General features: G+C 48.8%; 2 protein-coding genes across 2 annotated transcripts; both read right to left on the bottom strand.

The window, feature by feature from the left end:
• Window positions 1–18379: 18379 nt before the first annotated feature.
• LOC123493499 (histidine-containing phosphotransfer protein 2-like) lies at window positions 18380–29156 on the bottom strand. The gene is made up of 6 exons (XM_045227202.2): window positions 29082–29156; window positions 28836–28972; window positions 28671–28736; window positions 19597–19671; window positions 19150–19222; window positions 18380–18759 (listed from the first exon to the last, which is right to left on the bottom strand). The coding sequence occupies exons 1-6, from the start codon at window positions 29139–29141 to the stop codon at window positions 18724–18726; spliced, it is 447 nt and encodes a 148-aa protein (XP_045083137.1). The 5' UTR covers window positions 29142–29156; the 3' UTR covers window positions 18380–18723.
• Window positions 29157–47708: 18552 nt separating this feature from the next.
• On the bottom strand, window positions 47709–58492 carry LOC109754075 (histidine-containing phosphotransfer protein 2-like). Its single transcript, XM_045227203.2, has 6 exons — window positions 58418–58492; window positions 58172–58308; window positions 58007–58072; window positions 48933–49007; window positions 48486–48558; window positions 47709–48095 (listed from the first exon to the last, which is right to left on the bottom strand). The coding sequence occupies exons 1-6, from the start codon at window positions 58475–58477 to the stop codon at window positions 48060–48062; spliced, it is 447 nt and encodes a 148-aa protein (XP_045083138.1). The 5' UTR covers window positions 58478–58492; the 3' UTR covers window positions 47709–48059.
• Between the last annotated feature and the right edge of the window lie 13597 nt (window positions 58493–72089).

The following is a 72089-nucleotide window of genomic DNA, read 5'->3' on the forward strand; positions in this document are numbered from 1 at the left end:
GATGACTGAGGAACGGTGGAAGCCCATGGCTTCACGTCGAGAAGGAACTCGCACACCAAGCAGTAGAGGGTCTGGGCGAGCTCGTGGTCCGCCTTCGCCGCCTGGAAGCGTTCGGCGGTGCCCTCTTTGCCAGCCTCCAGCGCCTCATTCGCGCCGTGGTGCGCGATCTCCACCTCGTGGAGGTTCTTCGTCGCCAGCCAGAGTGCCTCGGAGCCCTTTGAAGTGCTTCCACACACAGTTGCCGTTGCTGCCGGAGAGGGCGTCGTGGTTTCGTGCCTGCGCCGAGCGCCCAGCTCGACGGCAGGCCGACTGGAGCTGCCAGACTCCGCGTCGTGTCGGCCGAGTTTGCGCGGCAGCGGCGGCCCCCACGTCCGCAACCTTCTCCCGACAAGATCCATGCTTGAGAGGGAAAAACTGTCTGGATGCGCTCGCCGGAGCTAAGAAAAGAAGATGGTGAAGGGGAAGTGGACTGCGGGGAGGGGCGCGGATCTATCCGACACGGGAACCTTAAAACACCCCCATCCCCACACATATAGCGGCGGAAGCGGCAGTTTGTGGGCCGCCCGTATATTTTTTACTGGCCGGTGCAAATATACCACTTCTGTTCCGGCCCGAAAAAGCCTGGAAACGCTAAATTGCCCGAAAATATATGGGCGGGCGGTGGGATAGAGTATCTGCTAGAGATGCTCTAACTCACGCACTACTAGAGAAAACTTTACTAGTGGCGCTGGTTTTTTTACATACCAATAGCGCGCGGGCACCCGCGCTACTGCTAGGGTGCTACAGCTATTATTTAACAGTAGCGCATTTCTAAACAAGCGCTGCAGCTAAAATACTTAGTAGTAGCGCCTCTTTCTCAACGCTACTACTATCATCACATAGTAGTAGCGCCCTATTTTCTCCCCACGCTACAACTAGGTAAATAGAAATTAAAAATAATAAAAAGAAGTCAGATGCAATATTCATGGAAATCAAGACAAGTCCAGTGCAAATAAACTAAGTTCACATAACCATCTCACAAACATTAACGACAATACCACATTTAATATAACCACACAATCTCACAAACTCATATATAGTAGTCAACAATGCATGGATAGATCATAGTTGATAAGTCTACTAGGTAGTCATACTAGCATATATATGGTTCAGCAGCCACACGCATGCATATGTAGTTCTAGATGATATTGATGACGATCATCATCCTCAAGCCTGGGCGGTGGGTGTTCCTGATCATAGTAATTAGGATTGCCTGTCCAACATCAAGATTCTTGCCGACGAGGAAGCTCTTCCACCCAACCGAGTTGAAGTGTGTGCGACCGTCTGTGTCCACGCCGTACGCACAGGTGGTGACGGAGCCCCTCGTAGTAAGGCATATTCCAGCAGAGCCTTCTTCATCAGGCTTGATACCACAACTCTCAGATAGGCTCTTTGGCAATTTCTGAATAGGAAAAACATATCAATTGATAAGTAGCCTCACACATTCTACACTATCAAAAGACAGTACTACATTTCTACTAAGCATGAATTCTGCTAATAAGTATATATGGATTCTACACTATTAACAGTTCTTTGGATTCTACACGAAGCATATATATCATCGGATTCACTAAGCATATAGATCATCGGATTCACTAAGCATATAAGATTCACTAAGCATATATATCATCGGACTCTACACTAAGTATAACAATAAAGCATATATATCATCGGATTCACTAAGCATATAGATCATCGGATTCACTAAGCATATAAGATGCACTAAGCATATATCATCGGACTCTACACTAAGTATAACAATAAAGCATATAAGATTCAGTAAGCATATATATCATCGGACTCTACACTAAGTATAACAATAAAGCATATCATCAAATTACTACAGTAAATGCAACATGCCATGATATGCCAATCAACCATGGTACTTGTCAGGCGGGTCATGAATGGCACCCCGACGAAGTCAGCACCTGGCGGAATGATGTCCCATAGATTGCACACCTCCTCCTCGCTCAACCTCATTCTTTGAGCTATGATGGCTTCATCAAGTGGATCATCATCATCCTCATCATCTTCATCATCTTCTGCTTTGTTGACATAAATGACGGCCAGTGCTACCTCTTGAGCATTGCGTTGGTTTTCCCTTGAAGAGGAAAGGGTGATGCAGCAAAGTAGCATAAGTATTTCCCTCAGTTTTTGAGAACCAAGGTATCAATCCAGTAGGAGGCCACGCACGAGTCCCTCGCACCTACACAAACAAATAAATCCTCGCAACCAACGCGATAAGGGGTTGTCAATCCCTACACGGTCACTTACGAGAGTGAGATCTGATAGATATGATAAGATAATATTTTTGGTATTTTTGTGATAAAGATGCAAAGTAAAGAAAGTAAAATAAAAACGGCAAAGGAAATAGCTTGTTGACGGGAGATTAATATGATGGAAAATAGACCCGTGGGCCATAGGTTTCACTAGTGGCTTCTCTCAAGAGCATAAGTATTTTACGGTGGGTGAACAAATCACTGTTGAGCAATTGACAGAATTGAGCATAGTTATGAGAATATCTAGGTAGATCATGTATATAGGCATCACGTCCGAGACAAGTAGACCGACTCCTGCCTGCATCTACTACTATTACTCCACACATCGACCGCTATCCAGCATGCATCTAGAGTATTAAGTTCATAATAACAGAGTAGCGCTTTAAGCAAGATGACATGATGTAGAGGGATAAACTCATGCAATATGATATAAACCCCATCTTGTTATCCTCGATGGCAACAATACTATACGTGCCTTGCTGCCCCTACTGTCACTGGGAAAGGACACCGCAAGATTGAACCCAAAGCTAAGCACTTCTCCCATTGCAAGAAAGATCAATCTAGTAGGCCAAACCAAACTGATAATTCGAAGAGACTTGCAAATAGGCTATGGTGTTGATGTAGAAGCCCTCCGTAATCGATGCCCCCTCCGGCGGAGCTCCGGAACAGGCCCCAAGATGGGATCTCACGGGTACAGAAGGTTGCGGCGGTGGAATTAGGTTTTTGGCTCCGTATTTGGTAGTTTGGGGGTACGTAGGTATATATAGGAGGAAGGAGTATGTCGGTGGAGCAACGTGGGGCCCACGAGGGTGGAGGGCGCGCCCAGGGGGTAGGCGCGCCCCCCTACCTCGTGGCTTCCTGGTAGCTTTCTTGACGTAGGGTCCAAGTCCTCTGGATCATGTTCGTTCCGAAAATCACGTTCCTGAAGGGTTCATTCCGTTTGGACTCCGTTTGATATTCTTTTTCTGCGAAACTCTGAAATAGGCAAAAAAACAGCAATTCTGGGTTGGGCCTCCGGTTAATAGGTTAGTCCCAAAAATAATATAAAAGTGTATAATAAAGCCCAATAATGTCCAAAACAAAATATAATATAGCATGAAACAATCAAAAATTATAGATACGTTGGAGATGTATCAAGCATCCCCAAGCTTAATTCATGCTCGTCCTCGAGTAGGTAAATGATAAAAACAGAATTTTTGATGTGGAATGCTACTTGGCATAATTTCAATGTAATTCTTCTTAATTGTGGTATGAATATTCAGATCCAAAAGATTCAAGATAAAAGTTCAATATTGACATAAAAATAATAATACTTCAAGCATACTAACTAAGCAATTATGTCCTCTCAAAATAACATGGCAAAGAAAGTTCATCCCTACAAAATCATATAGTTTAGTCATGCTCCATTTTCGTCACACAAGAATGCTCTCATCATGCACAACCCCGATGACAAGCCAAGCAATTGTTTCATACTTTAGTAATCTCAAACTTTTTCAACTTTCACGCAATACATGAGCGTGAGCCATCGATATAGCACTATGGGTGGAATAGAATATAATGATGTGGGTTATGTGGAGAAGACAAAAAAGGAGAAAGTCTCACATCAACGAGGCTAATCAATGAGCTATGGAGATGCCCATCGATTGATGTTAATGCAAGGAGTAGGGATTGCCATGCAACGGATGCACTAGAGCTATAAATATATGAAAGCTCAACAAAAGAAACTAAGTGGGTGTGCATCCAACTTGCTTGCTCACGAAGACCTAGGGCACTTGAGGAGGCCCATTGTTGGAATATACAAGCCAAGTTCTATAATGAAAAATTCCCACTAGTATATGAAAATTACAAAACAAGAGACTCTCTATCATGAAGATTATGGTGCTACTTTGAAGCACAAGTATGGTAAAAGGATAGTAACATTGTCCCTTCTCTCTTTTTCTCTCATTTTTTGGGCCTTCTCTTTTTTTATGGCCTTTCTTTCTTCTTTTTTTATTCCTCACTTGGGACAATGCTCTAGAAAATGATGATCATCACACTTCTATTTATTTACAACTCAATGATTACAACTCGATACTAGAACAAAGTATGACTCTATATGAATGCCTCCGGCGGTGTACCGGGATATGCAATGAACCAAGAGTGACATGTATGAAAATTATGAGTGGTGGCTTTGCCACAAATACGATGTCAACTACATGATCATGCAAAGCAATATGACAATGATGAACGTGTCATGATAAACGGAACGGTGGAAAGTTGCATGGCAATATATCTCGGAATGGCTATGGAAATGCCATAATAGGTAGGTATGGTGGCTGTTTTGAGGAATATATAAGGAGGTTTATGTGTGAAAGAGTGTATCATATCACGGGGTTTGGATGCACCGGCGAAGTTTGCACCAACTCTCAATGTGAGAAAGGGCAATGCACGGTACCGAAGAGGCTAGCAATGATGGAAAGGTGAGAGTGCGTATAATCCATGGACTCAACATTAGTCATAAAGAACTCACATACTTATTGCAAAAATCTACAAGTCATCAAAAACCAAGCACTACGCGCATGCTCCTAGGGGGATAGATTGGTAGGAAAAGACCATCGCTCGTCCCCCACCGCCACTCATAAGGAGGACAATCAAAGAACACCTCATATTTCAAGTTTGTTACATAACGTTTACCATACGGGCATGCTACGGGACTTGCAAACTTCAACACAAGTATTTCTCAAATTCACAACTACTCAACTAGCACAACTTTGATATCACTACCTCCATGTCTCAAAACAATCATCAAGTATCAAACTTCTCTTGGTATTCAACACACTCATAAGAAAGTTTTTACTAATCTTGAATACCTAGCATATTAGGATTATTTAAGCAAATTACCATGCTATTTAAAACTCTCAAAATAATCTAAGTGAAGCTTGAGAGATCAATAGTTTCTATAAAACAAATCCACCACCGTGCTCTAAAAGATATAAGTGAAGTACTAGAGCAAAAACTATATAACTCAAAAGATATAAGTGAAGCACATAGAGTATTCTAATAATTTCCGAATCATGTGTGTCTCTCTCAAAAGGTGTGTACAGCAAATATAATTGTGGTAAACTAAAAAGCAAAGACTCAAATCATACAAGACGCTCCAAGCAAAACACATATCATGTGGGGAATAAAAATATAGTTCCAAGTAAAGTTACCGATGGAAGTAGACGAAAGAGGGGATGCCTTCCGGGGCATCCCCAAGCTTTGTCTTTTAGGTGTCCTTAGATTATCTTGGAGTGCCATGGGCATCCCCAAGCTTAGGCTCTTGCCACTCCTTGTTCCATAGTCCATCAAATCTTTTACCCAAAACTTGAAAACTTCACAACACAAAACTTAACAGAAAATCTCGTGAGCTCCGTTAGCGAAAGAAAACAAAAGACCACTTCAAGGTACTGTAATGAACTCATTCTTTATTTATATTGGTGTTAAACCTACTGTATTCCAACTTCTCTATGGTTCATAAACTATTTTACTAGCCATAGATTCATCAAAATAAGCAAACAACACACGAAAAACAGAATCTGTCAAAAACAGAACAGTCTGTAGTAATCTGTAACTAACGCAAACTTCTGGAACTCCAAAACATCAGACAAAATAGGAAGACCTAGCCAATTTGTTTATTGATCAGCAGCAATTGGAATCAATATTTTATCACGTTCTGGTGATTTTTAACAATTGTTTTCGTGATCAGAAAGTTTCTGGAATTTTCTGCAAGATCAAATAACTATCATCCAAGAAGATCTTATAGGTTTAACTTGCCACAAAACACTAATTAAAACATAAAAATACATCTAACCAGAGGCTAGAACAAATATTTATTCCTAAAAATAAACAAAAAGCAAAAAATTAAAATAAAATTGGGTTGCCTCCCAACAAGCGCTATCGTTTAACGCCCCTAGCTAGGCATTGATAATTTTAATGATGCTCACATGAAAGACAAGAATTGAAGCACAAAGAAAGCATCATAAAACACGTGACAAACACATCTAAGTCTAACATACTTCCTATGCATAGGCATCTTATAGGCAAACAAATTATCAAGGGAAGCAAAAACTAGCATATGCAAGGAAGCGGAAAGAAACAAAAGCAATCTCAACATAACGAAAGGTAATTTAGTAACATGAAAATTTCTACAACCATATTTTCCTATCTCATAATAATTACATGTAGGGTCATAAGAAAATTCAACAATATAGCTATCACAAAACATATTCTTAACACGATCCACATGTATGCAAAATTGACATTCTTCCAAAATAGTGGGATTATCATTAACTAAAGTCATGACCTCTCCAAACCCACTTTTATCAAAAACTTCATAAGATTGAACATTCTCCAAATATGTGGGATCTAAAGTTGACACTCTTCCAAACCCACTTTCAATATTATTGCAAATACTATTATCAATCTCATATTCATCATGGGGCTTAAATAAATTTTCAAGATCATAAGAAGAATCACCCCAGTCATGATCATTGCAACAAGTAGTAGACATAGCAAAACTAGCATCCCCAAGCTTAGGGTTTTGCATATTATTGGCACAATTGATATCAAGAGAATTTATAGTAAAATCATTGCAATCATGCTTTTTATTTAAGGAACTACCAAGTATGGGTGCAATAGCAACGATCTCATGTTTAACATAAGGAATTATAGCAAATTCATCTTCATACATATTGGCATCATGGCCACAAGAATAGCAAGCATCATGTTCATCAAGGGATATTTCAATCAAATCATCGGAATCATCATTATCTATAGATTCATGCATATCATTATTTTCTTCCAAAGCAACGGTCATTCTCTCAATAAATTCTTTGACACAGACATTATGAGCATAGTTTTTATAGCAATATTTAAGTATGTCAAAATTTTCAGATTCGTAGAGAGTAGTAGCATACTTTTCAATCAATGAAGCAACTTCATAAGCACCCTTAAAAGAACCAAATTCTTCAATTTGTTCGATATCATAGTAACTATAAACACCCTTTGCATAAGAAGATAAGATTTCATTATCATTAAACTCACATAGGTAGGGAAGGTGTTTTTTAGGGTTCTTTGAGCAACAAGTAAAATCATGAATTTCACAAAGATTCCAAGCATAACACAGCAATTTGTTTATTTGATTCCATAAGAGTTTCCCTTTTTCAGACAAACGGTGACGCACAAAATGAGCATGCTCATCTAAAGATTTCCCATCAGCTAGGCTAGTTGGGGTTTCAGCACGAGCGCATAAGGATCGAAGATGATCCAAGTAGAACACTTTAAGTGGATCCATATCAATAGATTTTTAGCAAGCAAAAGATGCAAGCAAATAGAAGGCACATGGAAACACAAACAAAAAGACATACGGGAAGAAGGCGAAGAAAGGGCGAATAAAACGGCAAGGGTGAAGTGGGGGAGAGGAAAACGAGAGGCAAATGGCAAATAATGTAATGCGGGAGATAAGGGTTTGTGATGGGTACTTGGTATGTTGACTTTTGCGTAGACTCCCCAGCAACGGCGCCAGAAATCCTTCTTGCTACCTCTTGAGCATTGCGTTGGTTTTCCCTTGAAGAGGAAAGGGTGATGCAGCAAAGTAGCGTAAGTATTTCCCTCAGTTTTTGAGAACCAAGGTATCAATCCAGTAGGAGGCCACGCACGAGTCCCTCGCACCTACACAAACAAATAAATCCTCGCAACCAACGCGATAAGGGGTTGTCAATCCCTACACGGTCACTTACGAGAGTGAGATCTGATAGATATGATAAGATAATATTTTTGGTATTTTTGTGATAAAGATGCAAAGTAAAGAAAGTAAAATAAAAACGGCAAAGGAAATAGCTTGTTGACGGGAGATTAATATGATGGAAAATAGACCCGGGGGCCATAGGTTTCACTAGTGGCTTCTCTCAAGAGCATAAGTATTTTACGGTGGGTGAACAAATCACTGTTGAGCAATTGACAGAATTGAGCATAGTTATGAGAATATCTAGGTAGATCATGTATATAGGCATCACGTCCGAGACAAGTAGACCGACTCCTGCCTGCATCTACTACTATTACTCCACACATCGACCGCTATCCAGCATGCATCTAGAGTATTAAGTTCATAATAACAGAGTAGCGCTTTAAGCAAGATGACATGATGTAGAGGGATAAACTCATGCAATATGATATAAACCCCATCTTGTTATCCTCGATGGCAACAATACTATACGTGCCTTGCTGCCCCTACTGTCACTGGGAAAGGACACCGCAAGATTGAACCCAAAGCTAAGCACTTCTCCCATTGCAAGAAAGATCAATCTAGTAGGCCAAACCAAACTGATAATTCGAAGAGACTTGCAAAGATAACCAATCATACATAAAGAATTCAGAAGATTCAAATATTGTTCATAGATAAACTTGATCACAGACCCACAATTCATCGGTCTCAACAAACACACCGCAAAAGAAGATTACATCGAATAGATCTCCACGAGAGAGGGGGAGAACATTGTATTGAGATCCAAAAAGAGAGAAGAAGCCATCTAGCTAATAACTATGGACCCGAAGGTCAGAGGTAAACTACTCACACATCATCGGAGAGGCTATGGTGTTGATGTAGAAGCCCTCCGTGATCGATGCCCCCTCCGGCGGAGCTCCGGAACAGGCCCCAAGATGGGATCTCACGGGTACAGAAGGTTGCGGCGGTGGAATTAGGTTTTTGGCTCCGTATCTGGTAGTTTGGGGGTACGTAGGTATATATAGGAGGAAGGAGTACGTCGGTGAAGCAATGTGGGGCCCATGAGGGTGGAGGGCGCGCCCAGGGGGTAGGCACGCCCCCCTACCTCGTGGCTTCCTGGTAGCTTTCTTGACGTAGGGTCCAAGTCCTCTGGATCATGTTCGTTCTGAAAATCACGTTCTCGAAGGGTTTCATTCCGTTTGGACTCCGTTTGATATTCTTTTTCTGCGAAACTCTGAAATAGGCAAAAAACAGCAATTCTGGGCTGGGCCTCCGGTTAATAGGTTAGTCCCAAAAATAATATAAAAGTGTATAATAAAGCCCAATAATGTCCAAAACAGAATATAATATAGCATGGAACAATCAAAAATTATAGATAGGTTGGAGACGTATCAGCCAGCTTGGGTCTTTCTGCTCTGAAGGAGAAGTTGATCAACTCACCATCGGTGATATGCATGTGGGCGATGAAACGGACCCATCCATCTCCTCCCACCTGCGTCATATTTCGTCCTTTCTCGACCTCCATAGTGTAGGGGCCCCCAGGAGCCTCAAAGGTCACAGAGTCTCCGGTCAGCTTGTTGAATTCCGACCTCACATTGCATGGGACGATCTGTGTACAAAAAGCAAAATGATATATACACGATGCATTAATGACAATAACACTAAAAACAAAATAGTGGTTACTAGTTTCATATAATTTATTACCGCCGCATGAAGAAAACTAGACTCGAAGTAGATGCCGTACAGCGTGCCAGTTGCAAGGCTGCTGGCGCACCTTGACTTGCACCGTCGACATGGTGGTGGTGGTGGTGGCGCCATTTCCCTAAAGCAATATGATTAAAGGATTGACGATCCAAAAAGTAAACATAAAGTTTTCAATACACATCAGGTTTTGAATAATATACACATCAGGTTCACGTCATAGAGAATACACATCAGGTTCACATGGCTAACAACTAAATTGTAGTTCAGTTCAGACAATAACCTAATAGAGATCATGTAACCCAAACAGAGCCTAATAAATAAGATAAATGTCATATCTACACCTACAGTGAGTGGACATAGATGGCACAAACCCATCAAATCCTAATGCTACTTAACTTAAACTTTGTGGATTTTGGCATGCTAGTACACTAATAATAATGATGAAAGTTGTCTCAATTTGATAAGATTGACGAATCAAACCAACACAACCAAAAACCAGAAGGGATCGTCGGAGCAAATGTTAAACATGACAAGTTCTCTGCTCAGGATGGGAATGGGCCGGGTCGGCCCGCCGAGTCACTGACCCGACCCAAAAATTCAATGCCAATGGGTCACGTGGGTCGGCCTCAAACAAGATTTGGGTCAACAGGGCCGCCACCGAGTGACCCGTTGGGTCAGCGTTGGGCCGGCCCGCCTTATAGTCTTATAGCTCACAACAGCCGCAGTCTTCATCCTGCCGACTTTGTCATAGGAGCCAATTTTACAATGCAGTCAGTTGTATAATTTTCGGCGAACACTCGCGTATATGAACAACAAAATTGTCTTGATATGTTTCATCAAAATGCGCATGTACAAAATCACAAGTAGACGGCTTAATTTTTTCCTATTACCATGTATTAAATATTTTATTAATTCGTACACTAGTTAGATTCCATTAAAGCGTGTCTAATTTTAACATCTCATTTGTGCACAAGACAATGCAAATCAAGAATTTGGGTCGACCCGGAATGCCCATCGGGCCAACAAGGCCACTGACTATTTTTTATATGGGTCGACCCGTGGCTTCTCAAATTGGCCTTGGGGCCATGAGGGCCGGGTCCAAGGCCAGGGCCGGGTCGGCCCATTCCCATCCTGATTCTCTGCAGAGCTTATGAGAGGGGGTCCTCCAGGTGCATCATGTAAGGTCACAAATTCAGCTTTTGGGTTCTCTGCTAGTGACTAGTGAGTAATCCCAGGCCTTGTAGCGCAGGCAGGTGAGAACGAACACCTCATCTCCGATCCTAGAGACCATCTCTTGGAGTTCGAATCCAACGGCCTACGCACTCCTCAGTATGCGCTAAACAAAAACTCCGAGCGGTCTGCTAGTGCTAGGACCAGCACGGATTCTGTAGCACCCAATCCTGCCAAATTCTGCAAATTGAGCGCTCCTACTATGCATCCGCGAACATTCTCAGCTATGCTACGATGGGCTTCTCCCCACTCAGCGTACGCCAACCAACATACACAGAAACAAGCACCAACCTAGCTTCAGTTCACTCCCCCTCAAGCAAAATACACTAGCAGGCCTAGAGGCGGAGCCGTCGCAGCTACTTACGGCACACCAGCGGTGATAGGGATGGGCGAATGATAAGGGAGGGGAGGGGCTGGGGGAACGTACTGCTGGTCCGCGTCGGGCGCGGGGGCGGGCGGGGTAGAGAGGGAGCTCCTTGGCGGCGCGGAGGGCCTTGAGGCGCTCACGGCGCCGTCGACGGGGGTGAGGCGGCCGGGGAGGAACCCTAACCGCGGCGGCGGCGGCGGGCGGAGGGGATCGATAATGTGGGAGTGAGGGGGCGCGGGGGCGCTAGGGCCGGATTTCTTTTCCTCTAGTAGTAGCGCTGGATAGAGGCCGGCGCTACTGCTAAGCCCACCAGCTGTAGCGCCCGTTCGAAACAAACGCTACAGGTAAGTGGGCTACCATTTTTGCCCTGCGGCCCAGGTAACAGCAGCACGGCCCAAGCTAACAAACGATGATGTTATTTAGTAGTAGTAGCGTGTTTTGTACCAGGCGTTACTGGTAAATACCAGTAGCGTGGGTGCTTAAACAGGCGCTACTGCTAAACTTCTATCTATAAGCATTTTCCTAGTAGTGACGAGAGGTGTCGATTGATCACGGAGACTATATCTTGCATTAAGAGAGACGGTAGGAAGTCTCGCTGAAGGTTCTACAGTAATTGGGCTGGCACATTCGTGCACAAACAATTTTAAAAAGAGTAGGAAAAGGGGAGAAGCAAGGATTAATCCCTGATCTCCAGGAAGATCGCCAGCGCTGCTAGCCAACCCACCTGCATCCCAGCTGGATCCATCCCCACACGAGTGAAGGAACATGGGAAAGGGGATCCTGGCGGCTATGGGCCAATAGCCCGCACTGCCAGTGCCGCACCGGAAGACGTCGTGCAAACATGCCAATGAACCTCCACACGCCAAATCTGGTCGTCCAGACTCGGCTAAGGGCACGCCCTGATGCCCGCCACCCCTAACCCGAAATCCTAATAGATCCAAAATGCTATCCGTCGGACCCCCCCTGCACCGTTACGGCTTCGTCGCCGCGAAGCTGGGGCCGCCCCAATGGAAGTGCCCCGAGTGACGTAGACGACAGCACCACATGGTTGTGTGGTCGACCAGACCCAACCACCAAGGCTACCAGCGAACTCCCGGCGACCTAGCTCCGTTGCAGGCTTGCCAAGCGCCAGATCCGTGTGAATCACGCAGCTGCCCGCCGAACGGATGCCACCATGCCGCTGCCGTGCCACCACCAGACTCACCTGCCACCGAGAGCACCCGCCGCTGAACCCCGCGTGAGCTTGGCGCTGCCACCTGAAACATCCATCCTACGTCGGCCACCCACAGGCGAGGGGGAGGGGAGGTCCCGCTACAGCCGGCATCGACTAGGCTTGGCCACTCAGCGCCTACTGGCGGCGGTGGTAACAGAGGGGCGAGAGGAGGGGGAGGAGGGCAGGTGGCTAGGGTTTCCTCCCCGTCACTCGCGGGAGTGGCACGGGAGGGTGGATAAAAAGACTCCAATGAACATGTTTAGTGGTGGCTTACTAAGCATCATCAGCAATCAACTAGTTTAGGTAGCAGCATGAATTGGTTATCCAAGAAATTAGAGCCAGCAAATGGGAGGGGATATTACAAGCTTAGTGCCTTGTGGTGTAGAGGCCGAGGTAATCCCCTTTTTCAGAAAAACAAGCTCAGTGGCGGCAAGCCAATAGCCTAGTTCTATGATGCCTACACTTACACGAGAACGGTGCTTATGTCGGACCCAATTGTCTCCTATGAACTTCGAGTTGGGCTTCTCTTATCACTTGGGCCGAGTGGGCCAGACTTGGGCTTCTCTTGAAATGCATGATGCAATAGTTCATGTGGCATCCCCCCCCCCCCCCTCTTAGATTTGACTTGACCACAAACCAATGCTCGAGCGTACCATGCCTTTAGAGGAATCACGTCTTCCATGGACACCGGTGATGCGGGGAACTGGGACAGTGGATGAGGGCTTGCTCAACTTACTGATTTCCCCTCTCCACCGTGTGTTGATTAGGGATGGCTGCTGATGCTTGGAACCGAAGGTGGATGACGTCGAGAATCGGCAGCTCCAGCTGCACGGTAGTGGATGGCGACATAACAGCTTGTAGTTGCAGAGACATGATTGAGAGGGTGGATACGAGCTTGCTTATATACCACCACACCCATGCACTACAATACTTGAAATGGACCAAAATTGTGAAAAGCTAATTTATGGTTAGCGCGTTGTGCCACAGATAGCTAGGCATACAACCGCAACTTCAAATAAACACAATCTCGAGCAACAAATACTCTATCCGAGTGACGATAGCCTTTTCCTTCATGTGTTGTCGAGCTTGGTTCAGATATTATGGCAGGAGAGCAACCATTGTAACCATCTCCCTGGTCCAAGCCGCTAGATAAGTCACCACCTCATCAAGGACGTTGTTAAGTCGAAAGAAGAAAGGTTTGTGCCCGTAGATGGCTTCAAATGGTGTAGATTTGAGGATGGAGTGGTATGAGGTGTTGTACCTGAATTCGGCTCAGGCGAGTCAATCAACCCATTTCTTCGGATAATTGTGAACAAAGCAACGAATGTAAAGTTCCAAGCACCGGTTGACTCACTCTGTTGTACCATTAGTTCCAAGCACGTATTTATATCATCAGATATATTCTTGAACTGAAAATGACATGGTTTTCTTGCCGTACATTTACATCATTGGCTAATGTGCCCAAAAAAACAAATTTGAGTTGTATTTTACATTACTAGTTTTTATACACTCTTCCTTGTGTTTTCTTATAGGGTTGCAGATATAAATACAAGTCTGGCACAAACTTTGCATACATGTTCCTTTTTTTACATAATACAAACGCAGACGCTCATACATATGCACATACACTCAACCCTGTGAACGCATGCACACACACCCTATTCCTATGGGCACCTTTGAGAGACTAAGTCGGCACATCATCTTGAGAATGACGCCACCACCTTTGTAGTCGACAGGAACGTGTCCTCCCACTGAACGCACTTCACCAGAAGGTCTAGAATAAATCCAGCAAATGCGAGCACCAGCGTCAAGTTTAGGACTTGAATCCTGATGGGCTAGGGATACCACTGTTCTCCTAACCATCCAACCACGGGCTGGTTAGCATATGAATGTTCTAATATAGTGCTATGTTGATTGATAAGTGTGGCCAGGCGCAAACTAGAATGTTAAACTGGATTTGTGAATGGAGTTCATGGACCTTTGATATCCCGTGGAGCGCTAACAAAAATATGTAATGAAAAGATTCTTATGGTAGTGATGATCTTGAGATGAGCATGCTCGGTGTAGGTGATAGTGTCTATGGCGGACAACACTATCGAAGAAGGCCTTTAAGAAACCTAGTGATGATGTCCTGGACTAGGGGGTGCCAACCTAGTCATCCCATAGTCCTCAGGCTGGGCCTGAATGCCCTCATTTTCATTCGGTGGACTTCCAAAGCTACACGCCTGGACGTCATCAAGATTACATCTACCAAAGACTTGGCATATACTCCAAGACATCTTCTACCGCCTCCATGTGCGCCTCTAGATTCCGACCATGTAACCCTAGATGCCCTACCTTGCGTGTATATAAGTCAGAGGGTTTAGCCCATGCAGGGGATCCAATCACAATTACATTCACCTAGCCCTAGGGCTAGATCTTTCCTTACGATCTCGAGGTAGATCACGCTTGTATATGATACATCGTCATCAATATAATCGAAGCAGGACGTAGGGTATTACCACTTCGAGAGGGCCCGGACCTAGGTAAATACTGTCTCCTTCGTCCCTGTTACCACCAATCCGAGATCCATAGCTCGGGACCCCCTACCCCGAGGTTTGCCGTTTTACCACCGACAGTGGTGCTTTCTATGATTCAACACAAAGCCCCTTGGCTTATATAGATGCCGGGGGTATCTAGGGTTACACATAGGTCAGTTACATCTGAAGATAAATATTCCAAAGATTGCATTCCTCCCATGGACTACAAATTAAAAAGAAACCAGGTTTAGGGGGGCTAAAACCCTAAACCTGCGGAGGAGGCCTTTAGTCCCGGTTAGCCACGAGAACCGGGACTAAAGGTCCTCCGCCCCGACCGACCCCTGGCGCCCACGTGGACGGGCCTTTAGTCCCGGTTAGCCACGAGAACCGGGACTAAAGCCTTTAGTCGCGGTTCGTAAGAGGCGCGACTGAAGGGGGGGTCTTTAGTCGCGCATATTTAGTCCCGGTTGCACAGCCGGGACTAAAGGCCTTTGCGAACCGGGACTAAAAGCCTTTTTTCTACCAGTGGTGCCCATCCAGAGTGGCAATGTCAACCCTCCACTCAAGCTACAAAATCTGCGGGCCGCCCAGCCTCCTTCCCCATCAAGTACTTGGGTCTCCCGCTCTCTGTGTGGCAGCTAAAGCAAGTTGATTTCCAGTTCCTTGGAGACAAGGCCGCGTCCAAGCTGGTCACCTAGGACAGCCAGAACATTACCGTTATCGGGAGGATGACACTTCAGGACCCTGCTTTGTGTCCCGCCATCCACCCTTCGTAACGTCAACAAGTTGGAGAGAGCCTTCCTTTGGGCAGGGGCGGATAATACAACCGGTGCTAAATGCAAGGTTAACTGAGAGACCGTATGCAAACCTCTTCCGTATGGGGGGATCGATCGTATGCAAACCTCTTGCACTTGAGATGGCTCTCGTATGAGTGGAAGGAGTTGGCAAAGATGTGGGTTGGCCCTTGCAACCCATGCGACCAAAAGTACTACGACATGTTCTACGCTCCTTCATGACCATTACCGTTGGAAACAGAGCACGCGCATCCTTCTCGGATGCTCCCTGGCTGGAAGATCGAAACCCAAAGACATCGTGCCCCTCATCTATGATGCATTGGCGAGGAAAAATGGAAGATTAGGGAGGCGCTTGCTGAGAATGTGTGGATCTCTAGAATCAAGAGGACTGCTACCTTCTCGATCGTTCACCTCAGACAGTTCATTCAGCTATGGCCTATGGGCAAGCATTCAGGACTTCCAGTTGTGCGAGGACATGGATGATGAAATTGTATGGAAGGACACCGATAGTGGAACCACACCATGATATCCATTTTTCGGCTCATGTTTGTTCTAAGACTTGTATGACTTGCATTGTAGTTGTCCTTCACGACCAGTCGAGCGGAGCTGGCGAGATGTCTCTAAAGGACATCATGGACAAGCTCAGTGAGCTATACCAATTTACTAAGTCATCCAGAGGAGGTCTTCCGGGCTCTATGACCGAGGAAAAACTTGATGGAGATGAACTAGGGTTTGAGAGGAGATGGTGCTGGTGAAGATGTTGATGGAGATTGACCCTCCCTCGATGAGAGGATCGATGGTGATGACGATGGCGATGATTTCCCCCTCCCAGAGGGATGTTTCCCCGGCAGAACATCTCCGCTGGAGCCCTAGATTGGTTCTGCCCAGGTTCCACCTCAAGACGGCGGCGCTTCGTCCCGAAAGCTTCTTTTTGATTTTTTCAGGGTGAAAGACACCATATAGCCAAAGATGGGCACCGGAGGCCTGCCAGGGGGCCCACAAGGTCAGGGGGCGTGCCCAGGGGGTAGGGCGTGCCCTCCACCCTTGTGGCTGGCAGGTGGCCCCCCTCTGGTTCTTTCTTCACCCAATATTTTTTATATATTCCAAGAACATGCTCCATGAAGTTTCAGGATTTTTGGAGTTGTGCAGAATAGGTCGCTAATATTTGCTCCTTTTCCATTCCAGAATTCCAGCTGTCGGCATTCTCCCTCTTCATGTAAACGTTGTAAAATAAGAGAGAAATAGGCATAAGTATTGTGATATAATGTGTAATAACAACCCATAATGCAATAAATATCAATATAAAAACATGATGCAAAATGGACGTATCATAGATATACTTGTGTTAAAGTTTGTGATGCCCTTAGCATGCACTATGGTGAACCGTTATGTGATGGAGTCGGAGCATGATTTATTTATTGATTGTCTTCCTTATGAGTGGCGGTCGGGGACGAGCGATGGTCTTTTCCTACCAATCTATCCCCCTAGGAGCATGCGCGTAGTACTTTGTTTCAATGACTTATAGATTTTTGCAATAAGTATGTGAGTTCTTTATGACTAATGTTGAGTCCATGGATTATACACACTTTCACCCTTCCACCATTGCTAGCCTCTCTAGTGCCGCGCAACTTTCGCCGGTGCCTTAGACCTACCTTATACATTCCTCAAAACAGCCACCATACCTACCTATTATGGCGGAGGAGAGGATGAGATATTTCTGGGAGGGGGATAAGGGTGAATGGTGTGTCAAATGTTGTCATGGTAGAACATCGAGGGGGTCATGAATTTGGTGATCTAGCCGCAGAAGCCATTGAGGGCACGAGCACTAGTGCTCTCTACTTCATCGTGTAGATGGCATATATGGTATTAACGGTTTTATGGACGGCATGCTCGTGTAGGTGACCGAGTCCCTAACGGACAACACTACCGAGAAAGGCCTTGAAGACACCCAGAGACTCCGGCGCTTCACGGCATGTACCCCGCCGCTCCAACCACTAGATCATTTGATTCATCGCCCCCTTGATGTTCTACCAGACACCATTTCACACATCATCCTTCACCCTTACCTCCCCCCTCCTAGTAATATCTTGTTCGCCCGCAGATCTAGTTCATTCTCCAGTGATGGTTTTCTGGAGTTTAGACAACACTACCGAGAAAGGCCTTGAAGACACCCAGAGACTCCAGCGCTTCACGGCATGTACCCCGCCGCTCCAGCCACTAGATCATTTGATTCATGGCCCCCTTGATGTTCTACCAGACACTATTTCACACATCGTCCTTCACCCTTACCTCCCCCCTCCTAGTAATATCTTGTTCGCCCACAGATCTAGTTCATTCTCCAGTGATGGTTTTCTGGAGGTTCTAGAGGTGGTGGAGGTCAGCAAGCGACACTCACAATGTACCAACCAGCAAAATAATTTAAAGATCAACCATGCACTCACTTTAGTGTAGTTTTTGATAACCAACAAACCTTGCCCCTTATTCAAGGAGAGACGGCGGCATTCCAAAAGACGGTAAAGAGACTGGAGAGCCTACAACATATAACCAAACCAACTCATCAGTAAAAAACCAACCAGGTAGAGAGTTTAAATATTGTATGGAGCGGCAGCCTAGCGGACACAACCAGGTATAGAGTTGACAGAGACATTGACACATGACAACATGTTTTGTTTGAAGACTTGCGAGAATGGAGTTCCTACGCCAGATTCATCACGTTATTTCATAATCGCCCTCCAAAGCCAGACACCAATTGAACATTATCTACATTGGAGAGGTACATACACCCCATCATGGGAGGGATCACTTGTAGCTATGCTCTTTTTCCTTCCATAGCTACTACTTAGGACCATATGTTGCGATCTGCTCCTCCAGCTTCATCAAAAGAAGAACAGATTAATTATCACGACATGTCTAAGGTGCATATTGGTGGCCAAGTCACAAGGTTTCACAAATCATCCGTGTTACAAGGTGGTTGATACCATATTGCAGCAATTGGCTAAGTTTAATTTACACTGAGAAACAAAGAAATTATACTGCTTTGAACTACCCCATATAGCTACAGAATCGGGATGACAAAAATTAAGACAGAAACATTCTAGATACCTCAGAAATCAAACAGTATATCTAGATAAATATCAACAGCAACAAGAATCAGATCAGGTTCTTTCCTTTTTTATCTTAAAGGATCAATGTCCGTTCTTTAGATTATGATACTAGTAAGAAGTTGGAAGTCAAAGCAAACATACACACATAGGGGGCTACCTGCATCATAGCCTCGAACTTGCTTCGCACATCACAGAACTCACTCCAAGCAAGAGCCAACGCCATGAGGCACCTGGAATAAATGCATCATACCACGCAGTCAAATAATAGACAGAGTGATCACGTGAACTGAACTAACAGTGGTTCGGAAATCATAACCCTCTGCTTGGAAAAAGAACTCTAGCCATCTCAGATTTAGTCATGCTATAAACATAAGTCTAGAACTAACAAGTTAAAGTAGAATAATCAAAGAGGCATATTTAGATAATGAACCGAGTTATACCATCACAGGGTTGCAAATGAAGTGAACGAGCAGGCTAATGCTATGAGCTAAATATAGTGCCATCAAAAAAGGAAATCAGTCTTCTGGTTTACAATAATGTAAACAATACAGGGTGTGGATAATAATGATTGTGCAACATATATAATAAGGTACTAAGTACTGACCTTTCTTTGCTTCTTGGCTCATTGAACCGACGGAATTGCATGCAGGATAGGTTCACTTTCTTAGCACCAACACTGATACATAAAAAGAAGAGGAAGATCAGGACACCAGGAAATTTTCAAGCTTATTAAACGCTATTGCACCATGTTGATCCGCATAACCATACTAGCGATAATAATCACGGTTGTCGAACCAATATATTGTTTGATAAACCCAAAAAATAAATAGCATTAGCTAAATGTAGTAGTGGAGATATTTATAGTACGGTAAAGTTTCACTTGCCGAGCCATCACGTTGACATGAATATCGACAATTCCATTATACAGAACACAAGTAAATTGGGCTCTTATAATTGTTGCTATATGACAGCCCAATCGACATGACCCTCATGCCCATGACGTACACACCCCATGCCAACACATCGGAATAGAAACAACATTGATACAGTACTCGGTTTTTCTAGTAGCGACTGGACAAACCAGAAAAATGACCATTGGTGTTACGTAGAATATAGCAAATCATTGATACAGAAATGTTTGCAGAATCCCAATTTTTTATTGCCGGCCTAGAATATTCCATTAGGTAAATATATAATTGATTCAATACTACTAGAAATGTCCGCAAGACGACAAAGTGTTCCTTGCAGAGCTATAACATTGCCGTGGCAGGAATAACGACAAATTCGTGTCTAACGACACAACTAAACTCAGCTGTTATACTTGAGTGTATACGACAACCACAAACGACGCCGTGCCGACACACCTGAGGAGTATCCTAAATAAACCAGAAAAACTACCATTGGCGTTACACATAATATATAGAAAATGATTAATACCAGAAATCTTTACAACGCGACAAATTATACCTCGATCGGAAGCCATATATTTTCCGTTGGCATCAATACCGGTATTTCCTTTAAAAGAAGCACTGGTAGATTCGGCAATTCTACTTAATTATGGCTACACGACAACGCAGACACCATGAACGGCATGCCCATGACAATCACGTCTGAATCACATGATATGGATGCAACAGAGAAACAATCATATATAAAACAGTTAAAACTGAGCAGGGAAAGAAAGCATTCATCATCATTATACCTGTAGCTGCTGTTGGAGTAAACCACGTTACGTGTGTGGTGTGTGTGGCATGTGTGTGCCCGTGGTGGTAGTACTAGGCCTATAGCAGCGGATGTGGAGTTGCATGTGTTGGCTAGTCAGTTTAGTACGTGCAGGCTAGCTGCATGCAGGCTTGGCCGGGTCTTGTGGAGGAGCATCAAGACGTGGGTTGAGTCATGCGGATCATGCGAGGGAAGCCCGTTGTGGAGTTCACGCGTGCGTGCGCGTAAGTCGCTGCAATGGGTTGCTCAGCCGTTGGGTTAGCTGGCTATCAGACTGCCATGTAATCCGTTGTGCTCTAGTTGAGCCGCGTGTAGCCATGTAGCCACTGTAAGGAAGAAAAGGATTGGGGCGTTCGTGCGCCCGTGGCGGCGTTCGTGCGCAGCGTGGCGAGGAGGCTGCGGTGGCTGCGGCGGCACGGTGAAAAGGCCGTGGAGGACCTGCGTGGTGGCGGCTCCAACGACACACGGCGGCATGGTGGTATGGAGGTGCTGCGTTGCGGTTGAGGCCGCAGCAGTGCAGAGCAATAAGCCGTGGCGGCGAGCCAGGCGCGACCGGTGCGTGTTATGGGTGCGCACTGGACGCGTCGGGACCGCGGGCGCGCATACAAGCGTGCGGTTGACCTTGGGAGGAGGCGTGTGTCGCCATTGTGCTCGTGTCCGTGCTCAAGTTCGGCTACATCCTTCCGGCGTTTGTCGCTGGCGGCTGCCATGGCGGACACGGAGGCGGCACGGTGAGCGTCTGGTGCGGTCGGGCTCGTCGGGCGCGTCGGGTGCGCGCGGGACGTGCGGGACGCACTGGTGCGGTCGGGCTCGTCGGGCGGGTCGGGTGCGCGCGGGACGTGCGGGACGCACTGGTGTGGTCGGGCTCGTCGGGCGCGTCAAGTGCGCGCGGGATGTGCGGGGCGCAGAGGGACGCCAGGCGTGTGTCGCCGGCGGAGAAGGAGCTCGGCGTATGTCGCGGGGTCGTGACGGAGCACGGTGCGACCGGCGTCAGTGCACCAGGTCGGGTCTGTCGCGGTGCGACCGGCGTCGATGCGCCGGGTCGGGTCCGCAGGCTGGGTCACGGCCATGACGACGATAATGACAGGAGCTGCAACAACTCCGACGACGGCGAGATCGTGGTTTAGAGGGGAGTATGTTGGAGTAAACCACGTTACGTGCGTGGTGTGTGTGGCATGTGTGTGCCCGTGGTGGTAGTACTAGGCCTTAGCAGCGGATGTGGAGTTGCATGTGTTGGCTAGTCAGTTTAGTACGTGTAGGCTAGCTGCATGCAGGCTTGGCCGGGTCTTGTGGAGGAGCATCAAGACGTGGGTTGAGTCATGTGGATCATGCGAGGGAAGCCCGTTGTGGAGTTCACGCGTGCGTGCGCGTAAGTCGCTGGAATGGGTTGCTCAGCCGTTGGGTTAGCTGGGCTATAAGACTGCCATGTAATCCGTTGTGCTCTAGTTGAGCCGCGTGTAGCCATGTAGCCACTGTAAGGAAGAAAAGAATTGGGGCGTTCGTGCGCCCGTGGCGGCGTTCGTGCGCCGGCCGGAAAACCGTGTGTCGATTGTTCTTCTTCTTCCACCTCCATTCGAATGAGAGGAGAGGTAGCTAGAGGGCTGCGGTTCCAACAATTGGTATCAGAGCTGGTTCATCTTGGGTGTCGTTCCCTTGCCGGAGGCGTGCCGGCGGTGGCGGCGTTCGCCGGCGGCTGCGCGGTGAAGCTCCGGGCCGTGTGTCGGTCTATGGAGGTGCGCAGCGTGGCGAGGAGGCCGCGGTGGCTGCGGCGGCACGGTGAAAAAGCCGCGGAGGACCTGCGTGGTGGCGGCTCCAACGACACACGGTGGCATGGTGGTATGGAGGTGCTGCGTTGCGGTTGAGGCCGCAGCAGTGCAGAGCAATAAGCCGTGGCGGCGAGCCAGGCGCGCGTACAAGCGTGCGGTTGACCTTGGGAGGAGGCGTGTGTCGCCGTTGTGCTCGTGTCCGTGCTCGAGTTCGGCTACATCCTTCCGGCGTTTGTCGCTGGCGGCTGCCATGGCGGACACGGAGGCGGCGCACGGTGAGCGTCTGGTGCGGTCGGGCTCGTCGGGCGCGTCGGGTGCGCGCGGGACGTGCGGGACGCACTGGTGCGGTCGGGCTCGTCGGGCGCGTCAAGTGCGCGCGGGATGTGCGGGGCGCAGAGGGACCCCAGGCATGTGTCGCCGGCGGAGAAGGAGCTCGGCATATGTCGCGGGGTCGTGACGGAGCACGGTGCGACCGGCGTCAGTGCACCAGGTCGGGTCTGTGGCGGTGCGACCGGCGTCGATGCGCCGGGTCGGGTCCGCAGGCTGGGTCACGGCCGTGACGACGATAGTGACAGGAGCTGCAACAACTCCGACGACGGCGAGATCGTGGGTGTGGCATGTGTGTGCCCGTGGTGGTAGTACTAGGCCTTTGCAGCGGATGTGGAGTTGCATGTGTTGGCTAGTCAGTTTAGTACGTGCAGGCTAGCTGCATGCAGGCTTGGCCGGATCTTGTGGAGGAGCATCAAGACGTGGGTTGAGTCATGTGGATCATGCGAGGGAAGCCCGTTGTGGAGTTCACACGTGCGTGCGCGTAAGTCGCTGGAATGGGTTGCTCAGCCGTTGGGTTAGCTGGGCTATAAGACTGCCATGTAATCCGTTGTGCTCTAGTTGAGCCGCGTGTAGCCATGTAGCCACTGTAAGGAAGAAAAGAATTGGCGCGTTCGTGCGCCCGTGGCGGCGTTCGTGTGCCGGCCGGAAAACCTTGTGTCGACTGTTCTTCTTCTTCCACCTCCATTCGAATGAGAGGAGAGGTAGCTAGAGGGCTGCGGTTCCAACAATTGGTATCAGAGCTGGTTCATCTTGGGTGTCGCTCCCTTGCCGGAGGCGTGCCGGCGGTGGCGGCGTTTGCCGGCGGCTGCGCGGTGAAGCTCCGGGCCGTGTGTCGGTCTATGGAGGTGCGCAGCGTGGCGAGGAGGCCGCGGTGGCTGCGGCGGCACGGTGAAAAGGCCGCGGAGGACCTGCGTGGTGGCGGCTCCAACGACACACAGCGGCATGGTGGTATGGAGGTGCTGCGTTGTGGTTGAGGCCGCAGCAGTGCAGAGCAATAAGCCGTGGCGGCGAGCCAGGCGCGACCGGTGCGTGTTATGGGTGCGCACTGGATGCGTCGGGACCGCGGGCGCGCGTACAAGAGTGCGGTTGACCTTGGGAGGACGCGTATGTCGCCGTTGTGCTCGTGTCCGTGCTCGAGTTCGGCTACATCCTTCCGGCGTTTGTCGCTGGCGGCTGCCATGGCGGACACGGAGGCGGCGCACGGTGGGCGTCTGGTGCGGTCGGGCTCGTCGGGCGCGTCGGGTGCGCGCGGGACGTGCGGGACGCACTGGTGCGGTCGGGCTCGTCGGGCGCGTCAAGTGCGCGCGGGATGTGCGGGGCGCAGAGGGACGCCAGGCGTGTGTCGCCGGCGGAGAAGGAGCTCGGCGTATGTCACGGGGTCGTGACAGAGCACGGTGCGACCGGCGTCAGTGCACCAGGTCGGGTCTGTGGCGGTGCGACCGGCGTCGATGCGCCGGGTCAGGTCCGCAGGCTAGGTCACGGCCATGACGACGATAGTGACAGGAGCTGCAACAACTCCGACGACGGCGAGATCGTGGTTTAGAGGGGAGTATGTTGGAGTAAACCACGTTACGTGCGTGGTGTGTGTGGCATGTGTGTGCCCGTGGTGGTAGTACTAGGCCTTTGCAGCGGATGTGGAGTTGCATGTATTGGCTAGTCAGTTTAGTACGTGCAGGCTAGCTGCATGCAGGCTTGGCCGGGTCTTGTGGAGGAGCATCAAGACGTGGGTTGAGTCATGTGGATCATGCGAGGGAAGCCCGTTGTGGAGTTCACACGTGCGTGCGCGTAAGTCGCTGGAATGGGTTGCTCAGCCGTTGGGTTAGCTGGGCTATAAGACTGCCATGTAATCCGTTGTGCTCTAGTTGAGCCGCGTGTAGCCATGTAGCCACTGTAAGAAAGAAAAGAATTGGGGCGTTCGTGCGCCCGTGGCGGCGTTCGTGCGCCAGCCGGAAAACCTTGTGTCGACTGTTCTTCTTCTTCCACCTCCGTTCAATTGAGAGGAGAGGTGGCTAGAGGGTTGCGGTTCCAACAATTGGTATCAGAGCTGGTTCATCTTGGGTGTCGTTCCCTTGCCGGAGGCGTGCCGGCGGTGGCGGCGTTCGCCGGCGGCTGCGCGGTGAAGCTCCGGGCCGTGTGTCGGTCTATGGAGGTGCGCAGCGTGGCGAGGAGGCCGCGGTGGCTGCGGCGGCACGGTGAAAAGGCCGCGGAGGACCTGCGTTGTGGCGGCTCCAACGACACACAACGGCATGGTGGTATGGAGGTGCTGCGTTGCGGTTGAGGCCGCGGCAGTGCAGAGCAATAAGTCGTGGCGGCGAGCCAGGCGTGACCGGTGCATGTTATGGGTGCGCACTGGACGCGTCGGGACCGCGGGCGCGCGTACAAGCGTGCGGTTGACCTTGGGAGGAGGCGTATGTCGCCGTTGTGCTCGAGTTCGGCTACATCCTTCCGACGTTTGTCGCTGGCGGCTGCCATGGCGGACACGGCGGCGGCGCACGGTGAGCGTCTGGTGCGGTCGGGCGCGTCGGGTGCGCGCTGGACGTGCGGGACGCACTGGTGCGGTCGGGCTCGTCGGGCGCGTCAAGTGCGCGCGGGATGTGCGGGGCGCAGAGGGACGCCAGGCGTGTGTCGCCGGCGGAGAAGGAGCTCGGCATATGTCGCGGGGTCGTGACGGAGCACGGTGCGACAAGCGTCAGTGCACCAGGTCGGGTCTGTGGCGGTGCGACCGGCGTCGATGCGCCGGGTCGGGTCCGCAGGCTGGGTCACGGCCGTGACGACGATAGTGACAGGAGCTGCAACAACTCCGACGACGGCGAGATCGTGGTTTAGAGGGGAGTATGTTGGGGTAAACCACGTTGCGTGCGTGGTGTGTGTGGCATGTGTGTGCCCGTGGTGGTAGTACTAGGCCTTTGCAGCGGATGTGGAGTTGCATGTGTTGGCTAGTCAGTTTAGTACGTGCAGGCTAGCTGCATGCAGGCTTGGCCGGATCTTGTGGAGGAGCATCAAGACGTGGGTTGAGTCATGTGGATCATGCGAGGGAAGCCCGTTGTGGAGTTCACACGTGCGTGCGCGTAAGTCGCTGGAATGGGTTGCTCAGCCGTTGGGTTAGCTGGGCTATAAGACTGCCATGTAATCCGTTGTGCTCTAGTTGAGCCGCGTGTAGCCATGTAGCCACTGTAAGGAAGAAAAGAATTGGCGCGTTCGTGCGCCCGTGGCGGCGTTCGTGCGCCGGCCGGAAAACCGTGTGTCGATTGTTCTTCTTCTTCCACCTCCATTCGAATGAGAGGAGAGGTAGCTAGAGGGCTGCGGTTCCAACAATTGGTATTAGAGCTGGTTCATCTTGGGTGTCGTTCCCTTGCCGGAGGCGTGCCGGCGGTGGCGGCGTTTGCCGGCGGCTGCGCGGTGAAGCTCTGGGCCGTGTGTCGGTCTATGGAGGTGCGCAGCGTGGCGAGGAGGCCGCGGTGGCTGCGGCGGCACGGTGAAAAGGCCGCGGAGGACCTGCGTGGTGGCGGCTCCAACGACACACAGCGGCATGGTGGTATGGAGGTGCTGCGTTGTGGTTGAGGCCGCAGCAGTGCAGAGCAATAAGCCGTGGCGGCGAGCCAGGCGCGACCGGTGCGTGTTATGGGTGCGCACTGGATGCGTCGGGACCGCGGGCGCGCGTACAAGAGTGCGGTTGACCTTGGGAGGACGCGTATGTCGCCGTTGTGCTCGTGTCCGTGCTCGAGTTCGGCTACATCCTTCCGGCGTTTGTCGCTGGCGGCTGCCATGGCGGACACGGAGGCGGCGCACGGTGGGCGTCTGGTGCGGTCGGGCTCGTCGGGCGCGTCGGGTGCGCGCGGGACGTGCGGGACGCACTGGTGCGGTCGGGCTCGTCGGGCGCGTCAAGTGCGCGCGGGATGTGCGGGGCGCAGAGGGACGCCAGGCGTGTGTCGCCGGCGGAGAAGGAGCTCGGCGTATGTCACGGGGTCGTGACGGAGCACGGTGCGACCGGCGTCAGTGCACCAGGTCGGGTCTGTGGCGGTGCGACCGGCGTCGATGCGCCGGGTCAGGTCCGCAGGCTAGGTCACGGCCGTGACGACGATAGTGACAGGAGCTGCAACAACTCCGACGACGGCGAGATCGTGGTTTAGAGGGGAGTATGTTGGAGTAAACCACGTTACGTGCGTGGTGTGTGTGGCATGTGTGTGCCCGTGGTGGTAGTACTAGGCCTTTGCAGCGGATGTGGAGTTGCATGTGTTGGCTAGTCAGTTTAGTACGTGCAGGCTAGCTGCATGCAGGATTGGCCGGGTCTTGTGGAGGAGCATCAAGACGTGGGTTGAGTCATGTGGATCATGCGAGGGAAGCCCGTTGTGGAGTTCACACGTGCGTGCGCGTAAGTCGCTGGAATGGGTTGCTCAGCCGTTGGGTTAGCTGGGCTATAAGACTGCCATGTAATCCGTTGTGCTCTAGTTGAGCCGCTTGTAGCCATGTAGCCACTATAAGAAAGAAAAGAATTGGGGCGTTCGTGCGCCCGTGGCGGCGTTCGTGCGCCAGCCGGAAAACCTTGTGTCGACTGTTCTTCTTCTTCCACCTCCGTTCGAATGAGAGGAGAGGTAGCTAGAGGGCTGCGGTTCCAACAATTGGTATCAAAGCTGGTTCATCTTGGGTGTCGTTCCCTTGCCGGAGGCGTGCCGGCGGTGGCGGCGTTCGCCGGCGGCTGCGCGGTGAAGCTCCGGGCCGTGTGTCGGTCTGTGGAGGTGCGCAGCGTGGCGAGGAGGCCGCGGTGGCTGCGGCGGCACGGTGAAAAGGCCGCGGAGGACCTGCGTTGTGGCGGCTCCAACGACACACAGCGGCATGGTGGTATAGAGGTGTTGCGTTGCGGTTGAGGCCGCAGCAGTGCAGAGCAATAAGCCGTGGCGGCGAGCCTGGCGTGACCGGTGCATGTTATGGGTGCGCACTGGACGCGTCGGGACCGCGGGCGCGCGTACAAGCGTGCGGTTGACCTTGGGAGGAGGCGTATGTCGCCGTTGTGCTCGAGTTCGGCTACATCCTTCCGACGTTTGTCGCTGACGGCTGCCATGGCGGACACAGAGGCGGCGCACGGTGAGCGTCTGGTGCGGTCGGGCTCGTGGGGTGCGCGCGGGACGTGCGGGACGCGCTGGTGCGGTCGGACTCGTCGGGCGCGTCAAGTGCGCGCGGGATGTGCGGGGCGCAGAGGGACGCCAGGCGTGTGTCGCCGGCGGAGAAGGAGCTCGGCGTATGTCGCGGGGTCGTGACGGAGCACGGTGCGACCGGCGTCGATGCGCCGGGTCGGGTCCGTAGGCTGGGTCACGGCCGTGACGACGATAGTGACAGGAGCTGCAACAACTCCGACGACGGCGAGATCGTGGTTTAGTGGGGAGTATGTTGGAGTAAACCACGTTACGTGCGTGGTGTGTGTGGCATGTGTGTGCCCGTGGTGGTAGTACTAGGCCTTTGCAGCGGATGTGGAGTTGCATGTGTTGGCTAGTCAGTTTAGTACGTGCAGGCTAGCTGCATGCAGGCTTGGCCGGATCTTGTGGAGGAGCATCAAGACGTGGGTTGAGTCATGTGGATCATGCGAGGGAAGCCCGTTGTGGAGTTCACACGTGCGTGCGCGTAAGTCGCTGGAATGGGTTGCTCAGCCGTTGGGTTAGCTGGGCTATAAGACTGCCATGTAATCCGTTGTGCTCTAGTTGAGCCGCGTGTAGCCATGTAGCCACTGTAAGGAAGAAAAGAATTGGGGCGTTCGTGCGCCCGTGGCGGCGTTCGTGCGCCGGCCGGAAAACCTTGTGTCGACTGTTCTTCTTCTTCGACCTCCGTTCGAATGAGAGGAGAGGTAGCTAGAAGGCTGCGGTTCAAACAGCTGCTCCCCTTGAGCTGACGCACGAGGACGTCCACCATGTCGTAGTCCACCACAGGTTGGTTCCTGTGAATCGCAAAGCAGAGAACAGAAGATGGATGAGTACCCGATCGAGCGAGCCGAGATAATTGAAGCAGAGGAAGAGAGGTGGGATTGGGGGCGGACAGCAGGCCGGCGATGTCGTTGAGGATCCTCTTGGTTTCTTTGATGAAGAGGTTGATCATCTCGGCGACGTAGCCCGAGGCTGTGGTCTCATTCTTCCCCATCGACTGCAGTTGCTGGAAATTATCGTCCAGCATGCCCTAGATGAATCACATGATGCGAAGGCAAAGATAGACTAGTCAGCCAGCCGCCGGAACAACCACACGGCCTAGGTGTACATGTGATGGGACGACGAGGGGATGCACTCACCGTGGCGAACATGGATGTGACACGGTTGTCTAGCCGGGCCCTGAGCGCGGCAGCCGCCATTGTTGAGGATGTGCTGGGGTGGATGACCTGCTGATGCGAAGATGTAGTGGTGGTGGTGGAGTAGCCAGGGGATGGAAACCTTTATGTGGCCGGACGCACGAGACTCTCCCGGAAAAGCGTTTGGAGGCGAGTGCTACGTTTGGCGGTGAATGGAGCTACAGGTTGAGGATGGCAGCTGCAGCCAGATAGTCTGGAGATGACTGAGGAACGGTGGAAGCCCATGGCTTCACGTCGAGAAGGAACTCGCACACCAAGCAGTAGAGGGTCTGGGCGAGCTCGTGGTCCGCCTTCGCCGCCTGGAAGCGTTCGGCGGTGCCCTCTTTGCCAGCCTCCAGCGCCTCATTCGCGCCGTGGTGCGCGATCTCCACCTCGTGGAGGTTCTTCGTCGCCAGCCAGAGTGCCTCGGAGCCCTTTGAAGTGCTTCCACACACAGTTGCCGTTGCTGCCGGAGAGGGCGTCGTGGTTTCGTGCCTGCGCCGAGCGCCCAGCTCGACGGCAGGCCGACTGGAGCTGCCAGACTCCGCGTCGTGTCGGCCGAGTTTGCGCGGCAGCGGCGGCCCCCACGTCCGCAACCTTCTCCCGACAAGATCCATGCTTGAGAGGGAAAAACTGTCTGGATGCGCTCGCCGGAGCTAAGAAAAGAAGATGGTGAAGGGGAAGTGGACTGCGGGGAGGGGCGCGGATCTATCCGACACGGGAACCTTAAAACACCCCCATCCCCACACATATAGCGGCGGAAGCGGCAGTTTGTGGGCCGCCCGTATATTTTTTACTGGCCGGTGCAAATATACCACTTCTGTTCCGGCCCGAAAAAGCCTGGAAACGCTAAATTGCCCGAAAATATATGGGCGGGCGGTGGGATAGAGTATCTGCTAGAGATGCTCTAACTCACGCACTACTAGAGAAAACTTTACTAGTGGCGCTGGTTTTTTTACATACCAATAGCGCGCGGGCACCCGCGCTACTGCTAGGGTGCTACAGCTATTATTTAACAGTAGCGCATTTCTAAACAAGCGCTGCAGCTAAAATACTTAGTAGTAGCGCCTCTTTCTCAACGCTACTACTATCATCACATAGTAGTAGCGCCCTATTTTCTCCCCACGCTACAACTAGGTAAATAGAAATTAAAAATAATAAAAAGAAGTCAGATGCAATATTCATGGAAATCAAGACAAGTCCAGTGCAAATAAACTAAGTTCACATAACCATCTCACAAACATTAACGACAATACCACATTTAATATAACCACACAATCTCACAAACTCATATATAGTAGTCAACAATGCATGGATAGATCATAGTTGATAAGTCTACTAGGTAGTCATACTAGCATATATATGGTTCAGCAGCCACACGCATGCATATGTAGTTCTAGATGATATTGATGACGATCATCATCCTCAAGCCTGGGCGGTGGGTGTTCCTGATCATAGTAATTAGGATTGCCTGTCCAACATCAAGATTCTTGCCGACGAGGAAGCTCTTCCACCCAACCGAGTTGAAGTGTGTGCGACCGTCTGTGTCCACGCCGTACGCACAGGTGGTGACGGAGCCCCTCGTAGTAAGGCATATTCCAGCAGAGCCTTCTTCATCAGGCTTGATACCACAACTCTCAGATAGGCTCTTTGGCAATTTCTGAATAGGAAAAACATATCAATTGATAAGTAGCCTCACACATTCTACACTATCAAAAGACAGTACTACATTTCTACTAAGCATGAATTCTGCTAATAAGTATATATGGATTCTACACTATTAACAGTTCTTTGGATTCTACACGAAGCATATATATCATCGGATTCACTAAGCATATAGATCATCGGATTCACTAAGCATATAAGATTCACTAAGCATATATATCATCGGACTCTACACTAAGTATAACAATAAAGCATATATATCATCGGATTCACTAAGCATATAGATCATCGGATTCACTAAGCATATAAGATGCACTAAGCATATATCATCGGACTCTACACTAAGTATAACAATAAAGCATATAAGATTCAGTAAGCATATATATCATCGGACTCTACACTAAGTATAACAATAAAGCATATCATCAAATTACTACAGTAAATGCAACATGCCATGATATGCCAATCAACCATGGTACTTGTCAGGCGGGTCATGAATGGCACCCCGACGAAGTCAGCACCTGGCGGAATGATGTCCCATAGATTGCACACCTCCTCCTCGCTCAACCTCATTCTTTGAGCTATGATGGCTTCATCAAGTGGATCATCATCATCCTCATCATCTTCATCATCTTCTGCTTTGTTGACATAAATGACGGCCAGTGCTACCTCTTGAGCATTGCGTTGGTTTTCCCTTGAAGAGGAAAGGGTGATGCAGCAAAGTAGCATAAGTATTTCCCTCAGTTTTTGAGAACCAAGGTATCAATCCAGTAGGAGGCCACGCACGAGTCCCTCGCACCTACACAAACAAATAAATCCTCGCAACCAACGCGATAAGGGGTTGTCAATCCCTACACGGTCACTTACGAGAGTGAGATCTGATAGATATGATAAGATAATATTTTTGGTATTTTTGTGATAAAGATGCAAAGTAAAGAAAGTAAAATAAAAACGGCAAAGGAAATAGCTTGTTGACGGGAGATTAATATGATGGAAAATAGACCCGTGGGCCATAGGTTTCACTAGTGGCTTCTCTCAAGAGCATAAGTATTTTACGGTGGGTGAACAAATTACTGTTGAGCAATTGACAGAATTGAGCATAGTTATGAGAATATCTAGGTAGATCATGTATATAGGCATCACGTCCGAGACAAGTAGACCGACTCCTGCCTGCATCTACTACTATTACTCCACACATCGACCGCTATCCAGCATGCATCTAGAGTATTAAGTTCATAATAACAGAGTAGCGCTTTAAGCAAGATGACATGATGTAGAGGGATAAACTCATGCAATATGATATAAACCCCATCTTGTTATCCTCGATGGCAACAATACTATACGTGCCTTGCTGCCCCTACTGTCACTGGGAAAGGACACCGCAAGATTGAACCCAAAGCTAAGCACTTCTCCCATTGCAAGAAAGATCAATCTAGTAGGCCAAACCAAACTGATAATTCGAAGAGACTTGCAAATAGGCTATGGTGTTGATGTAGAAGCCCTCCGTAATCGATGCCCCCTCCGGCGGAGCTCCGGAACAGGCCCCAAGATGGGATCTCACGGGTACAGAAGGTTGCGGCGGTGGAATTAGGTTTTTGGCTCCGTATTTGGTAGTTTGGGGGTACGTAGGTATATATAGGAGGAAGGAGTATGTCGGTGGAGCAACGTGGGGCCCACGAGGGTGGAGGGCGCGCCCAGGGGGTAGGCGCGCCCCCCTACCTCGTGGCTTCCTGGTAGCTTTCTTGACGTAGGGTCCAAGTCCTCTGGATCATGTTCGTTCCGAAAATCACGTTCCTGAAGGGTTCATTCCGTTTGGACTCCGTTTGATATTCTTTTTCTGCGAAACTCTGAAATAGGCAAAAAAACAGCAATTCTGGGTTGGGCCTCCGGTTAATAGGTTAGTCCCAAAAATAATATAAAAGTGTATAATAAAGCCCAATAATGTCCAAAACAAAATATAATATAGCATGAAACAATCAAAAATTATAGATACGTTGGAGATGTATCAAGCATCCCCAAGCTTAATTCATGCTCGTCCTCGAGTAGGTAAATGATAAAAACAGAATTTTTGATGTGGAATGCTACTTGGCATAATTTCAATGTAATTCTTCTTAATTGTGGTATGAATATTCAGATCCAAAAGATTCAAGATAAAAGTTCAATATTGACATAAAAATAATAATACTTCAAGCATACTAACTAAGCAATTATGTCCTCTCAAAATAACATGGCAAAGAAAGTTCATCCCTACAAAATCATATAGTTTAGTCATGCTCCATTTTCGTCACACAAGAATGCTCTCATCATGCACAACCCCGATGACAAGCCAAGCAATTGTTTCATACTTTAGTAATCTCAAACTTTTTCAACTTTCACGCAATACATGAGCGTGAGCCATCGATATAGCACTATGGGTGGAATAGAATATAATGATGTGGGTTATGTGGAGAAGACAAAAAAGGAGAAAGTCTCACATCAACGAGGCTAATCAATGAGCTATGGAGATGCCCATCGATTGATGTTAATGCAAGGAGTAGGGATTGCCATGCAACGGATGCACTAGAGCTATAAATATATGAAAGCTCAACAAAAGAAACTAAGTGGGTGTGCATCCAACTTGCTTGCTCACGAAGACCTAGGGCACTTGAGGAGGCCCATTGTTGGAATATACAAGCCAAGTTCTATAATGAAAAATTCCCACTAGTATATGAAAATTACAAAACAAGAGACTCTCTATCATGAAGATTATGGTGCTACTTTGAAGCACAAGTATGGTAAAAGGATAGTAACATTGTCCCTTCTCTCTTTTTCTCTCATTTTTTGGGCCTTCTCTTTTTTTATGGCCTTTCTTTCTTCTTTTTTTATTCCTCACTTGGGACAATGCTCTAGAAAATAATGATCATCACACTTCTATTTATTTACAACTCAATGATTACAACTCGATACTAGAACAAAGTATGACTCTATATGAATGCCTCCGGCGGTGTACCGGGATATGCAATGAACCAAGAGTGACATGTATGAAAATTATGAGTGGTGGCTTTGCCACAAATACGATGTCAACTACATGATCATGCAAAGCAATATGACAATGATGAACGTGTCATGATAAACGGAACGGTGGAAAGTTGCATGGCAATATATCTCGGAATGGCTATGGAAATGCCATAATAGGTAGGTATGGTGGCTGTTTTGAGGAATATATAAGGAGGTTTATGTGTGAAAGAGTGTATCATATCACGGGGTTTGGATGCACCGGCGAAGTTTGCACCAACTCTCAATGTGAGAAAGGGCAATGCACGGTACCGAAGAGGCTAGCAATGATGGAAAGGTGAGAGTGCGTATAATCCATGGACTCAACATTAGTCATAAAGAACTCACATACTTATTGCAAAAATCTACAAGTCATCAAAAACCAAGCACTACGCGCATGCTCCTAGGGGGATAGATTGGTAGGAAAAGACCATCGCTCGTCCCCCACCGCCACTCATAAGGAGGACAATCAAAGAACACCTCATATTTCAAGTTTGTTACATAACGTTTACCATACGGGCATGCTACGGGACTTGCAAACTTCAACACAAGTATTTCTCAAATTCACAACTACTCAACTAGCACAACTTTGATATCACTACCTCCATGTCTCAAAACAATCATCAAGTATCAAACTTCTCTTGGTATTCAACACACTCATAAGAAAGTTTTTACTAATCTTGAATACCTAGCATATTAGGATTATTTAAGCAAATTACCATGCTATTTAAAACTCTCAAAATAATCTAAGTGAAGCTTGAGAGATCAATAGTTTCTATAAAACAAATCCACCACCGTGCTCTAAAAGATATAAGTGAAGTACTAGAGCAAAAACTATATAACTCAAAAGATATAAGTGAAGCACATAGAGTATTCTAATAATTTCCGAATCATGTGTGTCTCTCTCAAAAGGTGTGTACAGCAAATATAATTGTGGTAAACTAAAAAGCAAAGACTCAAATCATACAAGACGCTCCAAGCAAAACACATATCATGTGGGGAATAAAAATATAGTTCCAAGTAAAGTTACCGATGGAAGTAGACGAAAGAGGGGATGCCTTCCGGGGCATCCCCAAGCTTTGTCTTTTAGGTGTCCTTAGATTATCTTGGAGTGCCATGGGCATCCCCAAGCTTAGGCTCTTGCCACTCCTTGTTCCATAGTCCATCAAATCTTTTACCCAAAACTTGAAAACTTCACAACACAAAACTTAACAGAAAATCTCGTGAGCTCCGTTAGCGAAAGAAAACAAAAGACCACTTCAAGGTACTGTAATGAACTCATTCTTTATTTATATTGGTGTTAAACCTACTGTATTCCAACTTCTCTATGGTTCATAAACTATTTTACTAGCCATAGATTCATCAAAATAAGCAAACAACACACGAAAAACAGAATCTGTCAAAAACAGAACAGTCTGTAGTAATCTGTAACTAACGCAAACTTCTGGAACTCCAAAACATCAGACAAAATAGGAAGACCTAGCCAATTTGTTTATTGATCAGCAGCAATTGGAATCAATATTTTATCACGTTCTGGTGATTTTTAACAATTGTTTTCGTGATCAGAAAGTTTCTGGAATTTTCTGCAAGATCAAATAACTATCATCCAAGAAGATCTTATAGGTTTAACTTGCCACAAAACACTAATTAAAACATAAAAATACATCTAACCAGAGGCTAGAACAAATATTTATTCCTAAAAATAAACAAAAAGCAAAAAATTAAAATAAAATTGGGTTGCCTCCCAACAAGCGCTATCGTTTAACGCCCCTAGCTAGGCATTGATAATTTTAATGATGCTCACATGAAAGACAAGAATTGAAGCACAAAGAAAGCATCATAAAACACGTGACAAACACATCTAAGTCTAACATACTTCCTATGCATAGGCATCTTATAGGCAAACAAATTATCAAGGGAAGCAAAAACTAGCATATGCAAGGAAGCGGAAAGAAACAAAAGCAATCTCAACATAACGAAAGGTAATTTAGTAACATGAAAATTTCTACAACCATATTTTCCTATCTCATAATAATTACATGTAGGGTCATAAGAAAATTCAACAATATAGCTATCACAAAACATATTCTTAACACGATCCACATGTATGCAAAATTGACATTCTTCCAAAATAGTGGGATTATCATTAACTAAAGTCATGACCTCTCCAAACCCACTTTTATCAAAAACTTCATAAGATTGAACATTCTCCAAATATGTGGGATCTAAAGTTGACACTCTTCCAAACCCACTTTCAATATTATTGCAAATACTATTATCAATCTCATATTCATCATGGGGCTTAAATAAATTTTCAAGATCATAAGAAGAATCACCCCAGTCATGATCATTGCAACAAGTAGTAGACATAGCAAAACTAGCATCCCCAAGCTTAGGGTTTTGCATATTATTGGCACAATTGATATCAAGAGAATTTATAGTAAAATCATTGCAATCATGCTTTTTATTTAAGGAACTACCAAGTATGGGTGCAATAGCAACGATCTCATGTTTAACATAAGGAATTATAGCAAATTCATCTTCATACATATTGGCATCATGGCCACAAGAATAGCAAGCATCATGTTCATCAAGGGATATTTCAATCAAATCATCGGAATCATCATTATCTATAGATTCATGCATATCATTATTTTCTTCCAAAGCAACGGTCATTCTCTCAATAAATTCTTTGACACAGACATTATGAGCATAGTTTTTATAGCAATATTTAAGTATGTCAAAATTTTCAGATTCGTAGAGAGTAGTAGCATACTTTTCAATCAATGAAGCAACTTCATAAGCACCCTTAAAAGAACCAAATTCTTCAATTTGTTCGATATCATAGTAACTATAAACACCCTTTGCATAAGAAGATAAGATTTCATTATCATTAAACTCACATAGGTAGGGAAGGTGTTTTTTAGGGTTCTTTGAGCAACAAGTAAAATCATGAATTTCACAAAGATTCCAAGCATAACACAGCAATTTGTTTATTTGATTCCATAAGAGTTTCCCTTTTTCAGACAAACGGTGACGCACAAAATGAGCATGCTCATCTAAAGATTTCCCATCAGCTAGGCTAGTTGGGGTTTCAGCACGAGCGCATAAGGATCGAAGATGATCCAAGTAGAACACTTTAAGTGGATCCATATCAATAGATTTTTAGCAAGCAAAAGATGCAAGCAAATAGAAGGCACATGGAAACACAAACAAAAAGACATACGGGAAGAAGGCGAAGAAAGGGCGAATAAAACGGCAAGGGTGAAGTGGGGGAGAGGAAAACGAGAGGCAAATGGCAAATAATGTAATGCGGGAGATAAGGGTTTGTGATGGGTACTTGGTATGTTGACTTTTGCGTAGACTCCCCAGCAACGGCGCCAGAAATCCTTCTTGCTACCTCTTGAGCATTGCGTTGGTTTTCCCTTGAAGAGGAAAGGGTGATGCAGCAAAGTAGCGTAAGTATTTCCCTCAGTTTTTGAGAACCAAGGTATCAATCCAGTAGGAGGCCACGCACGAGTCCCTCGCACCTACACAAACAAATAAATCCTCGCAACCAACGCGATAAGGGGTTGTCAATCCCTACACGGTCACTTACGAGAGTGAGATCTGATAGATATGATAAGATAATATTTTTGGTATTTTTGTGATAAAGATGCAAAGTAAAGAAAGTAAAATAAAAACGGCAAAGGAAATAGCTTGTTGACGGGAGATTAATATGATGGAAAATAGACCCGGGGGCCATAGGTTTCACTAGTGGCTTCTCTCAAGAGCATAAGTATTTTACGGTGGGTGAACAAATCACTGTTGAGCAATTGACAGAATTGAGCATAGTTATGAGAATATCTAGGTAGATCATGTATATAGGCATCACGTCCGAGACAAGTAGACCGACTCCTGCCTGCATCTACTACTATTACTCCACACATCGACCGCTATCCAGCATGCATCTAGAGTATTAAGTTCATAATAACAGAGTAGCGCTTTAAGCAAGATGACATGATGTAGAGGGATAAACTCATGCAATATGATATAAACCCCATCTTGTTATCCTCGATGGCAACAATACTATACGTGCCTTGCTGCCCCTACTGTCACTGGGAAAGGACACCGCAAGATTGAACCCAAAGCTAAGCACTTCTCCCATTGCAAGAAAGATCAATCTAGTAGGCCAAACCAAACTGATAATTCGAAGAGACTTGCAAAGATAACCAATCATACATAAAGAATTCAGAAGATTCAAATATTGTTCATAGATAAACTTGATCACAGACCCACAATTCATCGGTCTCAACAAACACACCGCAAAAGAAGATTACATCGAATAGATCTCCACGAGAGAGGGGGAGAACATTGTATTGAGATCCAAAAAGAGAGAAGAAGCCATCTAGCTAATAACTATGGACCCGAAGGTCAGAGGTAAACTACTCACACATCATCGGAGAGGCTATGGTGTTGATGTAGAAGCCCTCCGTGATCGATGCCCCCTCCGGCGGAGCTCCGGAACAGGCCCCAAGATGGGATCTCACGGGTACAGAAGGTTGCGGCGGTGGAATTAGGTTTTTGGCTCCGTATCTGGTAGTTTGGGGGTACGTAGGTATATATAGGAGGAAGGAGTACGTCGGTGAAGCAATGTGGGGCCCATGAGGGTGGAGGGCGCGCCCAGGGGGTAGGCACGCCCCCCTACCTCGTGGCTTCCTGGTAGCTTTCTTGACGTAGGGTCCAAGTCCTCTGGATCATGTTCGTTCTGAAAATCACGTTCTCGAAGGGTTTCATTCCGTTTGGACTCCGTTTGATATTCTTTTTCTGCGAAACTCTGAAATAGGCAAAAAACAGCAATTCTGGGCTGGGCCTCCGGTTAATAGGTTAGTCCCAAAAATAATATAAAAGTGTATAATAAAGCCCAATAATGTCCAAAACAGAATATAATATAGCATGGAACAATCAAAAATTATAGATAGGTTGGAGACGTATCAGCCAGCTTGGGTCTTTCTGCTCTGAAGGAGAAGTTGATCAACTCACCATCGGTGATATGCATGTGGGCGATGAAACGGACCCATCCATCTCCTCCCACCTGCGTCATATTTCGTCCTTTCTCGACCTCCATAGTGTAGGGGCCCCCAGGAGCCTCAAAGGTCACAGAGTCTCCGGTCAGCTTGTTGAATTCCGACCTCACATTGCATGGGACGATCTGTGTACAAAAAGCAAAATGATATATACACGATGCATTAATGACAATAACACTAAAAACAAAATAGTGGTTACTAGTTTCATATAATTTATTACCGCCGCATGAAGAAAACTAGACTCGAAGTAGATGCCGTACAGCGTGCCAGTTGCAAGGCTGCTGGCGCACCTTGACTTGCACCGTCGACATGGTGGTGGTGGTGGTGGCGCCATTTCCCTAAAGCAATATGATTAAAGGATTGACGATCCAAAAAGTAAACATAAAGTTTTCAATACACATCAGGTTTTGAATAATATACACATCAGGTTCACGTCATAGAGAATACACATCAGGTTCACATGGCTAACAACTAAATTGTAGTTCAGTTCAGACAATAACCTAATAGAGATCATGTAACCCAAACAGAGCCTAATAAATAAGATAAATGTCATATCTACACCTACAGTGAGTGGACATAGATGGCACAAACCCATCAAATCCTAATGCTACTTAACTTAAACTTTGTGGATTTTGGCATGCTAGTACACTAATAATAATGATGAAAGTTGTCTCAATTTGATAAGATTGACGAATCAAACCAACACAACCAAAAACCAGAAGGGATCGTCGGAGCAAATGTTAAACATGACAAGTTCTCTGCTCAGGATGGGAATGGGCCGGGTCGGCCCGCCGAGTCACTGACCCGACCCAAAAATTCAATGCCAATGGGTCACGTGGGTCGGCCTCAAACAAGATTTGGGTCAACAGGGCCGCCACCGAGTGACCCGTTGGGTCAGCGTTGGGCCGGCCCGCCTTATAGTCTTATAGCTCACAACAGCCGCAGTCTTCATCCTGCCGACTTTGTCATAGGAGCCAATTTTACAATGCAGTCAGTTGTATAATTTTCGGCGAACACTCGCGTATATGAACAACAAAATTGTCTTGATATGTTTCATCAAAATGCGCATGTACAAAATCACAAGTAGACGGCTTAATTTTTTCCTATTACCATGTATTAAATATTTTATTAATTCGTACACTAGTTAGATTCCATTAAAGCGTGTCTAATTTTAACATCTCATTTGTGCACAAGACAATGCAAATCAAGAATTTGGGTCGACCCGGAATGCCCATCGGGCCAACAAGGCCACTGACTATTTTTTATATGGGTCGACCCGTGGCTTCTCAAATTGGCCTTGGGGCCATGAGGGCCGGGTCCAAGGCCAGGGCCGGGTCGGCCCATTCCCATCCTGATTCTCTGCAGAGCTTATGAGAGGGGGTCCTCCAGGTGCATCATGTAAGGTCACAAATTCAGCTTTTGGGTTCTCTGCTAGTGACTAGTGAGTAATCCCAGGCCTTGTAGCGCAGGCAGGTGAGAACGAACACCTCATCTCCGATCCTAGAGACCATCTCTTGGAGTTCGAATCCAACGGCCTACGCACTCCTCAGTATGCGCTAAACAAAAACTCCGAGCGGTCTGCTAGTGCTAGGACCAGCACGGATTCTGTAGCACCCAATCCTGCCAAATTCTGCAAATTGAGCGCTCCTACTATGCATCCGCGAACATTCTCAGCTATGCTACGATGGGCTTCTCCCCACTCAGCGTACGCCAACCAACATACACAGAAACAAGCACCAACCTAGCTTCAGTTCACTCCCCCTCAAGCAAAATACACTAGCAGGCCTAGAGGCGGAGCCGTCGCAGCTACTTACGGCACACCAGCGGTGATAGGGATGGGCGAATGATAAGGGAGGGGAGGGGCTGGGGGAACGTACTGCTGGTCCGCGTCGGGCGCGGGGGCGGGCGGGGTAGAGAGGGAGCTCCTTGGCGGCGCGGAGGGCCTTGAGGCGCTCACGGCGCCGTCGACGGGGGTGAGGCGGCCGGGGAGGAACCCTAACCGCGGCGGCGGCGGCGGGCGGAGGGGATCGATAATGTGGGAGTGAGGGGGCGCGGGGGCGCTAGGGCCGGATTTCTTTTCCTCTAGTAGTAGCGCTGGATAGAGGCCGGCGCTACTGCTAAGCCCACCAGCTGTAGCGCCCGTTCGAAACAAACGCTACAGGTAAGTGGGCTACCATTTTTGCCCTGCGGCCCAGGTAACAGCAGCACGGCCCAAGCTAACAAACGATGATGTTATTTAGTAGTAGTAGCGTGTTTTGTACCAGGCGTTACTGGTAAATACCAGTAGCGTGGGTGCTTAAACAGGCGCTACTGCTAAACTTCTATCTATAAGCATTTTCCTAGTAGTGACGAGAGGTGTCGATTGATCACGGAGACTATATCTTGCATTAAGAGAGACGGTAGGAAGTCTCGCTGAAGGTTCTACAGTAATTGGGCTGGCACATTCGTGCACAAACAATTTTAAAAAGAGTAGGAAAAGGGGAGAAGCAAGGATTAATCCCTGATCTCCAGGAAGATCGCCAGCGCTGCTAGCCAACCCACCTGCATCCCAGCTGGATCCATCCCCACACGAGTGAAGGAACATGGGAAAGGGGATCCTGGCGGCTATGGGCCAATAGCCCGCACTGCCAGTGCCGCACCGGAAGACGTCGTGCAAACATGCCAATGAACCTCCACACGCCAAATCTGGTCGTCCAGACTCGGCTAAGGGCACGCCCTGATGCCCGCCACCCCTAACCCGAAATCCTAATAGATCCAAAATGCTATCCGTCGGACCCCCCCTGCACCGTTACGGCTTCGTCGCCGCGAAGCTGGGGCCGCCCCAATGGAAGTGCCCCGAGTGACGTAGACGACAGCACCACATGGTTGTGTGGTCGACCAGACCCAACCACCAAGGCTACCAGCGAACTCCCGGCGACCTAGCTCCGTTGCAGGCTTGCCAAGCGCCAGATCCGTGTGAATCACGCAGCTGCCCGCCGAACGGATGCCACCATGCCGCTGCCGTGCCACCACCAGACTCACCTGCCACCGAGAGCACCCGCCGCTGAACCCCGCGTGAGCTTGGCGCTGCCACCTGAAACATCCATCCTACGTCGGCCACCCACAGGCGAGGGGGAGGGGAGGTCCCGCTACAGCCGGCATCGACTAGGCTTGGCCACTCAGCGCCTACTGGCGGCGGTGGTAACAGAGGGGCGAGAGGAGGGGGAGGAGGGCAGGTGGCTAGGGTTTCCTCCCCGTCACTCGCGGGAGTGGCACGGGAGGGTGGATAAAAAGACTCCAATGAACATGTTTAGTGGTGGCTTACTAAGCATCATCAGCAATCAACTAGTTTAGGTAGCAGCATGAATTGGTTATCCAAGAAATTAGAGCCAGCAAATGGGAGGGGATATTACAAGCTTAGTGCCTTGTGGTGTAGAGGCCGAGGTAATCCCCTTTTTCAGAAAAACAAGCTCAGTGGCGGCAAGCCAATAGCCTAGTTCTATGATGCCTACACTTACACGAGAACGGTGCTTATGTCGGACCCAATTGTCTCCTATGAACTTCGAGTTGGGCTTCTCTTATCACTTGGGCCGAGTGGGCCAGACTTGGGCTTCTCTTGAAATGCATGATGCAATAGTTCATGTGGCATCCCCCCCCCCCCCCTCTTAGATTTGACTTGACCACAAACCAATGCTCGAGCGTACCATGCCTTTAGAGGAATCACGTCTTCCATGGACACCGGTGATGCGGGGAACTGGGACAGTGGATGAGGGCTTGCTCAACTTACTGATTTCCCCTCTCCACCGTGTGTTGATTAGGGATGGCTGCTGATGCTTGGAACCGAAGGTGGATGACGTCGAGAATCGGCAGCTCCAGCTGCACGGTAGTGGATGGCGACATAACAGCTTGTAGTTGCAGAGACATGATTGAGAGGGTGGATACGAGCTTGCTTATATACCACCACACCCATGCACTACAATACTTGAAATGGACCAAAATTGTGAAAAGCTAATTTATGGTTAGCGCGTTGTGCCACAGATAGCTAGGCATACAACCGCAACTTCAAATAAACACAATCTCGAGCAACAAATACTCTATCCGAGTGACGATAGCCTTTTCCTTCATGTGTTGTCGAGCTTGGTTCAGATATTATGGCAGGAGAGCAACCATTGTAACCATCTCCCTGGTCCAAGCCGCTAGATAAGTCACCACCTCATCAAGGACGTTGTTAAGTCGAAAGAAGAAAGGTTTGTGCCCGTAGATGGCTTCAAATGGTGTAGATTTGAGGATGGAGTGGTATGAGGTGTTGTACCTGAATTCGGCTCAGGCGAGTCAATCAACCCATTTCTTCGGATAATTGTGAACAAAGCAACGAATGTAAAGTTCCAAGCACCGGTTGACTCACTCTGTTGTACCATTAGTTCCAAGCACGTATTTATATCATCAGATATATTCTTGAACTGAAAATGACATGGTTTTCTTGCCGTACATTTACATCATTGGCTAATGTGCCCAAAAAAACAAATTTGAGTTGTATTTTACATTACTAGTTTTTATACACTCTTCCTTGTGTTTTCTTATAGGGTTGCAGATATAAATACAAGTCTGGCACAAACTTTGCATACATGTTCCTTTTTTTACATAATACAAACGCAGACGCTCATACATATGCACATACACTCAACCCTGTGAACGCATGCACACACACCCTATTCCTATGGGCACCTTTGAGAGACTAAGTCGGCACATCATCTTGAGAATGACGCCACCACCTTTGTAGTCGACAGGAACGTGTCCTCCCACTGAACGCACTTCACCAGAAGGTCTAGAATAAATCCAGCAAATGCGAGCACCAGCGTCAAGTTTAGGACTTGAATCCTGATGGGCTAGGGATACCACTGTTCTCCTAACCATCCAACCACGGGCTGGTTAGCATATGAATGTTCTAATATAGTGCTATGTTGATTGATAAGTGTGGCCAGGCGCAAACTAGAATGTTAAACTGGATTTGTGAATGGAGTTCATGGACCTTTGATATCCCGTGGAGCGCTAACAAAAATATGTAATGAAAAGATTCTTATGGTAGTGATGATCTTGAGATGAGCATGCTCGGTGTAGGTGATAGTGTCTATGGCGGACAACACTATCGAAGAAGGCCTTTAAGAAACCTAGTGATGATGTCCTGGACTAGGGGGTGCCAACCTAGTCATCCCATAGTCCTCAGGCTGGGCCTGAATGCCCTCATTTTCATTCGGTGGACTTCCAAAGCTACACGCCTGGACGTCATCAAGATTACATCTACCAAAGACTTGGCATATACTCCAAGACATCTTCTACCGCCTCCATGTGCGCCTCTAGATTCCGACCATGTAACCCTAGATGCCCTACCTTGCGTGTATATAAGTCAGAGGGTTTAGCCCATGCAGGGGATCCAATCACAATTACATTCACCTAGCCCTAGGGCTAGATCTTTCCTTACGATCTCGAGGTAGATCACGCTTGTATATGATACATCGTCATCAATATAATCGAAGCAGGACGTAGGGTATTACCACTTCGAGAGGGCCCGGACCTAGGTAAATACTGTCTCCTTCGTCCCTGTTACCACCAATCCGAGATCCATAGCTCGGGACCCCCTACCCCGAGGTTTGCCGTTTTACCACCGACAGTGGTGCTTTCTATGATTCAACACAAAGCCCCTTGGCTTATATAGATGCCGGGGGTATCTAGGGTTACACATAGGTCAGTTACATCTGAAGATAAATATTCCAAAGATTGCATTCCTCCCATGGACTACAAATTAAAAAGAAACCAGGTTTAGGGGGGCTAAAACCCTAAACCTGCGGAGGAGGCCTTTAGTCCCGGTTAGCCACGAGAACCGGGACTAAAGGTCCTCCGCCCCGACCGACCCCTGGCGCCCACGTGGACGGGCCTTTAGTCCCGGTTAGCCACGAGAACCGGGACTAAAGCCTTTAGTCGCGGTTCGTAAGAGGCGCGACTGAAGGGGGGGTCTTTAGTCGCGCATATTTAGTCCCGGTTGCACAGCCGGGACTAAAGGCCTTTGCGAACCGGGACTAAAAGCCTTTTTTCTACCAGTGGTGCCCATCCAGAGTGGCAATGTCAACCCTCCACTCAAGCTACAAAATCTGCGGGCCGCCCAGCCTCCTTCCCCATCAAGTACTTGGGTCTCCCGCTCTCTGTGTGGCAGCTAAAGCAAGTTGATTTCCAGTTCCTTGGAGACAAGGCCGCGTCCAAGCTGGTCACCTAGGACAGCCAGAACATTACCGTTATCGGGAGGATGACACTTCAGGACCCTGCTTTGTGTCCCGCCATCCACCCTTCGTAACGTCAACAAGTTGGAGAGAGCCTTCCTTTGGGCAGGGGCGGATAATACAACCGGTGCTAAATGCAAGGTTAACTGAGAGACCGTATGCAAACCTCTTCCGTATGGGGGGATCGATCGTATGCAAACCTCTTGCACTTGAGATGGCTCTCGTATGAGTGGAAGGAGTTGGCAAAGATGTGGGTTGGCCCTTGCAACCCATGCGACCAAAAGTACTACGACATGTTCTACGCTCCTTCATGACCATTACCGTTGGAAACAGAGCACGCGCATCCTTCTCGGATGCTCCCTGGCTGGAAGATCGAAACCCAAAGACATCGTGCCCCTCATCTATGATGCATTGGCGAGGAAAAATGGAAGATTAGGGAGGCGCTTGCTGAGAATGTGTGGATCTCTAGAATCAAGAGGACTGCTACCTTCTCGATCGTTCACCTCAGACAGTTCATTCAGCTATGGCCTATGGGCAAGCATTCAGGACTTCCAGTTGTGCGAGGACATGGATGATGAAATTGTATGGAAGGACACCGATAGTGGAACCACACCATGATATCCATTTTTCGGCTCATGTTTGTTCTAAGACTTGTATGACTTGCATTGTAGTTGTCCTTCACGACCAGTCGAGCGGAGCTGGCGAGATGTCTCTAAAGGACATCATGGACAAGCTCAGTGAGCTATACCAATTTACTAAGTCATCCAGAGGAGGTCTTCCGGGCTCTATGACCGAGGAAAAACTTGATGGAGATGAACTAGGGTTTGAGAGGAGATGGTGCTGGTGAAGATGTTGATGGAGATTGACCCTCCCTCGATGAGAGGATCGATGGTGATGACGATGGCGATGATTTCCCCCTCCCAGAGGGATGTTTCCCCGGCAGAACATCTCCGCTGGAGCCCTAGATTGGTTCTGCCCAGGTTCCACCTCAAGACGGCGGCGCTTCGTCCCGAAAGCTTCTTTTTGATTTTTTCAGGGTGAAAGACACCATATAGCCAAAGATGGGCACCGGAGGCCTGCCAGGGGGCCCACAAGGTCAGGGGGCGCGCCCAGGGGGTAGGGCGTGCCCTCCACCCTTGTGGCTGGCAGGTGGCCCCCCTCTGGTTCTTTCTTCACCCAATATTTTTTATATATTCCAAGAACATGCTCCATGAAGTTTCAGGATTTTTGGAGTTGTGCAGAATAGGTCGCTAATATTTGCTCCTTTTCCATTCCAGAATTCCAGCTGTCGGCATTCTCCCTCTTCATGTAAACGTTGTAAAATAAGAGAGAAATAGGCATAAGTATTGTGATATAATGTGTAATAACAACCCATAATGCAATAAATATCAATATAAAAACATGATGCAAAATGGACGTATCATAGATATACTTGTGTTAAAGTTTGTGATGCCCTTAGCATGCACTATGGTGAACCGTTATGTGATGGAGTCGGAGCATGATTTATTTATTGATTGTCTTCCTTATGAGTGGCGGTCGGGGACGAGCGATGGTCTTTTCCTACCAATCTATCCCCCTAGGAGCATGCGCGTAGTACTTTGTTTCAATGACTTATAGATTTTTGCAATAAGTATGTGAGTTCTTTATGACTAATGTTGAGTCCATGGATTATACACACTTTCACCCTTCCACCATTGCTAGCCTCTCTAGTGCCGCGCAACTTTCGCCGGTGCCTTAGACCTACCTTATACATTCCTCAAAACAGCCACCATACCTACCTATTATGGCGGAGGAGAGGATGAGATATTTCTGGGAGGGGGATAAGGGTGAATGGTGTGTCAAATGTTGTCATGGTAGAACATCGAGGGGGTCATGAATTTGGTGATCTAGCCGCAGAAGCCATTGAGGGCACGAGCACTAGTGCTCTCTACTTCATCGTGTAGATGGCATATATGGTATTAACGGTTTTATGGACGGCATGCTCGTGTAGGTGACCGAGTCCCTAACGGACAACACTACCGAGAAAGGCCTTGAAGACACCCAGAGACTCCGGCGCTTCACGGCATGTACCCCGCCGCTCCAACCACTAGATCATTTGATTCATCGCCCCCTTGATGTTCTACCAGACACCATTTCACACATCATCCTTCACCCTTACCTCCCCCCTCCTAGTAATATCTTGTTCGCCCGCAGATCTAGTTCATTCTCCAGTGATGGTTTTCTGGAGTTTAGACAACACTACCGAGAAAGGCCTTGAAGACACCCAGAGACTCCAGCGCTTCACGGCATGTACCCCGCCGCTCCAGCCACTAGATCATTTGATTCATGGCCCCCTTGATGTTCTACCAGACACTATTTCACACATCGTCCTTCACCCTTACCTCCCCCCTCCTAGTAATATCTTGTTCGCCCACAGATCTAGTTCATTCTCCAGTGATGGTTTTCTGGAGGTTCTAGAGGTGGTGGAGGTCAGCAAGCGACACTCACAATGTACCAACCAGCAAAATAATTTAAAGATCAACCATGCACTCACTTTAGTGTAGTTTTTGATAACCAACAAACCTTGCCCCTTATTCAAGGAGAGACGGCGGCATTCCAAAAGACGGTAAAGAGACTGGAGAGCCTACAACATATAACCAAACCAACTCATCAGTAAAAAACCAACCAGGTAGAGAGTTTAAATATTGTATGGAGCGGCAGCCTAGCGGACACAACCAGGTATAGAGTTGACAGAGACATTGACACATGACAACATGTTTTGTTTGAAGACTTGCGAGAATGGAGTTCCTACGCCAGATTCATCACGTTATTTCATAATCGCCCTCCAAAGCCAGACACCAATTGAACATTATCTACATTGGAGAGGTACATACACCCCATCATGGGAGGGATCACTTGTAGCTATGCTCTTTTTCCTTCCATAGCTACTACTTAGGACCATATGTTGCGATCTGCTCCTCCAGCTTCATCAAAAGAAGAACAGATTAATTATCACGACATGTCTAAGGTGCATATTGGTGGCCAAGTCACAAGGTTTCACAAATCATCCGTGTTACAAGGTGGTTGATACCATATTGCAGCAATTGGCTAAGTTTAATTTACACTGAGAAACAAAGAAATTATACTGCTTTGAACTACCCCATATAGCTACAGAATCGGGATGACAAAAATTAAGACAGAAACATTCTAGATACCTCAGAAATCAAACAGTATATCTAGATAAATATCAACAGCAACAAGAATCAGATCAGGTTCTTTCCTTTTTTATCTTAAAGGATCAATGTCCGTTCTTTAGATTATGATACTAGTAAGAAGTTGGAAGTCAAAGCAAACATACACACATAGGGGGCTACCTGCATCATAGCCTCGAACTTGCTTCGCACATCACAGAACTCACTCCAAGCAAGAGCCAACGCCATGAGGCACCTGGAATAAATGCATCATACCACGCAGTCAAATAATAGACAGAGTGATCACGTGAACTGAACTAACAGTGGTTCGGAAATCATAACCCTCTGCTTGGAAAAAGAACTCTAGCCATCTCAGATTTAGTCATGCTATAAACATAAGTCTAGAACTAACAAGTTAAAGTAGAATAATCAAAGAGGCATATTTAGATAATGAACCGAGTTATACCATCACAGGGTTGCAAATGAAGTGAACGAGCAGGCTAATGCTATGAGCTAAATATAGTGCCATCAAAAAAGGAAATCAGTCTTCTGGTTTACAATAATGTAAACAATACAGGGTGTGGATAATAATGATTGTGCAACATATATAATAAGGTACTAAGTACTGACCTTTCTTTGCTTCTTGGCTCATTGAACCGACGGAATTGCATGCAGGATAGGTTCACTTTCTTAGCACCAACACTGATACATAAAAAGAAGAGGAAGATCAGGACACCAGGAAATTTTCAAGCTTATTAAACGCTATTGCACCATGTTGATCCGCATAACCATACTAGCGATAATAATCACGGTTGTCGAACCAATATATTGTTTGATAAACCCAAAAAATAAATAGCATTAGCTAAATGTAGTAGTGGAGATATTTATAGTACGGTAAAGTTTCACTTGCCGAGCCATCACGTTGACATGAATATCGACAATTCCATTATACAGAACACAAGTAAATTGGGCTCTTATAATTGTTGCTATATGACAGCCCAATCGACATGACCCTCATGCCCATGACGTACACACCCCATGCCAACACATCGGAATAGAAACAACATTGATACAGTACTCGGTTTTTCTAGTAGCGACTGGACAAACCAGAAAAATGACCATTGGTGTTACGTAGAATATAGCAAATCATTGATACAGAAATGTTTGCAGAATCCCAATTTTTTATTGCCGGCCTAGAATATTCCATTAGGTAAATATATAATTGATTCAATACTACTAGAAATGTCCGCAAGACGACAAAGTGTTCCTTGCAGAGCTATAACATTGCCGTGGCAGGAATAACGACAAATTCGTGTCTAACGACACAACTAAACTCAGCTGTTATACTTGAGTGTATACGACAACCACAAACGACGCCGTGCCGACACACCTGAGGAGTATCCTAAATAAACCAGAAAAACTACCATTGGCGTTACACATAATATATAGAAAATGATTAATACCAGAAATCTTTACAACGCGACAAATTATACCTCGATCGGAAGCCATATATTTTCCGTTGGCATCAATACCGGTATTTCCTTTAAAAGAAGCACTGGTAGATTCGGCAATTCTACTTAATTATGGCTACACGACAACGCAGACACCATGAACGGCATGCCCATGACAATCACGTCTGAATCACATGATATGGATGCAACAGAGAAACAATCATATATAAAACAGTTAAAACTGAGCAGGGAAAGAAAGCATTCATCATCATTATACCTGTAGCTGCTGTTGGAGTAAACCACGTTACGTGTGTGGTGTGTGTGGCATGTGTGTGCCCGTGGTGGTAGTACTAGGCCTATAGCAGCGGATGTGGAGTTGCATGTGTTGGCTAGTCAGTTTAGTACGTGCAGGCTAGCTGCATGCAGGCTTGGCCGGGTCTTGTGGAGGAGCATCAAGACGTGGGTTGAGTCATGCGGATCATGCGAGGGAAGCCCGTTGTGGAGTTCACGCGTGCGTGCGCGTAAGTCGCTGCAATGGGTTGCTCAGCCGTTGGGTTAGCTGGCTATCAGACTGCCATGTAATCCGTTGTGCTCTAGTTGAGCCGCGTGTAGCCATGTAGCCACTGTAAGGAAGAAAAGGATTGGGGCGTTCGTGCGCCCGTGGCGGCATTCGTGCGCAGCGTGGCGAGGAGGCTGCGGTGGCTGCGGCGGCACGGTGAAAAGGCCGTGGAGGACCTGCGTGGTGGCGGCTCCAACGACACACGGCGGCATGGTGGTATGGAGGTGCTGCGTTGCGGTTGAGGCCGCAGCAGTGCAGAGCAATAAGCCGTGGCGGCGAGCCAGGCGCGACCGGTGCGTGTTATGGGTGCGCACTGGACGCGTCGGGACCGCGGGCGCGCATACAAGCGTGCGGTTGACCTTGGGAGGAGGCGTGTGTCGCCATTGTGCTCGTGTCCGTGCTCAAGTTCGGCTACATCCTTCCGGCGTTTGTCGCTGGCGGCTGCCATGGCGGACACGGAGGCGGCACGGTGAGCGTCTGGTGCGGTCGGGCTCGTCGGGCGCGTCGGGTGCGCGCGGGACGTGCGGGACGCACTGGTGCGGTCGGGCTCGTCGGGCGGGTCGGGTGCGCGCGGGACGTGCGGGACGCACTGGTGTGGTCGGGCTCGTCGGGCGCGTCAAGTGCGCGCGGGATGTGCGGGGCGCAGAGGGACGCCAGGCGTGTGTCGCCGGCGGAGAAGGAGCTCGGCGTATGTCGCGGGGTCGTGACGGAGCACGGTGCGACCGGCGTCAGTGCACCAGGTCGGGTCTGTCGCGGTGCGACCGGCGTCGATGCGCCGGGTCGGGTCCGCAGGCTGGGTCACGGCCATGACGACGATAATGACAGGAGCTGCAACAACTCCGACGACGGCGAGATCGTGGTTTAGAGGGGAGTATGTTGGAGTAAACCACGTTACGTGCGTGGTGTGTGTGGCATGTGTGTGCCCGTGGTGGTAGTACTAGGCCTTAGCAGCGGATGTGGAGTTGCATGTGTTGGCTAGTCAGTTTAGTACGTGTAGGCTAGCTGCATGCAGGCTTGGCCGGGTCTTGTGGAGGAGCATCAAGACGTGGGTTGAGTCATGTGGATCATGCGAGGGAAGCCCGTTGTGGAGTTCACGCGTGCGTGCGCGTAAGTCGCTGGAATGGGTTGCTCAGCCGTTGGGTTAGCTGGGCTATAAGACTGCCATGTAATCCGTTGTGCTCTAGTTGAGCCGCGTGTAGCCATGTAGCCACTGTAAGGAAGAAAAGAATTGGGGCGTTCGTGCGCCCGTGGCGGCGTTCGTGCGCCGGCCGGAAAACCGTGTGTCGATTGTTCTTCTTCTTCCACCTCCATTCGAATGAGAGGAGAGGTAGCTAGAGGGCTGCGGTTCCAACAATTGGTATCAGAGCTGGTTCATCTTGGGTGTCGTTCCCTTGCCGGAGGCGTGCCGGCGGTGGCGGCGTTCGCCGGCGGCTGCGCGGTGAAGCTCCGGGCCGTGTGTCGGTCTATGGAGGTGCGCAGCGTGGCGAGGAGGCCGCGGTGGCTGCGGCGGCACGGTGAAAAAGCCGCGGAGGACCTGCGTGGTGGCGGCTCCAACGACACACGGTGGCATGGTGGTATGGAGGTGCTGCGTTGCGGTTGAGGCCGCAGCAGTGCAGAGCAATAAGCCGTGGCGGCGAGCCAGGCGCGCGTACAAGCGTGCGGTTGACCTTGGGAGGAGGCGTGTGTCGCCGTTGTGCTCGTGTCCGTGCTCGAGTTCGGCTACATCCTTCCGGCGTTTGTCGCTGGCGGCTGCCATGGCGGACACGGAGGCGGCGCACGGTGAGCGTCTGGTGCGGTCGGGCTCGTCGGGCGCGTCGGGTGCGCGCGGGACGTGCGGGACGCACTGGTGCGGTCGGGCTCGTCGGGCGCGTCAAGTGCGCGCGGGATGTGCGGGGCGCAGAGGGACCCCAGGCATGTGTCGCCGGCGGAGAAGGAGCTCGGCATATGTCGCGGGGTCGTGACGGAGCACGGTGCGACCGGCGTCAGTGCACCAGGTCGGGTCTGTGGCGGTGCGACCGGCGTCGATGCGCCGGGTCGGGTCCGCAGGCTGGGTCACGGCCGTGACGACGATAGTGACAGGAGCTGCAACAACTCCGACGACGGCGAGATCGTGGGTGTGGCATGTGTGTGCCCGTGGTGGTAGTACTAGGCCTTTGCAGCGGATGTGGAGTTGCATGTGTTGGCTAGTCAGTTTAGTACGTGCAGGCTAGCTGCATGCAGGCTTGGCCGGATCTTGTGGAGGAGCATCAAGACGTGGGTTGAGTCATGTGGATCATGCGAGGGAAGCCCGTTGTGGAGTTCACACGTGCGTGCGCGTAAGTCGCTGGAATGGGTTGCTCAGCCGTTGGGTTAGCTGGGCTATAAGACTGCCATGTAATCCGTTGTGCTCTAGTTGAGCCGCGTGTAGCCATGTAGCCACTGTAAGGAAGAAAAGAATTGGCGCGTTCGTGCGCCCGTGGCGGCGTTCGTGTGCCGGCCGGAAAACCTTGTGTCGACTGTTCTTCTTCTTCCACCTCCATTCGAATGAGAGGAGAGGTAGCTAGAGGGCTGCGGTTCCAACAATTGGTATCAGAGCTGGTTCATCTTGGGTGTCGCTCCCTTGCCGGAGGCGTGCCGGCGGTGGCGGCGTTTGCCGGCGGCTGCGCGGTGAAGCTCCGGGCCGTGTGTCGGTCTATGGAGGTGCGCAGCGTGGCGAGGAGGCCGCGGTGGCTGCGGCGGCACGGTGAAAAGGCCGCGGAGGACCTGCGTGGTGGCGGCTCCAACGACACACAGCGGCATGGTGGTATGGAGGTGCTGCGTTGTGGTTGAGGCCGCAGCAGTGCAGAGCAATAAGCCGTGGCGGCGAGCCAGGCGCGACCGGTGCGTGTTATGGGTGCGCACTGGATGCGTCGGGACCGCGGGCGCGCGTACAAGAGTGCGGTTGACCTTGGGAGGACGCGTATGTCGCCGTTGTGCTCGTGTCCGTGCTCGAGTTCGGCTACATCCTTCCGGCGTTTGTCGCTGGCGGCTGCCATGGCGGACACGGAGGCGGCGCACGGTGGGCGTCTGGTGCGGTCGGGCTCGTCGGGCGCGTCGGGTGCGCGCGGGACGTGCGGGACGCACTGGTGCGGTCGGGCTCGTCGGGCGCGTCAAGTGCGCGCGGGATGTGCGGGGCGCAGAGGGACGCCAGGCGTGTGTCGCCGGCGGAGAAGGAGCTCGGCGTATGTCACGGGGTCGTGACAGAGCACGGTGCGACCGGCGTCAGTGCACCAGGTCGGGTCTGTGGCGGTGCGACCGGCGTCGATGCGCCGGGTCAGGTCCGCAGGCTAGGTCACGGCCATGACGACGATAGTGACAGGAGCTGCAACAACTCCGACGACGGCGAGATCGTGGTTTAGAGGGGAGTATGTTGGAGTAAACCACGTTACGTGCGTGGTGTGTGTGGCATGTGTGTGCCCGTGGTGGTAGTACTAGGCCTTTGCAGCGGATGTGGAGTTGCATGTATTGGCTAGTCAGTTTAGTACGTGCAGGCTAGCTGCATGCAGGCTTGGCCGGGTCTTGTGGAGGAGCATCAAGACGTGGGTTGAGTCATGTGGATCATGCGAGGGAAGCCCGTTGTGGAGTTCACACGTGCGTGCGCGTAAGTCGCTGGAATGGGTTGCTCAGCCGTTGGGTTAGCTGGGCTATAAGACTGCCATGTAATCCGTTGTGCTCTAGTTGAGCCGCGTGTAGCCATGTAGCCACTGTAAGAAAGAAAAGAATTGGGGCGTTCGTGCGCCCGTGGCGGCGTTCGTGCGCCAGCCGGAAAACCTTGTGTCGACTGTTCTTCTTCTTCCACCTCCGTTCAATTGAGAGGAGAGGTGGCTAGAGGGTTGCGGTTCCAACAATTGGTATCAGAGCTGGTTCATCTTGGGTGTCGTTCCCTTGCCGGAGGCGTGCCGGCGGTGGCGGCGTTCGCCGGCGGCTGCGCGGTGAAGCTCCGGGCCGTGTGTCGGTCTATGGAGGTGCGCAGCGTGGCGAGGAGGCCGCGGTGGCTGCGGCGGCACGGTGAAAAGGCCGCGGAGGACCTGCGTTGTGGCGGCTCCAACGACACACAACGGCATGGTGGTATGGAGGTGCTGCGTTGCGGTTGAGGCCGCGGCAGTGCAGAGCAATAAGTCGTGGCGGCGAGCCAGGCGTGACCGGTGCATGTTATGGGTGCGCACTGGACGCGTCGGGACCGCGGGCGCGCGTACAAGCGTGCGGTTGACCTTGGGAGGAGGCGTATGTCGCCGTTGTGCTCGAGTTCGGCTACATCCTTCCGACGTTTGTCGCTGGCGGCTGCCATGGCGGACACGGCGGCGGCGCACGGTGAGCGTCTGGTGCGGTCGGGCGCGTCGGGTGCGCGCTGGACGTGCGGGACGCACTGGTGCGGTCGGGCTCGTCGGGCGCGTCAAGTGCGCGCGGGATGTGCGGGGCGCAGAGGGACGCCAGGCGTGTGTCGCCGGCGGAGAAGGAGCTCGGCATATGTCGCGGGGTCGTGACGGAGCACGGTGCGACAAGCGTCAGTGCACCAGGTCGGGTCTGTGGCGGTGCGACCGGCGTCGATGCGCCGGGTCGGGTCCGCAGGCTGGGTCACGGCCGTGACGACGATAGTGACAGGAGCTGCAACAACTCCGACGACGGCGAGATCGTGGTTTAGAGGGGAGTATGTTGGGGTAAACCACGTTGCGTGCGTGGTGTGTGTGGCATGTGTGTGCCCGTGGTGGTAGTACTAGGCCTTTGCAGCGGATGTGGAGTTGCATGTGTTGGCTAGTCAGTTTAGTACGTGCAGGCTAGCTGCATGCAGGCTTGGCCGGATCTTGTGGAGGAGCATCAAGACGTGGGTTGAGTCATGTGGATCATGCGAGGGAAGCCCGTTGTGGAGTTCACACGTGCGTGCGCGTAAGTCGCTGGAATGGGTTGCTCAGCCGTTGGGTTAGCTGGGCTATAAGACTGCCATGTAATCCGTTGTGCTCTAGTTGAGCCGCGTGTAGCCATGTAGCCACTGTAAGGAAGAAAAGAATTGGCGCGTTCGTGCGCCCGTGGCGGCGTTCGTGCGCCGGCCGGAAAACCGTGTGTCGATTGTTCTTCTTCTTCCACCTCCATTCGAATGAGAGGAGAGGTAGCTAGAGGGCTGCGGTTCCAACAATTGGTATTAGAGCTGGTTCATCTTGGGTGTCGTTCCCTTGCCGGAGGCGTGCCGGCGGTGGCGGCGTTTGCCGGCGGCTGCGCGGTGAAGCTCTGGGCCGTGTGTCGGTCTATGGAGGTGCGCAGCGTGGCGAGGAGGCCGCGGTGGCTGCGGCGGCACGGTGAAAAGGCCGCGGAGGACCTGCGTGGTGGCGGCTCCAACGACACACAGCGGCATGGTGGTATGGAGGTGCTGCGTTGTGGTTGAGGCCGCAGCAGTGCAGAGCAATAAGCCGTGGCGGCGAGCCAGGCGCGACCGGTGCGTGTTATGGGTGCGCACTGGATGCGTCGGGACCGCGGGCGCGCGTACAAGAGTGCGGTTGACCTTGGGAGGACGCGTATGTCGCCGTTGTGCTCGTGTCCGTGCTCGAGTTCGGCTACATCCTTCCGGCGTTTGTCGCTGGCGGCTGCCATGGCGGACACGGAGGCGGCGCACGGTGGGCGTCTGGTGCGGTCGGGCTCGTCGGGCGCGTCGGGTGCGCGCGGGACGTGCGGGACGCACTGGTGCGGTCGGGCTCGTCGGGCGCGTCAAGTGCGCGCGGGATGTGCGGGGCGCAGAGGGACGCCAGGCGTGTGTCGCCGGCGGAGAAGGAGCTCGGCGTATGTCACGGGGTCGTGACGGAGCACGGTGCGACCGGCGTCAGTGCACCAGGTCGGGTCTGTGGCGGTGCGACCGGCGTCGATGCGCCGGGTCAGGTCCGCAGGCTAGGTCACGGCCGTGACGACGATAGTGACAGGAGCTGCAACAACTCCGACGACGGCGAGATCGTGGTTTAGAGGGGAGTATGTTGGAGTAAACCACGTTACGTGCGTGGTGTGTGTGGCATGTGTGTGCCCGTGGTGGTAGTACTAGGCCTTTGCAGCGGATGTGGAGTTGCATGTGTTGGCTAGTCAGTTTAGTACGTGCAGGCTAGCTGCATGCAGGATTGGCCGGGTCTTGTGGAGGAGCATCAAGACGTGGGTTGAGTCATGTGGATCATGCGAGGGAAGCCCGTTGTGGAGTTCACACGTGCGTGCGCGTAAGTCGCTGGAATGGGTTGCTCAGCCGTTGGGTTAGCTGGGCTATAAGACTGCCATGTAATCCGTTGTGCTCTAGTTGAGCCGCTTGTAGCCATGTAGCCACTATAAGAAAGAAAAGAATTGGGGCGTTCGTGCGCCCGTGGCGGCGTTCGTGCGCCAGCCGGAAAACCTTGTGTCGACTGTTCTTCTTCTTCCACCTCCGTTCGAATGAGAGGAGAGGTAGCTAGAGGGCTGCGGTTCCAACAATTGGTATCAAAGCTGGTTCATCTTGGGTGTCGTTCCCTTGCCGGAGGCGTGCCGGCGGTGGCGGCGTTCGCCGGCGGCTGCGCGGTGAAGCTCCGGGCCGTGTGTCGGTCTGTGGAGGTGCGCAGCGTGGCGAGGAGGCCGCGGTGGCTGCGGCGGCACGGTGAAAAGGCCGCGGAGGACCTGCGTTGTGGCGGCTCCAACGACACACAGCGGCATGGTGGTATAGAGGTGTTGCGTTGCGGTTGAGGCCGCAGCAGTGCAGAGCAATAAGCCGTGGCGGCGAGCCTGGCGTGACCGGTGCATGTTATGGGTGCGCACTGGACGCGTCGGGACCGCGGGCGCGCGTACAAGCGTGCGGTTGACCTTGGGAGGAGGCGTATGTCGCCGTTGTGCTCGAGTTCGGCTACATCCTTCCGACGTTTGTCGCTGACGGCTGCCATGGCGGACACAGAGGCGGCGCACGGTGAGCGTCTGGTGCGGTCGGGCTCGTGGGGTGCGCGCGGGACGTGCGGGACGCGCTGGTGCGGTCGGACTCGTCGGGCGCGTCAAGTGCGCGCGGGATGTGCGGGGCGCAGAGGGACGCCAGGCGTGTGTCGCCGGCGGAGAAGGAGCTCGGCGTATGTCGCGGGGTCGTGACGGAGCACGGTGCGACCGGCGTCGATGCGCCGGGTCGGGTCCGTAGGCTGGGTCACGGCCGTGACGACGATAGTGACAGGAGCTGCAACAACTCCGACGACGGCGAGATCGTGGTTTAGTGGGGAGTATGTTGGAGTAAACCACGTTACGTGCGTGGTGTGTGTGGCATGTGTGTGCCCGTGGTGGTAGTACTAGGCCTTTGCAGCGGATGTGGAGTTGCATGTGTTGGCTAGTCAGTTTAGTACGTGCAGGCTAGCTGCATGCAGGCTTGGCCGGATCTTGTGGAGGAGCATCAAGACGTGGGTTGAGTCATGTGGATCATGCGAGGGAAGCCCGTTGTGGAGTTCACACGTGCGTGCGCGTAAGTCGCTGGAATGGGTTGCTCAGCCGTTGGGTTAGCTGGGCTATAAGACTGCCATGTAATCCGTTGTGCTCTAGTTGAGCCGCGTGTAGCCATGTAGCCACTGTAAGGAAGAAAAGAATTGGGGCGTTCGTGCGCCCGTGGCGGCGTTCGTGCGCCGGCCGGAAAACCTTGTGTCGACTGTTCTTCTTCTTCGACCTCCGTTCAAATGAGAGGAGAGGTAGCTAGAAGGCTGCGGTTCAAACAGCTGCTCCCCTTGAGCTGACGCACGAGGACGTCCACCATGTCGTAGTCCACCACAGGTTGGTTCCTGTGAATCGCAAAGCAGAGAACAGAAGATGGATGAGTACCCGATCGAGCGAGCCGAGATAATTGAAGCAGAGGAAGAGAGGTGGGATTGGGGGCGGACAGCAGGCCGGCGATGTCGTTGAGGATCCTCTTGGTTTCTTTGATGAAGAGGTTGATCATCTCGGCGACGTAGCCCGAGGCTGTGGTCTCATTCTTCCCCATCGACTGCAGTTGCTGGAAATTATCGTCCAGCATGCCCTAGATGAATCACATGATGCGAAGGCAAAGATAGACTAGTCAGCCAGCCGCCGGAACAACCACACGGCCTAGGTGTACATGTGATGGGACGACGAGGGGATGCACTCACCGTGGCGAACATGGATGTGACACGGTTGTCTAGCCGGGCCCTGAGCGCGGCAGCCGCCATTGTTGAGGATGTGCTGGGGTGGATGACCTGCTGATGCGAAGATGTAGTGGTGGTGGTGGAGTAGCCAGGGGATGGAAACCTTTATGTGGCCGGACGCACGAGACTCTCCCGGAAAAGCGTTTGGAGGCGAGTGCTACGTTTGGCGGTGAATGGAGCTACAGGTTGAGGATGGCAGCTGCAGCCAGATAGTCTGGAGATGACTGAGGAACGGTGGAAGCCCATGGCTTCACGTCGAGAAGGAACTCGCACACCAAGCAGTAGAGGGTCTGGGCGAGCTCGTGGTCCGCCTTCGCCGCCTGGAAGCGTTCGGCGGTGCCCTCTTTGCCAGCCTCCAGCGCCTCATTCGCGCCGTGGTGCGCGATCTCCACCTCGTGGAGGTTCTTCGTCGCCAGCCAGAGTGCCTCGGAGCCCTTTGAAGTGCTTCCACACACAGTTGCCGTTGCTGCCGGAGAGGGCGTCGTGGTTTCGTGCCTGCGCCGAGCGCCCAGCTCGACGGCAGGCCGACTGGAGCTGCCAGACTCCGCGTCGTGTCGGCCGAGTTTGCGCGGCAGCGGCGGCCCCCACGTCCGCAACCTTCTCCCGACAAGATCCATGCTTGAGAGGGAAAAACTGTCTGGATGCGCTCGCCGGAGCTAAGAAAAGAAGATGGTGAAGGGGAAGTGGACTGCGGGGAGGGGCGCGGATCTATCCGACACGGGAACCTTAAAACACCCCCATCCCCACACATATAGCGGCGGAAGCGGCAGTTTGTGGGCCGCCCGTATATTTTTTACTGGCCGGTGCAAATATACCACTTCTGTTCCGGCCCGAAAAAGCCTGGAAACGCTAAATTGCCCGAAAATATATGGGCGGGCGGTGGGATAGAGTATCTGCTAGAGATGCTCTAACTCACGCACTACTAGAGAAAACTTTACTAGTGGCGCTGGTTTTTTTACATACCAATAGCGCGCGGGCACCCGCGCTACTGCTAGGGTGCTACAGCTATTATTTAACAGTAGCGCATTTCTAAACAAGCGCTGCAGCTAAAATACTTAGTAGTAGCGCCTCTTTCTCAACGCTACTACTATCATCACATAGTAGTAGCGCCCTATTTTCTCCCCACGCTACAACTAGGTAAATAGAAATTAAAAATAATAAAAAGAAGTCAGATGCAATATTCATGGAAATCAAGACAAGTCCAGTGCAAATAAACTAAGTTCACATAACCATCTCACAAACATTAACGACAATACCACATTTAATATAACCACACAATCTCACAAACTCATATATAGTAGTCAACAATGCATGGATAGATCATAGTTGATAAGTCTACTAGGTAGTCATACTAGCATATATATGGTTCAGCAGCCACACGCATGCATATGTAGTTCTAGATGATATTGATGACGATCATCATCCTCAAGCCTGGGCGGTGGGTGTTCCTGATCATAGTAATTAGGATTGCCTGTCCAACATCAAGATTCTTGCCGACGAGGAAGCTCTTCCACCCAACCGAGTTGAAGTGTGTGCGACCGTCTGTGTCCACGCCGTACGCACAGGTGGTGACGGAGCCCCTCGTAGTAAGGCATATTCCAGCAGAGCCTTCTTCATCAGGCTTGATACCACAACTCTCAGATAGGCTCTTTGGCAATTTCTGAATAGGAAAAACATATCAATTGATAAGTAGCCTCACACATTCTACACTATCAAAAGACAGTACTACATTTCTACTAAGCATGAATTCTGCTAATAAGTATATATGGATTCTACACTATTAACAGTTCTTTGGATTCTACACGAAGCATATATATCATCGGATTCACTAAGCATATAGATCATCGGATTCACTAAGCATATAAGATTCACTAAGCATATATATCATCGGACTCTACACTAAGTATAACAATAAAGCATATATATCATCGGATTCACTAAGCATATAGATCATCGGATTCACTAAGCATATAAGATGCACTAAGCATATATCATCGGACTCTACACTAAGTATAACAATAAAGCATATAAGATTCAGTAAGCATATATATCATCGGACTCTACACTAAGTATAACAATAAAGCATATCATCAAATTACTACAGTAAATGCAACATGCCATGATATGCCAATCAACCATGGTACTTGTCAGGCGGGTCATGAATGGCACCCCGACGAAGTCAGCACCTGGCGGAATGATGTCCCATAGATTGCACACCTCCTCCTCGCTCAACCTCATTCTTTGAGCTATGATGGCTTCATCAAGTGGATCATCATCATCCTCATCATCTTCATCATCTTCTGCTTTGTTGACATAAATGACGGCCAGTGCTACCTCTTGAGCATTGCGTTGGTTTTCCCTTGAAGAGGAAAGGGTGATGCAGCAAAGTAGCATAAGTATTTCCCTCAGTTTTTGAGAACCAAGGTATCAATCCAGTAGGAGGCCACGCACGAGTCCCTCGCACCTACACAAACAAATAAATCCTCGCAACCAACGCGATAAGGGGTTGTCAATCCCTACACGGTCACTTACGAGAGTGAGATCTGATAGATATGATAAGATAATATTTTTGGTATTTTTGTGATAAAGATGCAAAGTAAAGAAAGTAAAATAAAAACGGCAAAGGAAATAGCTTGTTGACGGGAGATTAATATGATGGAAAATAGACCCGTGGGCCATAGGTTTCACTAGTGGCTTCTCTCAAGAGCATAAGTATTTTACGGTGGGTGAACAAATTACTGTTGAGCAATTGACAGAATTGAGCATAGTTATGAGAATATCTAGGTAGATCATGTATATAGGCATCACGTCCGAGACAAGTAGACCGACTCCTGCCTGCATCTACTACTATTACTCCACACATCGACCGCTATCCAGCATGCATCTAGAGTATTAAGTTCATAATAACAGAGTAGCGCTTTAAGCAAGATGACATGATGTAGAGGGATAAACTCATGCAATATGATATAAACCCCATCTTGTTATCCTCGATGGCAACAATACTATACGTGCCTTGCTGCCCCTACTGTCACTGGGAAAGGACACCGCAAGATTGAACCCAAAGCTAAGCACTTCTCCCATTGCAAGAAAGATCAATCTAGTAGGCCAAACCAAACTGATAATTCGAAGAGACTTGCAAATAGGCTATGGTGTTGATGTAGAAGCCCTCCGTAATCGATGCCCCCTCCGGCGGAGCTCCGGAACAGGCCCCAAGATGGGATCTCACGGGTACAGAAGGTTGCGGCGGTGGAATTAGGTTTTTGGCTCCGTATTTGGTAGTTTGGGGGTACGTAGGTATATATAGGAGGAAGGAGTATGTCGGTGGAGCAACGTGGGGCCCACGAGGGTGGAGGGCGCGCCCAGGGGGTAGGCGCGCCCCCCTACCTCGTGGCTTCCTGGTAGCTTTCTTGACGTAGGGTCCAAGTCCTCTGGATCATGTTCGTTCCGAAAATCACGTTCCTGAAGGGTTCATTCCGTTTGGACTCCGTTTGATATTCTTTTTCTGCGAAACTCTGAAATAGGCAAAAAAACAGCAATTCTGGGTTGGGCCTCCGGTTAATAGGTTAGTCCCAAAAATAATATAAAAGTGTATAATAAAGCCCAATAATGTCCAAAACAAAATATAATATAGCATGAAACAATCAAAAATTATAGATACGTTGGAGATGTATCAAGCATCCCCAAGCTTAATTCATGCTCGTCCTCGAGTAGGTAAATGATAAAAACAGAATTTTTGATGTGGAATGCTACTTGGCATAATTTCAATGTAATTCTTCTTAATTGTGGTATGAATATTCAGATCCAAAAGATTCAAGATAAAAGTTCAATATTGACATAAAAATAATAATACTTCAAGCATACTAACTAAGCAATTATGTCCTCTCAAAATAACATGGCAAAGAAAGTTCATCCCTACAAAATCATATAGTTTAGTCATGCTCCATTTTCGTCACACAAGAATGCTCTCATCATGCACAACCCCGATGACAAGCCAAGCAATTGTTTCATACTTTAGTAATCTCAAACTTTTTCAACTTTCACGCAATACATGAGCGTGAGCCATCGATATAGCACTATGGGTGGAATAGAATATAATGATGTGGGTTATGTGGAGAAGACAAAAAAGGAGAAAGTCTCACATCAACGAGGCTAATCAATGAGCTATGGAGATGCCCATCGATTGATGTTAATGCAAGGAGTAGGGATTGCCATGCAACGGATGCACTAGAGCTATAAATATATGAAAGCTCAACAAAAGAAACTAAGTGGGTGTGCATCCAACTTGCTTGCTCACGAAGACCTAGGGCACTTGAGGAGGCCCATTGTTGGAATATACAAGCCAAGTTCTATAATGAAAAATTCCCACTAGTATATGAAAATTACAAAACAAGAGACTCTCTATCATGAAGATTATGGTGCTACTTTGAAGCACAAGTATGGTAAAAGGATAGTAACATTGTCCCTTCTCTCTTTTTCTCTCATTTTTTGGGCCTTCTCTTTTTTTATGGCCTTTCTTTCTTCTTTTTTTATTCCTCACTTGGGACAATGCTCTAGAAAATAATGATCATCACACTTCTATTTATTTACAACTCAATGATTACAACTCGATACTAGAACAAAGTATGACTCTATATGAATGCCTCCGGCGGTGTACCGGGATATGCAATGAACCAAGAGTGACATGTATGAAAATTATGAGTGGTGGCTTTGCCACAAATACGATGTCAACTACATGATCATGCAAAGCAATATGACAATGATGAACGTGTCATGATAAACGGAACGGTGGAAAGTTGCATGGCAATATATCTCGGAATGGCTATGGAAATGCCATAATAGGTAGGTATGGTGGCTGTTTTGAGGAATATATAAGGAGGTTTATGTGTGAAAGAGTGTATCATATCACGGGGTTTGGATGCACCGGCGAAGTTTGCACCAACTCTCAATGTGAGAAAGGGCAATGCACGGTACCGAAGAGGCTAGCAATGATGGAAAGGTGAGAGTGCGTATAATCCATGGACTCAACATTAGTCATAAAGAACTCACATACTTATTGCAAAAATCTACAAGTCATCAAAAACCAAGCACTACGCGCATGCTCCTAGGGGGATAGATTGGTAGGAAAAGACCATCGCTCGTCCCCCACCGCCACTCATAAGGAGGACAATCAAAGAACACCTCATATTTCAAGTTTGTTACATAACGTTTACCATACGGGCATGCTACGGGACTTGCAAACTTCAACACAAGTATTTCTCAAATTCACAACTACTCAACTAGCACAACTTTGATATCACTACCTCCATGTCTCAAAACAATCATCAAGTATCAAACTTCTCTTGGTATTCAACACACTCATAAGAAAGTTTTTACTAATCTTGAATACCTAGCATATTAGGATTATTTAAGCAAATTACCATGCTATTTAAAACTCTCAAAATAATCTAAGTGAAGCTTGAGAGATCAATAGTTTCTATAAAACAAATCCACCACCGTGCTCTAAAAGATATAAGTGAAGTACTAGAGCAAAAACTATATAACTCAAAAGATATAAGTGAAGCACATAGAGTATTCTAATAATTTCCGAATCATGTGTGTCTCTCTCAAAAGGTGTGTACAGCAAATATAATTGTGGTAAACTAAAAAGCAAAGACTCAAATCATACAAGACGCTCCAAGCAAAACACATATCATGTGGGGAATAAAAATATAGTTCCAAGTAAAGTTACCGATGGAAGTAGACGAAAGAGGGGATGCCTTCCGGGGCATCCCCAAGCTTTGTCTTTTAGGTGTCCTTAGATTATCTTGGAGTGCCATGGGCATCCCCAAGCTTAGGCTCTTGCCACTCCTTGTTCCATAGTCCATCAAATCTTTTACCCAAAACTTGAAAACTTCACAACACAAAACTTAACAGAAAATCTCGTGAGCTCCGTTAGCGAAAGAAAACAAAAGACCACTTCAAGGTACTGTAATGAACTCATTCTTTATTTATATTGGTGTTAAACCTACTGTATTCCAACTTCTCTATGGTTCATAAACTATTTTACTAGCCATAGATTCATCAAAATAAGCAAACAACACACGAAAAACAGAATCTGTCAAAAACAGAACAGTCTGTAGTAATCTGTAACTAACGCAAACTTCTGGAACTCCAAAACATCAGACAAAATAGGAAGACCTAGCCAATTTGTTTATTGATCAGCAGCAATTGGAATCAATATTTTATCACGTTCTGGTGATTTTTAACAATTGTTTTCGTGATCAGAAAGTTTCTGGAATTTTCTGCAAGATCAAATAACTATCATCCAAGAAGATCTTATAGGTTTAACTTGCCACAAAACACTAATTAAAACATAAAAATACATCTAACCAGAGGCTAGAACAAATATTTATTCCTAAAAATAAACAAAAAGCAAAAAATTAAAATAAAATTGGGTTGCCTCCCAACAAGCGCTATCGTTTAACGCCCCTAGCTAGGCATTGATAATTTTAATGATGCTCACATGAAAGACAAGAATTGAAGCACAAAGAAAGCATCATAAAACACGTGACAAACACATCTAAGTCTAACATACTTCCTATGCATAGGCATCTTATAGGCAAACAAATTATCAAGGGAAGCAAAAACTAGCATATGCAAGGAAGCGGAAAGAAACAAAAGCAATCTCAACATAACGAAAGGTAATTTAGTAACATGAAAATTTCTACAACCATATTTTCCTATCTCATAATAATTACATGTAGGGTCATAAGAAAATTCAACAATATAGCTATCACAAAACATATTCTTAACACGATCCACATGTATGCAAAATTGACATTCTTCCAAAATAGTGGGATTATCATTAACTAAAGTCATGACCTCTCCAAACCCACTTTTATCAAAAACTTCATAAGATTGAACATTCTCCAAATATGTGGGATCTAAAGTTGACACTCTTCCAAACCCACTTTCAATATTATTGCAAATACTATTATCAATCTCATATTCATCATGGGGCTTAAATAAATTTTCAAGATCATAAGAAGAATCACCCCAGTCATGATCATTGCAACAAGTAGTAGACATAGCAAAACTAGCATCCCCAAGCTTAGGGTTTTGCATATTATTGGCACAATTGATATCAAGAGAATTTATAGTAAAATCATTGCAATCATGCTTTTTATTTAAGGAACTACCAAGTATGGGTGCAATAGCAACGATCTCATGTTTAACATAAGGAATTATAGCAAATTCATCTTCATACATATTGGCATCATGGCCACAAGAATAGCAAGCATCATGTTCATCAAGGGATATTTCAATCAAATCATCGGAATCATCATTATCTATAGATTCATGCATATCATTATTTTCTTCCAAAGCAACGGTCATTCTCTCAATAAATTCTTTGACACAGACATTATGAGCATAGTTTTTATAGCAATATTTAAGTATGTCAAAATTTTCAGATTCGTAGAGAGTAGTAGCATACTTTTCAATCAATGAAGCAACTTCATAAGCACCCTTAAAAGAACCAAATTCTTCAATTTGTTCGATATCATAGTAACTATAAACACCCTTTGCATAAGAAGATAAGATTTCATTATCATTAAACTCACATAGGTAGGGAAGGTGTTTTTTAGGGTTCTTTGAGCAACAAGTAAAATCATGAATTTCACAAAGATTCCAAGCATAACACAGCAATTTGTTTATTTGATTCCATAAGAGTTTCCCTTTTTCAGACAAACGGTGACGCACAAAATGAGCATGCTCATCTAAAGATTTCCCATCAGCTAGGCTAGTTGGGGTTTCAGCACGAGCGCATAAGGATCGAAGATGATCCAAGTAGAACACTTTAAGTGGATCCATATCAATAGATTTTTAGCAAGCAAAAGATGCAAGCAAATAGAAGGCACATGGAAACACAAACAAAAAGACATACGGGAAGAAGGCGAAGAAAGGGCGAATAAAACGGCAAGGGTGAAGTGGGGGAGAGGAAAACGAGAGGCAAATGGCAAATAATGTAATGCGGGAGATAAGGGTTTGTGATGGGTACTTGGTATGTTGACTTTTGCGTAGACTCCCCAGCAACGGCGCCAGAAATCCTTCTTGCTACCTCTTGAGCATTGCGTTGGTTTTCCCTTGAAGAGGAAAGGGTGATGCAGCAAAGTAGCGTAAGTATTTCCCTCAGTTTTTGAGAACCAAGGTATCAATCCAGTAGGAGGCCACGCACGAGTCCCTCGCACCTACACAAACAAATAAATCCTCGCAACCAACGCGATAAGGGGTTGTCAATCCCTACACGGTCACTTACGAGAGTGAGATCTGATAGATATGATAAGATAATATTTTTGGTATTTTTGTGATAAAGATGCAAAGTAAAGAAAGTAAAATAAAAACGGCAAAGGAAATAGCTTGTTGACGGGAGATTAATATGATGGAAAATAGACCCGGGGGCCATAGGTTTCACTAGTGGCTTCTCTCAAGAGCATAAGTATTTTACGGTGGGTGAACAAATCACTGTTGAGCAATTGACAGAATTGAGCATAGTTATGAGAATATCTAGGTAGATCATGTATATAGGCATCACGTCCGAGACAAGTAGACCGACTCCTGCCTGCATCTACTACTATTACTCCACACATCGACCGCTATCCAGCATGCATCTAGAGTATTAAGTTCATAATAACAGAGTAGCGCTTTAAGCAAGATGACATGATGTAGAGGGATAAACTCATGCAATATGATATAAACCCCATCTTGTTATCCTCGATGGCAACAATACTATACGTGCCTTGCTGCCCCTACTGTCACTGGGAAAGGACACCGCAAGATTGAACCCAAAGCTAAGCACTTCTCCCATTGCAAGAAAGATCAATCTAGTAGGCCAAACCAAACTGATAATTCGAAGAGACTTGCAAAGATAACCAATCATACATAAAGAATTCAGAAGATTCAAATATTGTTCATAGATAAACTTGATCACAGACCCACAATTCATCGGTCTCAACAAACACACCGCAAAAGAAGATTACATCGAATAGATCTCCACGAGAGAGGGGGAGAACATTGTATTGAGATCCAAAAAGAGAGAAGAAGCCATCTAGCTAATAACTATGGACCCGAAGGTCAGAGGTAAACTACTCACACATCATCGGAGAGGCTATGGTGTTGATGTAGAAGCCCTCCGTGATCGATGCCCCCTCCGGCGGAGCTCCGGAACAGGCCCCAAGATGGGATCTCACGGGTACAGAAGGTTGCGGCGGTGGAATTAGGTTTTTGGCTCCGTATCTGGTAGTTTGGGGGTACGTAGGTATATATAGGAGGAAGGAGTACGTCGGTGAAGCAATGTGGGGCCCATGAGGGTGGAGGGCGCGCCCAGGGGGTAGGCACGCCCCCCTACCTCGTGGCTTCCTGGTAGCTTTCTTGACGTAGGGTCCAAGTCCTCTGGATCATGTTCGTTCTGAAAATCACGTTCTCGAAGGGTTTCATTCCGTTTGGACTCCGTTTGATATTCTTTTTCTGCGAAACTCTGAAATAGGCAAAAAACAGCAATTCTGGGCTGGGCCTCCGGTTAATAGGTTAGTCCCAAAAATAATATAAAAGTGTATAATAAAGCCCAATAATGTCCAAAACAGAATATAATATAGCATGGAACAATCAAAAATTATAGATAGGTTGGAGACGTATCAGCCAGCTTGGGTCTTTCTGCTCTGAAGGAGAAGTTGATCAACTCACCATCGGTGATATGCATGTGGGCGATGAAACGGACCCATCCATCTCCTCCCACCTGCGTCATATTTCGTCCTTTCTCGACCTCCATAGTGTAGGGGCCCCCAGGAGCCTCAAAGGTCACAGAGTCTCCGGTCAGCTTGTTGAATTCCGACCTCACATTGCATGGGACGATCTGTGTACAAAAAGCAAAATGATATATACACGATGCATTAATGACAATAACACTAAAAACAAAATAGTGGTTACTAGTTTCATATAATTTATTACCGCCGCATGAAGAAAACTAGACTCGAAGTAGATGCCGTACAGCGTGCCAGTTGCAAGGCTGCTGGCGCACCTTGACTTGCACCGTCGACATGGTGGTGGTGGTGGTGGCGCCATTTCCCTAAAGCAATATGATTAAAGGATTGACGATCCAAAAAGTAAACATAAAGTTTTCAATACACATCAGGTTTTGAATAATATACACATCAGGTTCACGTCATAGAGAATACACATCAGGTTCACATGGCTAACAACTAAATTGTAGTTCAGTTCAGACAATAACCTAATAGAGATCATGTAACCCAAACAGAGCCTAATAAATAAGATAAATGTCATATCTACACCTACAGTGAGTGGACATAGATGGCACAAACCCATCAAATCCTAATGCTACTTAACTTAAACTTTGTGGATTTTGGCATGCTAGTACACTAATAATAATGATGAAAGTTGTCTCAATTTGATAAGATTGACGAATCAAACCAACACAACCAAAAACCAGAAGGGATCGTCGGAGCAAATGTTAAACATGACAAGTTCTCTGCTCAGGATGGGAATGGGCCGGGTCGGCCCGCCGAGTCACTGACCCGACCCAAAAATTCAATGCCAATGGGTCACGTGGGTCGGCCTCAAACAAGATTTGGGTCAACAGGGCCGCCACCGAGTGACCCGTTGGGTCAGCGTTGGGCCGGCCCGCCTTATAGTCTTATAGCTCACAACAGCCGCAGTCTTCATCCTGCCGACTTTGTCATAGGAGCCAATTTTACAATGCAGTCAGTTGTATAATTTTCGGCGAACACTCGCGTATATGAACAACAAAATTGTCTTGATATGTTTCATCAAAATGCGCATGTACAAAATCACAAGTAGACGGCTTAATTTTTTCCTATTACCATGTATTAAATATTTTATTAATTCGTACACTAGTTAGATTCCATTAAAGCGTGTCTAATTTTAACATCTCATTTGTGCACAAGACAATGCAAATCAAGAATTTGGGTCGACCCGGAATGCCCATCGGGCCAACAAGGCCACTGACTATTTTTTATATGGGTCGACCCGTGGCTTCTCAAATTGGCCTTGGGGCCATGAGGGCCGGGTCCAAGGCCAGGGCCGGGTCGGCCCATTCCCATCCTGATTCTCTGCAGAGCTTATGAGAGGGGGTCCTCCAGGTGCATCATGTAAGGTCACAAATTCAGCTTTTGGGTTCTCTGCTAGTGACTAGTGAGTAATCCCAGGCCTTGTAGCGCAGGCAGGTGAGAACGAACACCTCATCTCCGATCCTAGAGACCATCTCTTGGAGTTCGAATCCAACGGCCTACGCACTCCTCAGTATGCGCTAAACAAAAACTCCGAGCGGTCTGCTAGTGCTAGGACCAGCACGGATTCTGTAGCACCCAATCCTGCCAAATTCTGCAAATTGAGCGCTCCTACTATGCATCCGCGAACATTCTCAGCTATGCTACGATGGGCTTCTCCCCACTCAGCGTACGCCAACCAACATACACAGAAACAAGCACCAACCTAGCTTCAGTTCACTCCCCCTCAAGCAAAATACACTAGCAGGCCTAGAGGCGGAGCCGTCGCAGCTACTTACGGCACACCAGCGGTGATAGGGATGGGCGAATGATAAGGGAGGGGAGGGGCTGGGGGAACGTACTGCTGGTCCGCGTCGGGCGCGGGGGCGGGCGGGGTAGAGAGGGAGCTCCTTGGCGGCGCGGAGGGCCTTGAGGCGCTCACGGCGCCGTCGACGGGGGTGAGGCGGCCGGGGAGGAACCCTAACCGCGGCGGCGGCGGCGGGCGGAGGGGATCGATAATGTGGGAGTGAGGGGGCGCGGGGGCGCTAGGGCCGGATTTCTTTTCCTCTAGTAGTAGCGCTGGATAGAGGCCGGCGCTACTGCTAAGCCCACCAGCTGTAGCGCCCGTTCGAAACAAACGCTACAGGTAAGTGGGCTACCATTTTTGCCCTGCGGCCCAGGTAACAGCAGCACGGCCCAAGCTAACAAACGATGATGTTATTTAGTAGTAGTAGCGTGTTTTGTACCAGGCGTTACTGGTAAATACCAGTAGCGTGGGTGCTTAAACAGGCGCTACTGCTAAACTTCTATCTATAAGCATTTTCCTAGTAGTGACGAGAGGTGTCGATTGATCACGGAGACTATATCTTGCATTAAGAGAGACGGTAGGAAGTCTCGCTGAAGGTTCTACAGTAATTGGGCTGGCACATTCGTGCACAAACAATTTTAAAAAGAGTAGGAAAAGGGGAGAAGCAAGGATTAATCCCTGATCTCCAGGAAGATCGCCAGCGCTGCTAGCCAACCCACCTGCATCCCAGCTGGATCCATCCCCACACGAGTGAAGGAACATGGGAAAGGGGATCCTGGCGGCTATGGGCCAATAGCCCGCACTGCCAGTGCCGCACCGGAAGACGTCGTGCAAACATGCCAATGAACCTCCACACGCCAAATCTGGTCGTCCAGACTCGGCTAAGGGCACGCCCTGATGCCCGCCACCCCTAACCCGAAATCCTAATAGATCCAAAATGCTATCCGTCGGACCCCCCCTGCACCGTTACGGCTTCGTCGCCGCGAAGCTGGGGCCGCCCCAATGGAAGTGCCCCGAGTGACGTAGACGACAGCACCACATGGTTGTGTGGTCGACCAGACCCAACCACCAAGGCTACCAGCGAACTCCCGGCGACCTAGCTCCGTTGCAGGCTTGCCAAGCGCCAGATCCGTGTGAATCACGCAGCTGCCCGCCGAACGGATGCCACCATGCCGCTGCCGTGCCACCACCAGACTCACCTGCCACCGAGAGCACCCGCCGCTGAACCCCGCGTGAGCTTGGCGCTGCCACCTGAAACATCCATCCTACGTCGGCCACCCACAGGCGAGGGGGAGGGGAGGTCCCGCTACAGCCGGCATCGACTAGGCTTGGCCACTCAGCGCCTACTGGCGGCGGTGGTAACAGAGGGGCGAGAGGAGGGGGAGGAGGGCAGGTGGCTAGGGTTTCCTCCCCGTCACTCGCGGGAGTGGCACGGGAGGGTGGATAAAAAGACTCCAATGAACATGTTTAGTGGTGGCTTACTAAGCATCATCAGCAATCAACTAGTTTAGGTAGCAGCATGAATTGGTTATCCAAGAAATTAGAGCCAGCAAATGGGAGGGGATATTACAAGCTTAGTGCCTTGTGGTGTAGAGGCCGAGGTAATCCCCTTTTTCAGAAAAACAAGCTCAGTGGCGGCAAGCCAATAGCCTAGTTCTATGATGCCTACACTTACACGAGAACGGTGCTTATGTCGGACCCAATTGTCTCCTATGAACTTCGAGTTGGGCTTCTCTTATCACTTGGGCCGAGTGGGCCAGACTTGGGCTTCTCTTGAAATGCATGATGCAATAGTTCATGTGGCATCCCCCCCCCCCCCTCTTAGATTTGACTTGACCACAAACCAATGCTCGAGCGTACCATGCCTTTAGAGGAATCACGTCTTCCATGGACACCGGTGATGCGGGGAACTGGGACAGTGGATGAGGGCTTGCTCAACTTACTGATTTCCCCTCTCCACCGTGTGTTGATTAGGGATGGCTGCTGATGCTTGGAACCGAAGGTGGATGACGTCGAGAATCGGCAGCTCCAGCTGCACGGTAGTGGATGG

This window comes from Aegilops tauschii, chromosome 4 (genome assembly GCF_002575655.3).
Source record: "Aegilops tauschii subsp. strangulata cultivar AL8/78 chromosome 4, Aet v6.0, whole genome shotgun sequence".
NCBI classification, from domain to species: domain Eukaryota; kingdom Viridiplantae; phylum Streptophyta; class Magnoliopsida; order Poales; family Poaceae; genus Aegilops; species Aegilops tauschii.

Coding starts and splice junctions, on each gene's coding strand:
- LOC123493499 (XM_045227202.2), bottom strand. CDS start 29,141: ATGGCGGCTGCCGCGCTCAGGGCCCGGCTAGACAACCGTGTCACATCC. Junction 28,973..29,081: donor TCACATCCATGTTCGCCACG/GTGAGTGCATCC, acceptor TGATTCATCTAG/GGCATGCTGGACGATAATTT. Junction 19,672..28,670: donor CAGCTCAAGGGGAGCAGCTG/TTTGAACCGCAG, acceptor CTTTTTATGTAT/CAGTGTTGGTGCTAAGAAAG.
- LOC109754075 (XM_045227203.2), bottom strand. CDS start 58,477: ATGGCGGCTGCCGCGCTCAGGGCCCGGCTAGACAACCGTGTCACATCC. Junction 58,309..58,417: donor TCACATCCATGTTCGCCACG/GTGAGTGCATCC, acceptor TGATTCATCTAG/GGCATGCTGGACGATAATTT. Junction 48,559..48,932: donor GAGCCAAGAAGCAAAGAAAG/GTCAGTACTTAG, acceptor CATTTATTCCAG/GTGCCTCATGGCGTTGGCTC.